General features: G+C 41.7%; 1 protein-coding gene across 7 annotated transcripts; it reads left to right on the forward strand.

Moving 5' to 3' along the window:
* The first annotated feature begins 20729 nt into the window (after positions 1–20729).
* On the forward strand, positions 20730–51542 carry PGAP4 (post-GPI attachment to proteins GalNAc transferase 4). 7 transcript variants are annotated; one of them, XR_003588058.3, is made up of 5 exons: positions 20730–20943; positions 36182–37863; positions 42433–42599; positions 43379–43457; positions 44583–51542. XR_003588058.3 is itself a non-coding variant. In XM_027964165.3 (2 exons), the coding sequence occupies exon 2, from the start codon at positions 36258–36260 to the stop codon at positions 37467–37469; it is 1212 nt and encodes a 403-aa protein (XP_027819966.1). In that variant the 5' UTR covers positions 20730–21332; positions 36182–36257; the 3' UTR covers positions 37470–40753. The 7 variants fall into 7 exon arrangements, 2 of the variants coding, with proteins under 2 accessions (XP_027819966.1, XP_042098886.1); XR_009599127.1 differs by having other exon boundaries at positions 46556–51542; XR_009599126.1 differs by having other exon boundaries at positions 43379–51542.
* The last annotated feature ends 20547 nt before the right edge of the window (positions 51543–72089 follow it).

A 72089-nucleotide genomic window follows, 5' to 3' on the forward strand; every position in this document is an offset into this window, starting at 1 on the left:
GATATCTTGATTTTAGTTCATAAGACTTAGTTCAAACTTATGGGCTCCATAATTTTAAGATGATCTGTTTGTTTTGTTTTAAGTAAATGGTAATGTGTTACAATAGCAATAGGAAATTGATACAGCACTCATAGCATTGGTTGGAGAATGGAATAAATTTATAGAAACGTGACATTTATATATGTGTGTGTGTGTGTAACTGAGTATTATACCGAGCCAGGGGTCCCTAAAGCAGAACCTTAGGTGCAATCGAGATGTCCCCTGTTTATTTTGGGAAGTTAAGTTCCCAACAAGAGATGTTATATATGCCCACATTATTGCAAAGTGTTGATGAGGGAGATGGTGCAGATCTGACCTAACTATAGTTTGTTCCATTTCTGACTGATTAATCAGAGTGTCCTAAAACTAGCTCAGTGGGTAGAATGAGACACACATCATCCTATTCCCTTTAGTTCTCCTTTCTTTCCATCCTGCCCCCAGACCAAACTAAACTCTAGTCTCCCTCAGCTGCAAAATTAAAGCCCCAGCATTTCAATGGGTGCAAGCACACATTGGTGGGAAATTGCAGTGATGTAATTGCCAGTATCAAAGAGCCAAAAGTGTCCTGTTTCACATATATACACACATGCACACAAACGCACAGAATGATAGAGGCAGAAGGGAATACATAAAGATATTAATTGTTTAGTATGACTTAGATTTTGATTTTTACTTTTAGGAAATTTTTATTTTTACTTGGTTATATTTGTAATTTTTCACAATGAGCAAGCGTTCTTTGTAAAATAAACTTTAAGATAGAAAATATAGCAATTGAGTATAACATTTTTAGTTGTTAGCAAGAGCTCAACAAAAATGTGAGAGGAAAAAAAAGACAAAAATATGAGAGGATTATAAATTCCAATCACTGTAGCAGCAGCTTAATACAATAAGGGTGATGGAAGTTAGTTACAAAAATAAATCAGGCAACCAAAATTGTTAAAAGGCATGGACATGAAAGTCCCCAATAAAATGAGTGGCATTGTGACTGTAACGTTTCTGAGTCCTCAAACTGTGATACGCTTCTGATTCCTATTTCTAAATTTTTGACCCAGCACCGTCAGCTTCCCTGAGAGGGCAGAACAGCTCTCCTTATTTAGGTAAGCAACTTTTCAGCTCTGGGGAGATTTATAATTAAGTACAGAGAAAATAAGCAGATAGTAGTAATACTTTAATTCAGGAAAATCTGAGTATGTTTACAGTGAGAAAAATCTGGCAGTTATTCTTATAATTTTAAATTGAAAGATATAGAAGAGTTTGACTCAATGTACAAACTACATTGAATGTTACAAGATTTTGAGAGGTATTCTATACAGAAAGTATTTGATGTTCAAAAGTTGTTTAAATGCTCAGTAAGGTTTTGCTTATGAAAGTGTCAAATTTACTATCAGGAATTCAAAACGTGTAAAAAAGTCAAATATATTGAAATGTACAAATGTAATTTGAAATTAATTAATTTTTAAAACCTGCTTATTTGCATATATAGCTTAAATTTATAAACTGAAAAACACTTATAAATTATAGGGCTTCCCTGGTGGCTCAGAGGTTAAAGCGTCTGCCTCCAATACGGGAGACCCGGGTTTAATCCCTGGGTTGGGAAGATCCCCTGGAAAAGGAAATGGCAATCCATTCCAGTATTCTTGCCTCCCATGGACAGAGAAGCCTAGTAGTAGGTTACAGTCCACAGGGTCGCAAAGAGTTGGACACGACTGAGCGACTTCACCTTATAAATTATAGGTTAAAAATAGGTTTTAAAGTTTTCAACATAAATAAAACTAGCACTGCCTTGTAAATTAAGTATACCTCAATAAAAAGTTCTTCCTTTAAAAAAATAATGAATAAAAATCATCTTATATTGACTTCATATGTTAATTTTCAGTCCATGTAACTGTAGGTAATTATTTCTAAGCAGAAAAGCCATCCCCTTCAAAATTAAAAAGTAAATGACTCATTATCAATAACTACTTACATGAACAACAGAGAATAACAATCTCAGGTTTTAAAAATGTGATGACATGTATGTCACATTTAAACACAATGTAAAAAAATATATATATATATATACATATGCCAATCAAAGCCTTAATTTGACATCCCCCTAAAAATTTGAAAAAATTACCAATTGTGAACTCTGAAAAGTAGTGAAAGTGTTAGTCACTCAGTCATGTCTGAATCTTTGCAACCCCATGGACTGTAACCCACCAGGGTCCTCTGTCCATGGAATTCTCCAAGTAGGAATACTGGAGTGGGTTGCCATACTCTACGCCAGGGGATCTTCCTGACCCAGCAATCCAACCTGGGTCTCCTGCATTGCAGGAAAATTACTTACCATCTGAACCGTTAGACTGAACCTACAAGAATATCAGACAGTAAAAATAAGCACAATTTAAAATCAGACTTGCAGCAAAAATACCATGTTGTATTTCTTTAAGGAACTATTGCTTATAGATATCAAAAATCAACTACAGTCTCCACCTGATCAAGTCTACCTGAAAGGGCAATACACAAAAGTAGTGTCCAGACCTACTTATAAAGGATTCTTTCATTTGCTTATTTATTCACTCATTTCAAAAACATCCATTATCAGTAACTGCTGTGTGAGAGAGAGCTCCATGCTCACAAGGAGCTCATTTTCCGGAGAAATAATCCTACCTGTGCAGGAACTATTGGCAGAGGCCAGGTTATGAATGACTTAAATGTCATGCAAATGACACTTTGGCCTGGTGGAGTGTTTTAAGCTGGAGAAAACCCTAATTTGGTCTATATTTTTAGAAAACTCACTGGGACAGCCCTTTGGAGGTTTGTTTAGAGGCCAAAGACTAAGGAGACTGAGACTGAATAGGAAACTGTTATTAAATTAATTACATCTACTTCTATGCTGAGTACATCATGAGAAACGCTGGACTGGAAGAAACACAAGCTGGAATCAAGATTGCCGGGAGAAATATCAATAACCTCAGATATGCAGATGACACCACTCTTATGGCAGAAAGTGAAGAGGAACTAAAAGCCTCTTGATGAAAGTGAAAGTGGAGAGTGAAAAAGTTGGCTTAAAGCTCAACATTCAGAAAACTAAGATCATGGCATCTGGTCCCATCACTCCATGGGAAATAGATGGAGAAACAGTGGAAACAGTGTCAGACTTTATTTTTTTGGCCTCCAAAATCACTGCAGATGGTGATTGCAGCCATGAAATTAAAAGATGCTTGCTCCTTGGAAGAAATGTTATGACCAACCTAGATAGCATATTCAAAAGCAGAGACATTACTTTGCCAACTAAGGTCCATCTAGTCAAGGCTATGGTTTTTCCTGTGGTCATGTATGAATGTGAGAGTTGGACTGTGAAGAAGGCTGAGTGCCCAAGAATTGATGCTTTTGAACTGTGGTGTTGGAGAAGACTCTTGAGAGTCCCTTGGACTGCAATGAGATCCAACCAGTCCATTCTGAAGGAGATCAACCCTGGGATTTCTTTGGAAGGAATGATGCTGAAGCTGAAATTCCAGTACTTTGGCCACCTCATGCAAAGAGCTGACTTATTGGAAAAGACTCTGATGCTGGGAGGGATTGGGGGCAGGAGAAGAAGGGGACGACCGAGGATGAGATGGCTGGATGGCATCACTGCCTCGATGAGCGCGAGTCTGGGTGAACTCCGGGAGTTGGTGATGGACAGGGAGGCTTGGCGTGCTGCGATTCATGGGGTCGCAAAGAGTCAGACACAACTGAGCGACTGAACTGAACTGAACTGATGATTAACTAGCTCTGCTCTGCTGTCCAAAAGTCAGGTGAGCGTAATAAGTGGTCTGACTATTCATAGATTCACGGTGTTAGTTCTGGCTAATCAAGTTCAGTTCAGTTCAGTCAGTTGCTCAGTCATGTCTAACTCTGCGACCCCATGGACTGCAGCATGCCAGGCCTCAGTGTCCATGACCAACTCCTGCAGTTTACTCAAACTCCTATCCATTGAGTCAGTGATGCCATCCAACCATCTCATCCTCTGTTGTCTCCTTCTCCTCCTGCCTTCAATCTTTCCCAGCATCAAGAGTCTTTTCAAATGAGTCCATTCTTCGCATCAGGTGGCCAAAGTATTGGAGTTTCAGCTTTAGCATCAGTCCTTCCAATGAATATTCAGGACTGATTTCCCTTAGGATGGACTGGTTGGATCTCGTTGAAGTCCAGGGGACTCTCAAGAGTCTTCTCCAATACCACAGTTTAAAAACATCAATTCTGCAGTGCTAAGCTTTCTTTATAGTCCAACTCTCACATCCATACATGATTGCTGGAAGAACCATAGCTTTGACTAGACAATAAGTATCAATAAACTGGCAAATTAATGTCTCTGCTTTTTAATAAGCTGCCTAGATTGGTCATAACTTTTCTTCCAAGGAGCAAGCATTTTTAATTTCATGGCTGCAGTCACCATCTGCAGTGATCTTGGAGTTCCCCCCCACCCACAAAAAAAATAAAGTCTGCCACTGTTCCCACTGTTTCCCCATCTATTTGCGTGAAGTGATGGGACCAGATGCCATGATCTTAGTTTTCTGAATGTTGAGTTTTAAGCCAACTTTTTTACTCTCCTCTTTCATTTTCATCAAGAGGCTTTTTAGTACTTCTTCACTTTCTGCCATAAGTTCTGTGTCATCTGCATATCTGAGGTGATTGACGTTGCTTCCACCAATCTTGATTCCAGCTTGTGCTTCATCCAGACCAGCATTTCTCATGATGTACTCTGCATAGAAGTTAAATAAGGAGGGTGGCAACATACAGCCTTGACGTACTCCTTTCCTGATTTGGAACCAGTTTGTTGTTCCATGTCCAGTTCTAACTGTTGCTCCTTGACCTGCATACAGATTTCTCAGGAGGCAGGCCAGGTGGTCTGGTACTTCCCATCGCTTTCAGAATTTTCCAAAGTTTCTTGTGATCCACACAGTCAAAGGATTTGGCATAGTTAATAAAGCAGAAATAGATGTTTTTCTGGAACTCTCTTGCTTTTTTGATGATCCAGCAGAGGTTGGCAATTTGATCTCTAGCTTCTCTGTTTTTTTCCTAAATCCAGTTTGAACATCTGGAACTTCATGGTTCACATACTGTTGAAGCCTGGCTTGGAGAATTTTGAGTATCACTTTACTAGCATGTGAAGTGAGTGCAATTGTGCGGTAGTTTGAGCATTCTTTGGCATTGCCTTTCTTAGGGATTGGAATGAAAACTGACCTTTCCCAGTCCTGTGGCCACTGCTGAGTTTTCCAAATTTGCTGACATACTAAGTGTAGCACTTTCACAGCATCATCTTTCAGGATTTGAAATAGTTCAACTGGAATTCCATCACCTCCACTATCTTTGTTTGCAGTGATGCTTCCTAAGTCCCACTTGACTTCACATTCCAGGATGTCTGGCTCTAGGTGAGTGATCACACCATCATGGTTATCTGGGTCATGAAGATCTTTTTTGTATAGTTCTTCTGTGTATTCTTGCCAGCTCTTCTTAATATCTTCTGCTTTTGTTAAGTCCATACTGTTTCCTTCTTTTATTGAGACCAACTTTGCATGAAATGTTCCCTTGGTATCTCTAATTTTCTTGAAGAGATTTGTCGATAAGTCACGTCTGACTCTTGCAACCCCATGGACTGTAGCCTGCTAGGCTCCTCTGTCCATGGGATTATCTAGGCAAGAATACTGGAGTGAATTGCCATTTCCTTCTCCAGAAGAGATCTCTAGTATTTCCCATTGTATTGTTTTCCTCTATTTCCTTGCACTGATCACTGAGGAAGGCTTTCTTATCTCTCCTTGCTATTCTTTGCAACTCTGCATTCAGATGGGTATATCTTTCCTTTTCTCTTTTGCCTTTTGCTTCTCTTCTTTTCATAGCTGTTTGTAAGGCCTCCTCAGACAATCACTTTGTGTTTTTGCCTTTCTTGTTCTTGGGGATGGTCTTAATCCCTGTCTCCTGTACAATGTCATGAACCTCTGTCCATAGTTCTTCAGGCACTCTTGTCTATCAGATCTAGTCCCTTAAATCTATTTCTCACTTCCTCTGTATAATAGGAATTTTATTTAGGTCATATCTGGATGGTCTAATGGTTTTCCCTACTTTCTTCAATTTAAGTGTGAATTTAGCAATAAGGAGCTCATGATCTGAGCCACAGTCAGCTTCCAGTCTTGTTTCTTCTGACTATATAAAGCTTCTCCATCTTTGTCTGCAAAGAATATAATCAGTCTGATTTTGGTACCGACCATCTATTGATGTCTATGTGTAGAGTCTTCTTTTATGTTGTTGAAAGAGGGTGTTTGCTATGACCAGTTTTACTTTAACATAAATAGATTAGAATGTCTACTTTTGGACTTAAGACAGGAGGGTCTCTGCTTTTTGAGCTTTTTCTCTTTTGTGAAATGGGAAGAATATCAAGATTAAGTGATAGGGGTTACCATGACACCATTTCCATGATGAGGGTGATGAGCAACTGGGATGCTTCTGGATGTGGGCAAAGAAGGAAAGCAAGCATGTTCAGGTAAGTTGTGGGCACCTCTTGGGACACAGTATGCATTGTGTCTTTGATGAAATGTTTATAGTGTTTTGCTAAAGCAACAGTCTTAATAGCTTACAGGTCAAAATTTCCTGTATTTATGAAAATTAAATGTTTCCATGTCTTGTGACAAATGCAACAACAGGACTTCCTTATACAATGAGACTGCCAATACTACTTCCTCAGAGTACTAAAAAAATTTAAATGGTAGGGGTTTCTAACCATGTTATGGAAGTATGCAAGTCTATCCTTTGACATAGTCCTCTTGTCAGTGCCCACTGCATGCATGCTCAGTCATGTCTGACTCTTTGCCACCCCATGGACTATAGCCTACCAGGCTCCTCTGTCCATGGGATTTTTCTAGGCATTTCCTCCTCCAGGGCATTTTCCCAACCCAGGGATCAAACCAACGTATCCAGTGTTTTCTGCACTGGTAGGCAGATTCTTTACTACTGAACCACCGGAGAAACCCGTCCTTTTCTAAGGATTGCTTTAATTTCTCCTTGTGCCTTCTGTCCCAGTATACTTAATAGGGGGAGATCTTTTAGAAAAATTCAAGGACAATATCTCCTTTTTCCCTAAGGGCCAGGTTAATCTTGAGATACTGAAGGTTTTTGATAATTCATCTACACAACATCTAGAATTTAGAATTGTTATTTAGTTGCTTAGTCACATCTGACTCTTGAGACCCCATGAAATGTAGCTCTCTAGGCTTCTCTGTACTGCATTTTGGCCTCTTTTGTTGACCATGATGGCTACTCCATTTCTTCGAAGGGATTCTTGCCCGCAGTAGTAGATATAATGGTCATCTAAGTTAAGTTCACCCATTTCAGTCCATTTTAGTTAGCTGATTCCTAAAATGTCGACATTCACTCTTGCCATCTCCTGTCTGACCACTTCCAGTTTGCCTTGATTCATGGACCTAACATTCCAGGTTCCTATGCAATATTGCCTTTTACGGCATCAGACCTTGCCTCCATCATCAGTCACATCCACAACTGGGTGTTGTTTTTGCTTTGGCTCCATCTTTCATTCTTTCTGGAGTTATTTCTCCACTGATCTCTAGTAGCAGACTGGGCACCTACTGACCTGGGGAGTTCGTCTTTCAGTTTCCTATCTTTTGCCTTTTCATACTGTTCATGGGGTTCTCAAGGCAAGAATACTGAAGTAGTTTGCCATTCCTTTCTCCAGTGGACCACATTCTGTCAGACCTCTCCGCCATGACCCGTCCTTCTTGGGTGGCCCTACACAGCATGGCTCATAGTTTCTTTGAGTTAGACAAGGCTGTGGCCCATGTAACCAGATTGGTTAGTTTTCTGTGATTGTTGTTTTCAGTCTGTCTGCCCTCTGGTGGAGAATAACAAGAGACTTATGAAAGCTTCCTGATGGGATAGACTGACTTAGGGGGATACAGGGTCTTGTTCTGGTGTTCCGGGCCATACTCAGTAAATCTTTAATCAAATTTCTGTTGATTTCCTTAGAAGAAATGGAGTAGCCATCATAGTCAACAAAAGAGTCCGAAATGCAGTACTTGGATGTAGTCTCAAAATGACCTCTGTTTGTTTCCAAGGCAAACCATTCAATATCACGGTAATCCAAGTCTATGCCCCAACCAGTAATGCTGAGAAGCTGAAGTTGAACAGTTCTATGAAGATCTACAAGGCCTTCTAGAATTAACACCACAGAACGATGTCATTTTCATTATAGGGGACTAGAATGCAAGTAGGAAGTCAAGAAACACCTGGAGTAACAGGCAAATTTGGCCTTGGAGTACAGATTGAAACAGGGCAAAGCCTAATAGAGTTCTGCCAAGAGAATGCACTGGTCATAGCAAACACCCTGTTTCAAGAACACAAGAGAAGACTCTACACATGGACATCAATAGATGGTCAATACCAAACTCAGATTGATTATATTCTTTGCAGGCAAAGATGGAGAAGCACTATACACTCAGCAAAAATAAGACTGGGAACTGACTGTGCCTCAGATCATGAACTCCTTATTGCCAAATTCAGACTTAAATTGAAGACAGTAGGGAAAACCACTAGAGCATTCAGGTATGACTTAAATCAAATCCCTTATGACTATACAGTGGAAGTGAGAAATAGTTTTAAGGGACTAGATCTGATAGACAGAGTGCCTGATGAACTGTGGTCAGAGGTATCAGGACATTATACAGAAGACAGGGATTAAGACCATCCCCAAGAAAAAGAAATGCAAAAAAGCAAAATGGATATCTGAGGAGGCCTTACAAATAGCTGTGAAAAGAAGAGAAGTGAAAAGCAAAGGAGAAAAGGAAAGATATACCCATTTGAATGCAGAGTTCCAAAGAATAGCAAGGTGAAATAAGAAAGCCTTCCTCAGTGATCAGTGCAAAGAAATGGAAGAAAACAATAGAATGGGAAACACTAGAGATCTCTTCAAGAAAATTAGAGATACCAAGGGAACATTTCATGCAAAGTTGGGCTCAATAAAAGACAGAAATGGTATGGACCTAACAGAAGTAGAAGATATTAAAAAGAGCTGGCAAGAATTCACAGAACTATAAAAAAAGGTCTTCATGTCCCAGATAATTATGATGGTGTGTCACTCACCTAGAACCAGATATTCTGGAATGTGAGGTCAAATGGGCCTTAGGAAGTACCACTAGAAACAAAACTAGTGGAGGTGATGGAATTCCAGTTGAGCTATTTCAAACCCTGAAAGATGATGTTGTGAAAGTGCTGCACTCATATGCCAGCAAATTTGAAAAACTCAGCAGTGGCCACAGGACTGGAAAAGGTCAGTTTTCATTCCAATCCCTAAGAAAGGTAATGCCAAAGAATGTTCAAACTATTGCATAATTGCACTCATCTCACATGCTAGTAAAGTAATGCTCAAAATTCTCCAAGCCAGGCTTCAACAGTACATGAACCATGAACTTCCAGATGTTCAAGCTGGTTTTAGAAAAGGCAGAGGGACCAGAGATCAAATTGCCAACATCTGTTGGATGATCAAAAAAGCAAGAGAATTCCAGAAAAACATCTTATTTCTGCTTTATTAACTATGCCAAAGCCTGTGATTTTGTGGATCACAATAAACTATGGAAAATTCTGAAAGAGATGGAAATACCAGACCACCTAACCTGCCTCTTGAGAAACCTTGCAAGTCAGGAAGAAACAGTTAGAACTGGACATGGAACAACAGACTGGTTCCAAATAGGAAAAGGAGTACGTCAAGGCTATATATTGTCACCCTGCTTATTTATCTTATATGCAGAGTTCAGTTCAGTTCAGTTGCTCAGTTGTGTCTGACTCTGCAACTCCATGAACCATAGCACGCCAGGCCTCCCTGTCCATCACCAACTCCCAGAGTCCACCCAAACCCATGTCCATCGAGTTGGTGATGCCATTCCACCATCTCATCCTTTGTCATCCCCTTCTCCTCCTGCCCTCAATCTTTCCCAGCATCAGGGTCTTTTCCAATGAGTCAGCTCTTCTGATCAGGTGGCCAAAGTATTGGAGTTTTAGCTTCAACATCAGTCCTTCCAATGAACACCCAGGACTGATCTTTAGGATGGACTGGTTGGATCTTCTTGCAGTCCAAGGGACTCTCAAGAGTCTTCTCCAACACAATTCAAAAGCATCAATTCTTTGGTGCTCAGCTTTCTTCACAGTCCAAATTTCACATCCATACATGACTGGAAAAACCATAGCCTTGACTATATGGACCTTTGTTGGGAAAGTAATGTCTCTGCTTTTTAATATGCTGTCTAGGTCTAGTCAAAGCTATAGTTTTTTCCAGTGATCATGTATGGATGTGAGATTTGGACTCTAAAGAAAGCTGAGCGCTGAAGAATTGATGCTTTTAAATTGTGTTGGAGAAGACTCTTGCGAGTCCCTTGGACTGCAAGGAGATCCAACCAGTCCATCCTAAAGGAGATCAGTCCTGGGTGTTCATTGGAAGGACTGATATTGAAGCTGAAACTCAATACTTTGGCCACCTGATGTGAAGAGCTGTCTCACTGGAAGAGACCCTGATGCTGGGAAAGAATGAGGGCAGGAGGAGAAGGGGATGACAGAGGATGAGATCGTGGGATGACATCACTGACTTGATGGACATGGGTTTGGGTGGACTTCGGGAGTTGGTGATGGACAGGGAGGCCTGGCGTGCTGCGGTTCATTGTGTCGCAAAGAGTCAGACACAACTGAGCAACTGAACCGAACTAAACTAATGAGAGGGTAATAGGAAGGAAGGCTAGGGGTCTCCAAATGGAGGAAATAGGCTGCAAGTGTTAGACATTTTTTATCTCTCTCTTAAGCGGCAGGAGGAAATAAACTACAAGTGCCAGGTGTTTTTCCCTTCTCTATACAAAATTAAAAGGAGATTTCTCTTAAAGTTCTATGTTGCCATGATGACACCTGGTTCCACCGGAACTTAACTTTTCTCAGACCTTGATCTAACCAATTTGTTTTTCTTACGGAAATGCTTTTCTTAAGCTATGTTAATGAACTATGTATTTTCTTGACTCTTTCTTCAAGGTGGTTCTGCCTAAGACTCAGAATGATAGTTCAGCTCAGTCGCTCAGTCGTGTCTGACTCTGCGACCCCATGGATCGCAGCACGCCAGGCCTCCCTGTCCATCACCATCTCCCAGAGTTCACTCAGACTCTCGTCCACCGAGTCAGTGATGCCATCCAGCCATCTCATCCTCTGTCGTCCCCATCTCCTCCTGCCCCCAATCCCTCCCAGCATCAGAGTCTTTTCCAATGAGTCAACTCTTCACCTGAGGTGGCCAAAGTACTGGAGTTTCAGCTTTAGCATCATTCCTTCCAAAGAAATCCCAGAGCTGATCTCCTTCAGAATGGATTGGTTGGATATCCTTGCAGTCCAAGGGACTCTCAAGAGTCTTCTCCAACACCACAGTTCAAAAGCATCAATTCTTCGGTGCTCAGCCTTCTTCACAATCCAACTCTCACATTCATACATGACCACTGGAAAAACCATAGCCTTGACTAGACGGACCTTAGTCGGCAAAGTAATGTCTCTGCTTTTGAATATGCTTTCTAGGTTGGTCATAACTTTTCTTCCAAGGACTATGTGTCTTTTAATTTCATGGCTGCAATCACCATCTGCAGTGATTTGGGAGCTCAAAAAAATAAAGTCTGACACTGTTTCACTGTTTCCCATCTATTTCCATGAAGTGATGGGACCAGATGCCATGATCTTCGTTTTCTGAATGTTGAGCTTTAAGCCAACTTTTTCACTCTCCTCTTTCACTTTCATCAAGGGGCTTCCTAGTTCCTCTTTACTTTCTGCCATAGAGTGGTGTCATCTGCATATCTGAGGTTATTGATATTTCTCCCGGCAATCTTGATTCCAGCTTGTGCTTCTTCCAGCCCAGAGTTTCTCATGATGGACTCTGCATAGAAGTTAAATAAGCAGGGTGACAATATACAGCCTTGATGTACTCCTTTTCCTATTTGGAACCAGTCTGTTGTTCCATGTCCAGGTCTAATTGTTGCTTCCTGACCTGCATACAGATTTCTCAAGAGGCAGGTCAGGTGGTCTGGTATTCCTATCTCTTTCAGAATTTTCCACAGTTTATTGTGATCCACACAGTCAAAGGCTTTGGCATAGTCAATAAAGTAGAAATAGATGTTTTTCTGGAACTCTCTTGCTTTTCCATGATCCAGCGGATGTTGGCAATTTGATCTCTGGTTCCTCTGCGTTTTCTAAAACCAGCTTGAACATCAGGTCAGGGGCGGCTAGGAGGAGCCACCCCATGCCCAAGGCCAGGGGCGGAGGCCCGGGAAGACTCAGAATGATAAGGACTCAACAGACCAGTATGTTTTACTCATACGTTGTTCTCGTAATCTATGTTGATGAAACTATATATTTACTTGGAAACCTGTCTTTCTTCAAGATTCATGTCAATGTTTCTTCATGTTTTATGGCCTGGAATGACTCAACCTGTGCCAGTGTTATCTCAAAATGCATGTTGTGGGTGAGGGGCCTGGTGCCAGTCTGTGAGTTTTGAGACATTTCCTTTCTCTAATTAACAGCTTGCTGATAGGTATATAACTTACTCCTAAACACTAGCAAAAGGGCACTCTTTCTGCCCCCTTCTGATGTCTAAGTCAGAAGCTTTATCTATCTCTTTTATACTGTAATAAAACTTTTTTACACAAAAGCTCTGAGCAATCAGGCCTAGTCACTGGCCCTGGATTGAAATCATCTCTTACAGAGGCCAAGAATCCTGGCATATTTCATGGCTCAGCAACAACCTTTCAATTAGGGATCCAGTTGCAGCAAAACCAGGCCATCCCAGGGAAAAACCCTTAAGCTGTCGTCTGGTTTTAGAAGTAGTGAGGCTGCAAATGGCTTCTTTCTATTCCCGGGATAGGCTTTTCTAACCTTCTGTGAGAATGAGGCCTATGTAGGTCACCCTAGTTGGTGTCTTTTGAGCCTTTTGGCGGGGTGGGGGTGGGGGTGGGGGTGGGGGGGCGGCACCTTACATCCATTATTGGCTAGGTGGTCGGGAGTGGTTACAGTATTTTTGTCAGAGGCCTCCTTAGCAGGGCTGGCATTGAGAATGTTTTTTACATAGTGGAGGAAGGTAGGGAAGAGATCAAGAAGGTCCTAAGGAGGAGGGTCAGGAACTGGTATTACCTCAGTGGAGGAGAGCTCACATCCCCTTTGAAGGACTTTGTTTTGATATAAGGCTGTTAAAACACTGGACATAAGGAATTTCACCCTACTTCTTTTGTCTCTGGCATAACAAGTACAACTGTAAAACAGCATTGTAATTTAGCAACCCATTGGCAGGACAACTTTCCTCATCTCCCAGTCAATATTGGGGCCAGGCTGTATAACATAGGAAGATTAAATATTTTGGGGTCATGGGGTGATACCCTATAAAACTTCCAGTTCTGTGTGATGCACCCTAATGGGCTATCCTTTGGCATGGTGGATGTTTTGTTCCTTAGATATTCCATTTTGGATTTGTTTCCAACTACTGAGGGGGTAGTTGGAGAGACTTATTGGCAGGCAAATGCCAGAATATTTGACTCAAGATTTATAGTTCAGGAAACTTGGAACCAGGACCAAACTGTTAATGGGTCCCTCACAAGACCAAAATAGGAGGTGTACAAATGTCATGGGCTTGGATATAACTGAGAGTCCTACTTGAATTTCTAATGACCCGTGTTTGAGGTAGTAAGTCCCTCCTCAGTCAGAATATCCCACAGGAGGTAAGAATGTCTCCAGGCCATGGCAGCTTAGCCACCTTAGTTCCTGACCACGTTGACCTGTTAAGTAGTGACATAGCTGTCTGGGGGTGGGGGTGGGGGGGGGGGGCGGGTGGCAGTCTTTTTCCTCTTCAGCTGAAAAGGAGTGTTTGGACTTCTGAGTGAGAGCTAAAAGCAGGAGGGAGTCCCACAGGGGATGTGCCAGATCTCTGGGGCAGCTGGCATTCTGTGCTGATGCCAGAAGAGCCCTGAAAGCTTGGGCAATAAGGAATCATCGAAGGTTCACCTCCCAAGCAGTTGTAGGAGGAGAGCTTGGGCAGTGGGTGTTTCCTGATCTTGCCAGCAGTTCAAAGGGTGTCCCAATAATGGGGCTTCTGGATTTGCAAGAAGCTTATAAGACACCCCAGCCTACCTCAGAGAAACTAGCACTGACCAGGAGAGGTCAAGTCACTGGCCGAGTATACCTACCTTAGGGCCCTTTCCCTTTCAGGCACCCCTGGGTGTCCTTTCCTAGATTTGGATTGAGCATCTTTCTGTTTTGTCAGGTAGCTGTCATTCTTGGCCTTTTCCTGGTCTCGCCTGTTGGCTCTTGGGCCTGGCCACTTCCCTTTACCAAACCGAAAGTGACTATGGGGAATGCTACTGTTGGCCCCAGGAGGTCAGCGAGGAGGGCAGAAAGCCCTCTTGCAGCCAACACTGCCTAGGACAGGGGTCAAGGGGAGAGCAGCACTGGCAAGACTGCAGTGGCCTCCTCTTATCCACAGGCTCCCACCGTCCCTGTGTTACCAAACCAAACTTGGGTCTGCTCACCACACAGTGAAGCCAATCTAGAGACACCGGGTTGTGGTGAAGGAAAATGCAGCATTTATTGTAGATACCATACAAGGAGTCCAGGGCAGCTAATAACTCAAATAAATCTGAACTCTCCAGTGGGTTTCAGGAAGCATTTTTAAAGGCAAGGTGAGCTTTGCCTTTAAAGGAGGGGAGTCACCCCTCCTTTATTTGATCAGCTGATGTGCAGTTCTCTGATTGGTTGATGGTGAAATAGCAGGGCAGTGTCTCAGGGGTTAACATTACCAATCCTCAGGCTTCAGTAGGTCTGGGGGCTATGTGCTTATGCTCATCTAGTAGCTAACTTCTGTTTGGTGGAAGTTTTAGCATCTGTAAAACAACTCAGGAAGTGTGCATCAGATACTGTTATCTAGGTACTTCAGGGATGAACTGAAGACTGCCAAACATAAAATTAGAAAATGAGTATGAAACAACTTCAGATACTTGTGTAATCCTCTTTATTACCCACTCCAGTATTCTTGCCTGGAGAATCCCAGGGACAGAGGAGCCTGGTGGGCTGCGATCTATGGGGTTGCACAGAGTTGGACACAACTGAAGCGACTTAGCTGCTGCTGCTGCTTTATTACCTATAATGGATTAAGTTTAATGACACATAATTTTAAAATTACTCCAAAATAACAGCAACTTTAAAATTTTTGTTTAACCTTCTCATATAAAAGAGGTCTGGAAGGTGGAGGTCTGGACTTGGTTCGGGAGACAAGAATAACTTCCTAAGTTGTTTTCTTGTGCCAGATTCAGCTCTCAGCCTATGCAGTCTTATATAGACATCCTGGCATTCCTAACAACAGACTCCTTGAGAGCAAGATGCACATCGAATCCTCGTCTTCTTCTCATCTATACTGTTGGCACTATGTCAGAACAAGTCTTCAATAAATATGGGTTTTAAGAACAGAGGATGTATGGATGCTCAGTTGGATGGATGGAACTCCATATATGAAACTCAATATCTAGTTTCAACTATCCTAACAAACACAAGACAAAACTTACCTTGGGATGCGGCAGTGGGCCCAGTAGTGCCAACAACAAGGATGATAAAAGAATTTACTGAGCCAGAAGTGAGGGTAGAAAGCAAGATTTATTGAGTACACTGAAAGGAAGCTGTGGGCAAGACCAAGAGGGGGTCTGCACCTGGGGAAAGAAACTGGGCTTCTTTCATGGACTGTTCTGGTCACCCTTGGATTACTATTCTACCCAAGGGTGGTTAGGGCTTCCTGGAACTTCAACTGCTTGTAACTGCTGGTAATTTTCCACTGGGGAAGGGTGAGATGGTCTTATCTTGAAATGCCCTCCCCAGCCTAAGACTGTTTTATTGTTAAGCTCTACAGAAATCATATGACCACACATAGGCTTTACGGCTTTCCTTGTAACCAGATGAACAGACCTTGTAGAGCAGGTATTGTAAAACCAGCTAACAGATTATTTTACACTAGGTGGGTCACAAGATCTCTGTCTCTATTCACCTCTTATGTTTTATACGATAATAACCATAGAAAATATCTAAATGAATGATCATATGTGAATAGCACTGGCATTTGAATTTCATGTGATTTTCACATGTCTTGAAATGGTCTCCTTTTAATTTGTAACCATTTAATATTGTAAAAACCATTCTTGCCTTGTGGGCAGCACAAAAACACAGGCAGTGAGTGGTAGTTTGCTAATGCCTTGCCTAGCAAGGCAAACGATTAAAATTACGAGCTGAAAAAGGCAGTAAAACGTTGTGGTAGAAGCCCTAAGAAGAAGGTCAGGATGGAATATAGCTGGCTTTCACTTTTTTAACTCCATATTTTTCCTTTCCAGAGTCATTCCACATTTCTTTCCTGTGCTCCACTTCTTCCAGGATGGCTTTCAACAGCACACACATTTTTTCATGTGTCTTCAGTGTTCTCTTGCAGGACCATTTGTGTTTAAAAATGTTTCTAGAAGACTGAAAAACATTCAGGCCCCAAAGTAACTGCTTTCTAATGAAGGGCTTTAGTTCATTGGTTCATTGAGAGACAGCATTTCATTAATGCACATCAATCTCTGTGTGCCTCCCAAATGAAATAAAATGCTGGATTCTATTCCTTTCACAAAAGCCGCATGCTTCTGTTTGCATGACTTGGGGGCAGCCCAGAAAGCAGGAACAGATTTATATAAATGTGCTTCGATGGGTAGTGAAAGCCATCTGAGTGGGGCGAAGGGAAGGACATCCTGCAGTACTGTTTTGGAGACTGAGTGGGCTTGAGACCTCATTGTTCTTTTAAAAAGTGCCTAGATTTATGAACATTTCATTCTTGATACATGAATGAAACAAAAGTTACAAATTATAACAGATCACATCTTCAGTTCAGTTTGGTTCAGTTCAGTTGCTCAGTTGTGTCCGACTCTTTGCGACCCCATGAATCACAGCACACCAGGCCTCCCTGTCCATCACCATCTCTCGGAGTTCACTCAGACTCATGTCCATCGAGTCAGTGATGCCATCCAGCCATCTCATCCTCTGTTGTCCCCTTCTCCTCCTGCCCCCAACCCCTCCCAGCATCAGAGTCTTTTCCAATGAGTCAACTCTTTGCATGAGGTGGCCAAAGTACTGGAGTTTCAGCTTTAGCATCATTCCTTTCAAAGAAATCCCAGGGCCGATCTCCTTCAGAATGGACTGGTTAGATCTCCTTGCAGTCCAAGGGACTCTCAAGAGTCTTCTCCAACACCACAGTTCAAAAGCATCAATTCTTCGGTGCTCAGCCTTCTTCACAGTCCAACTCTCACATCCATACATGACCACTGGAAAAACCATAGGCTTGACTAGACGGACCTTAGTCAGCAAAGTAATGTCTCTGCTTTTGAATGTGCTATCTAGGTTGGTCATAACTTTTCTTCCAAGGAATAAGCATCTTTTAATTTCATGGCTGCAGTCACCACCTGCGGTGATTTGGGAGCCCCCCAAAATAAAGTCTGACACTGCACTGTTTCCCCATCTATTTCCCATGAAGTGATGGGACCAGATGCCAAGATCTTCGTTTTCTGAATGTTGAGCTTTAAGCCAACTTTTTTACTCTCCTCTTTCACTTTCATCAAGAGGCTTCCTAGTTCCTCTTCACTTTCTGCCATAAGAGTGGTGTCATCTGCATATTTGAGGTTATTGATATTTCTCCCGGCAATCTTGATTCCAGCTTGTGTTTCTTCCAGTCCAGAGTTTCTCATGATGGACTCTGCATAGAAGTTAAATAAGCAGGGTGACAATATACAGCCTTGACATACCCCTTTGCCTATTTGGAACCAGTGTATTGTTCCATGTCCAGTTCTAACTGTTGCTTCCTGACCTGCATATAGATTTCTCAAGAGGCAGGTCAGGTGGTCTGGTATTCCTGTCTCTTTCAGAATTTTCCACAGTTTATTGTGATCCACACAGTCAAAGGCTTTGGCATAGTCAATAAAGAAGAAATAGATGTTTTTCTGGAACTCTCTTGCTTTTTCGATGATCCAGCGGAGGTTGGCAATTTGATCTCTGGTTCCTCTGCCTTTTCTAAAACCAGCTTGAACATCAGGAAGTTCACGGTTCACGTATTGCTGAAGCCTGCCTTGGAGAATTTTGAGCATTACTTTACTAGCGTGTGAGATAAGTGCAACTGTGCAGTAGTTTGAGCATTCTTTGGCATTGCCTTTCTTTGGGATTGGAATGAAAACTGACCTTTTCCAGTCCTGTGGCCACTGCTGAGTTTTCCAAATTTGTTGGCATATTGAGTGCAGCACTTTCACAGCATCACCTTTCAGGATTTGAAATAGCTCAACTGGAATTCCATCACCTCCACTAGCTCGTAGTGATGCTTTCTAAGGCCCACTTGACTTCACATTCCAGGATGTCTGGCTCTACATGAGTGATGCGATTTAAATTAGCATTTATGATATACTCTATGAACACTTACTGCCTTCACAGTAAACACTTGCCGGGGGCCAGCGTGAGGAACTCCACCCATGGCAAACGTCATGAGGAAGGAGGCTTGGCATACGCAAAGGCGTGATCAAGCCTCAGGAAACCCCCTGTTCCTGAGCATCTAACCCCAAAACCAGAGTCTATTTTATGCTCTCCCCTACACCTCTGACTTTACGGGGGCTCTCCCCCATAACCGTTTCTCTCGGAGAAGGAGTAAACGTGCAGCTCCAAGGCAATAAAAATTCTTGGGCGTGACAAGAGTGTTTCAGCTTATGGACTCCTCTGAAGGTTATCTAGCCTGCCTGTATAGGTTCGTCTGGCCACATGTGATTGTTTACAGCCTCCCAATCTGAGAGGCATGAGATATTTTAGACTTACTAAAGGCAAATTCTCTTGGGGAGTTAGAAATTATTAGTATAGTGGGTTGGTTAGGAATTATATTGGTGACAGGTTTTTCATTTGTTGTGTCAATAATTGCTGCTAATTCCCTGCTCTGGGTGGGACAAGGATGTCTCAGGTCAAACCTCTCTGCTGACAGACTAGCTTGTGTGACAGGATTATCCATACTCCTGCCACATGATTGTTTACTACCTCTTAACCATAAACAGTACAGAGAGTTTTGGAGTATTTTGAGAGCATTAATTTGCATAGGGCTTTTTCTTCTTGTTGAGTCAATGATTGCCGCTAGGCCTCCATATCCTTAGGCACCTGGGAATATATAAATCAATGTATTTGGAATAGAGCAAAGGAAATATAGTAGTTTTTGATGTTAGCAATACTAGACTTTTTGAGTTAATGGATTTTTCTCTTTTGTAATAGATCACTGTGCTTTGTTATAAATCACTGTGTCCTTGCTATGTAAAAATGTAACTTTATCACTATCTTAAGACCAAATAGGTCTTAAGGGGAACATTGGTGAAAGGATTTTCACTTGTTGGGCTGATGTTTGCTGCTAAATCTCCATGTTCCCTACCCTTATAATGAATATAACTAGCATATAGGAAGAAATAAGTATTAACCTTTAAGCATATAGGAGAAATAAGTATTAACCTTTAAGATTAATCATGTTAACCTTGGGTTAAATAAATTCCTTTCTTGATTGTAACTCACCACACCCTCACCCTATAGGAATGCAACTTTATTTGGAGGGTGGTTCCTGGTTTAAGAGAAAACGCCCTTGGAAAAAATAAGTTTTTTGGTCATCAGAAAGACAGGATCATAAAATCCCTAAGACCTTTTTATGTGAAGCACCTGATTTTGATAAAGGTCAGGACTGCTGACCCCTCTGTGACTCTGTATTCATCCCTATGTGTAACAAAAGGTATATAAGCAAACCTAAAAATAAAGAAAACGGATCAGTTTCTGGAAAGACTGATTCCCCCATGTCACTTCTTTCTTGTTCCCGTTTTTTCTGGCTGAATTCCCATCTGGAGCATGGATGCTATTCCACGTAATCCAAGTTATTCAGCCTCTTTTTCTCCACTAATCTTCCTACTACACTATCCATTTCTAATCTCTCTATATCTGTGATTAAATATGTATTTTTCCAAAGACGCCGACTCCGTCCCCACCTTCGAATCACCCTGGATCCACTGGGGCTGGACCCGGGCAAACACTAAGTTGTATTCAGCTATCACCTAATTATGTATACAATCTTTTATTAAACTTCTGTCGCCTATGGAGTAAATGATTTTCAAGAGGTGAAGCTCAACAATGATCTCAATGCATGAAAGCCTTGAGGCTTTCATGGATAGCTAATTTGATTAGAGCAAACCTGTCTCGGTTTTTGTTGTTAATGAAAAAGTATTCTGGCTTTTGGAGTATTGCACTTGGTAAGTTACCTTCTCAAATTTTCTTTGGTCATTTGCAAATTGGGCGAACAGTCTCTTAAAGTGAAAGAGGCGTTTTCATACAGCGTCTTTGGCATAACGGGGGTACGGTGGGGATTAGGGATGGAAGCGGTGTCCGCTATTATTTTTATTACTGGCAAAAACAAATCTCCCGCAGAGAACACGTTTAATGGCCAGCTGGGACTGTGAACCGTGCAGATACTTAATCCTTCCAGCATTTCAACCTCCTTTGCGCGGAGCCTGCTTTTCCCTTTCTGCCCATCAGTTGGCGCCTTTTGCCGTCCTTTTTTCCCCAAGCTGGCTTTTGGGGGCTGCGGTCGCTCCCCAGCTCTCAGGTCACATGGCCTGCCAGAGCGAGGGGACCGCGCCAGAGCTGCGCCGTGGGAGGTGAGGCTTCCGCGCGCGTCCAAGTCCTGCGGCGACCGCTGCTCCTCTGAGGCCTCAAGGTCCAGCGATGGCTCCTCCGTGGTCATGAGCCAGACAGCCTAGGCGACTTCGGCAGTGGCCGTCAGCGAGCTCAGAGAACCCAGCTGACCGCTCTCACCCGGTAGGTTCCCGCTGCGAACGATCTGCTCTGCCCCTTTGGCATCACCAGAGCGCCCACCCGGGAGATGTCTGCAGAGCGAGGGAAAATGGATTAGGGTTGCTGCAGCCGGCACACGGAGAGCAGTTGCAGGGGCTGGCGAGCCTGGGAGGGCCTGTGCCCCCGGCGGTGCGCTTTGGCGGGCTGGCTTCAGTGCGGCCCCGCTCGTGGGGCCGGCTGCTTCCTGCGGGAGGAATGTGGAGACCCCAGAAGGGCGTCCCCCGCACGGCCTGGGCCGGCATCCGCGCAGGGATGACTGCGTGTCGCAGCAAGGACGCCTCCCTACCCCTCGCCTGTTTCCTTGGCGCCGCTAGGCCGACGGAAAGGCGCGAGCCGGGCGTGTACGAGTCCAGGTAAGATTCCGCTGCTTGCCTAGTGTGGCTGGGCCCAGCACCCCAAGGGTGGATCGCCTAATGGCCGCCCGCTCGCGGCTTTATCTGCCCGCGCCTCGGGCCAGCCCAGAGCACGGACAAACGCCCTGCTGCGGCGTTGGGTTTCTGCAGGCGACCTCGCAGCCCCGAGACCGAGGAAGGTCAATGGGGCAGAGGAAGGCGTCCTTCCCAGCTCCGGGAAAGACAGGACGCCCGGAGGCAACGCCGCGATTTAGGCTGTTAGTTTCCTCCTACGGGTAGGGAAACTGAGACCAGAGCGCCGCGGGGACTCCCCACGGTCGGTGGCAGACGCTAAATCCGAGACTCTGGTCCTCCGCTGCCATTCTCTTTCCTTGAGGGATAGTTAGGACCACCCCGGCTCGCCTCGCCCTTTTCCTGGTCTCTGTGTACGGGCGTTGCCAGTTGCCGCACTGCGCCCGCAGTATCCAGGGCGAAAATTGGAGGGTGAGTGTAACCCCGCCAGCCCCTGCTTGTCTCCAGTTCTCCCTGGAGGTGAACGGACACAAGGGCGGATCCAATGATGATCTCACTATGCGGACCATTAGCGAAAACCTGCTGGTGTGTGTGTGCGCGCGTAGGCGTGCGCGCGTTTCCCCTAGAGAACTAAGCCTTCTAAGGGGAAATTGGCTTTTAGGAATGCATTTCTAGAGTGCCCGGCACCAGATATTTTAGGTGAGAAGATAAAACCATGCTTGTTTAACGTTATCTAAATTAGAATTTTTTAAAAGGATAAGCTTATTACAAAACAGAAAAATGTAAAGAAAATAAAAATAACTTAAAACTTCATCTCCTAGATTGTTGTTTTCCTAGATATCTTAAAAATTTCTCTGCATGCACACCTTTAAACCAGTAAGGTGGGCAAAAAAAATTATTTCAATTTGTATGTCTGATTATCCAGAGGTAATCAGCTTTTTCCTCTCTGTATTGGCCTTTTGCATTGGTGTGAGTGAACTATTAATTCTCTTACCTCTTTCAGTCAGTATCTTTCTGTTCATGAGTTTTAAGTGCTTGTTATATATTACACATTAAAGTACTGATATGTAATTCTGTCATCTGTGTTGCACAGTCTTTTGCCTAATTTTTTAAGATTTATTTTTAATTAAAAGATAATTACAATATTGTGTTGGTTTCTGCCGTACATCAACATGTGTTTTGTTTTTTTTTTGGGGGGGGGTCAGCTTTTCATCTTTGGCCATTCAGTTCTATTCTTTTTCTTTATGGTTTCTGCTTGAGAGTCTTGCTGAGAAAGGCCTTTCCCAGCTTGAGTTTGTATAAATATTCACCTGTATTTTCTTCAGGTATTTTTAAGCTTTTGTTGAAAATTTTTAATGTGTCATTTATTCTAATTTAAGATGTAAAGTGGAGAGCTAATTACTTTTTGTAAATGGTAGCCAGTTGCTGCAAAGCTAAGTTCATTTTTTATGCCTGATTTAGACTGCTATAATTATGGTATATTAAATTATATATTTATGTCTGCAGATTTTTGCATGTGTCTATCAGTATATTTCGGTGCAAGGGCCATGTTATTTTAATTACTGAAGTTTTATAACAAATTTAATATCTTTGTTATTACCCAGTAATATCCACCTGGCTTTTAAAAAAATCATTTTTATTAAGATATAGTGTGTGTGCATGCTCCATCGCTCAGTTGTATCCAGCTCTTTTCAACTCTATGGACTATAGCCCCCCAGGCTCCTCTGTTCATGGAATTTCCCAAGCAAGAATACTGGAGTGGGTTGCCATTTCCTCCTCCAGGGCATCTTCCCGGCCTAGGCATCAAATTCAAGTCTCCTGCATCTCCTGCATTGTCCGGAAAATTCTTTACCACCGAGCCACATGGGAAGCCCCACACTTTGGTCAAATTATCCATCCTGTCTCTGCTCCACCAAAAGAGACAAATCATCTTTGGATTCCGATAGGATCTTTGATAATTAGGGTCCTGAGAGTAGGTCCCCTGGGTGTCACATTCACTATCCCAGTGCCTGGTACAAGACTCAGTATTGGTTGAATTAAACTATGATCATAGAAGTAATGCATGTGCTTTCAGAAGGGTAGAAAGCAAGAGTAGAACCTTCCATCCCTCATACTTTAATCTCTCCTTCACTAAGTTATACTCCACATTAAAAATAAAATGATCATACCATGTACCCTTTTCTACGATTTGCACTGACATAGTTTACATTTTTCGATTAGAGATTTCAAACTGCTTTGTTTGATACAATGTATTACCATGAACTGGATAGCTTAAGCAGAACATTCATGTCCCACAGTTCTGGAGTCTGAAGTCTGAGATTAGGGTGGGTGCCAGCATAGTTGGGTTCTGATAAGTGGCCCTTTTCCTGGTTTATGGATGCCTGCCTTCCTGATTTGTACTCACTGGCAGAGGAGAGAGAGAAAGCAACCTGTCTTCTGTCTCTTCTAATAAGGGCACTAGTCCCAGCAAAAGAGTTCCATGGGCACGATCTTAATATCTCCTAAAGACCCTATCTCCAAACATCATCACATCAGGTATTCAGATTTTGATTATGAATTTGGGAATGGGGGACACAAACATTCAGTCCACAGCAGAGATTTAGGTAAGGCTTTTTAAATGTCAGTGTATTTAAACCCTTCTTTTTCTTTTTAATGTGTCCGTATCATCCCCATGTATAATTATCTAAACATTGTTCCCTGTTTTTGGCCATTTCCTTTCCCTGTAGTTTGCCTATCCTTCCCTGTGGTTTGTCCAGCCACCCTGATGCCCTGCCCTCCATCTATTCCTCTCCCCCTCTTTCTCCCTCTCTTTCTTACTTTCAAGCAAAATTTCTGTGAACATTCCTTGTCTATGTTTGGTAGCCTGTGTTGGCTTTGCTGCAGAGTAGATTGCTAGAAGTAGAATTTCTATGTCAAAGGAGATGCACATATACAATTTTTGCAGATATCCAAACTTTCTCTCTAAAGGTCACACCAATTTATATAAAAGTGCCCATTTACTGTACTGGCTCACTCTCTCAAAGAAAATTGAATTGATGTTATCTTAAATGTAGAGATTGATTTTGGAGCAAGAGACCTCCATCTCCTCTTTTAATAGTGAAGGTTCTCAGCAGGGAAGATGTTACTTTTATCCATTTATTAGACTTTTACAGTGTCCTTCAGTGGGATTTTATAGAAGTATATATGCTACATATTTTTTAAGTTTATTCTAGATATTTTTGGTTTCTTTTTTTTGTTCATTTTGACTGAAATGTTTTATCCCATTGATTAGTAATTGTCTGATTATATGAAAGCAATCATATATATATGATTATGTGTAACATAGCATAGGGCTTCCCTGGTGGCTCAGATGGTAGAGACTCTGCCTGCAATGCTGGAGACTTGGGTTCAATCTCGGAGTTGGGAAGATCCCCTAGAGCAAGAAATGGCAACCCACTCCAGTATTCTTGCCTGGAAAATTCCATGGACAGAAAAGCCTGGTGGGCTACAGTCCATGGGGTCACAGAGTCAGACATGACTGAGTGAGCACACACACAGATCATAGCATATATTATTTTTGCATACTAATTCTGCTACCAAACACATTCTGAAAGTCTGTACCATTTCTAATCATCTTCCAGTTGATTTTCTTGGCTTTCCAATCTATGCAGAGACAATATTGCATAATGGTTGAGAACATGAGTTCTGTAAACAGTCTGCTTGCTTTTCAAGTTTTGCCACCTATTTAAAGCTTTGCTAACCTTGGGTACAAGTTAAATGTGCCTTAATTTTTTTCAGATATAAAATGGATTTAATAATAGTATTTCTCATAGGCTTCTTATGATAATAAATGAGATGCTTAAAACTGTGACCATAAGAAGGGCTCAGCAAGCATTTCCAAGTTAGTTGATCTCTGCACATTATATGACCAGACTCTTTGCTACTCCCAATTTTATATCTTAGGAATTAAACCCTATAGAAGTCTTTTATTTGCTTAACAAACATTAAATCTTTTCTGTGCAAAGAATCCTGTTCTGGGTCTGTGAAGGATATCAAAGATAAATCAAACTGAGTCTACTAACAGGGGTCTATAAGTCCAGTTCAGTTAAGTTCAGTCGCTCAGTCGTGTCCGACTCTTTGTGACCCCATGAATCGCAGCATGCCAGGCCTCCCTGTCCATCACCAACTCCCAGAGTTCACTCAAACTCATGTCTATCAAGTCGGTGATGCCATCCAGCCATCTCATCCTCTGTCGTCCCCTTCTCCTCCTGCCCCCAATCCCTCCCAACATCAGAGTCTTTTCCAATGAGTCAACTCTTCGCATGAGGTGGCTAAAGTATTGGAGTTTCAGCTTTAGCATCGGTCCTTCGAATGAACATCCAGGACTGATCTCCTTTAGAATGGACTGGTTGGATCTCCTTGCAGTCCAAGGGACTCTCAAGAGTCTTCTCCAACACTGCAGTTCAAAAGCATCAATTCTTCGGCATTCAGCTTTATTCACAGTCCAACTCTCACATCCATACATGACCACTGGAAAAACCATAGCCTTGACTAGATGGACCTTTGTTATAAGTCCAACTAGGTTGTAAATCACAGGCCATGAACCAAGCCATGTAAGATAGCATGCATCATATAAAAAGTATAAGCTTTGAAATCTTTCCTGTGTTTGAATTCCCTGCTTTCACCTTGGTAGCATTTTTTTTTCCATTTAAATGAGATTAGTTCCATTAATGTTTGAGAGTTGCTCTTTGGTCAGAAGAAATATATGTAAGTCTAGTCCATAGTAGTAGGATACGTAGTAGGAGCTTAACTGTTGTTGTTTAGTCGCTAAGTCGTGTCCGACTCTTTGTGACCCCGTGGACTGTAGCCCACCAGGCTCCTCTGTCCATGAGACTTCCCAGGCAAGAATACTTTTGTGGGTTGCCATTTCCTTTACCAGGGCATCTTCCCAACCCAGGAATTGAACCCTTGTCTCCTGCATTAGGAGGTGGATTCCTTATCGCTAAGCCACCAGGGAAGCCCAGGAGGAGCTTAATAAGTGGTAGCTACAAATAGATGCAGTTTAAAGTAGAAAGTGACAAATGAATGTTCTGGAATGAAAATTCATGTAAAGGACCCTAGAACTTGAAGAAAAAAAGAAATTATTTCTGTTTGGGCGTGTTTACCTGAAACAGATTGCCATTTATTTCTCCAGCAAAGATGGGTTTATTTGGGATCAGCAGAGAACTGCAGGTCAGGATCTACAACCATGGTGAGTCATGTGCAAGTTTCTGCACATCAAGGGAGGGCAAGTGTTTTTATGGAGGGGAAAATAATGTTGGAAGGCAATAGTAAACTAAGAGCTCATGACTTTTTGTTGGCTGAGTCCTTGCCAGGAAAGAAGGGAAGTCTTTCTTCTTCCCGGTGACTCTCTGTTGTCATTCTGGGACCTGAGAGCTCCCTTTCTGATCCTCAAGCTCTATTTAATTGAGTTTTCTATTTATTAATTTTTTTATATCTCCCCCTTTTGATGAAGATCTTTTTCCAAAAGCATTGCTTATCAAGTGTCAGGTTTTCTACTTTCAGAGGTATTTTGTTCTTCAATGTAAGGAAAGACATTTTCTAGGTATTATGTCTCATGTTGGAGGGAATAGATTAGGAGTCTACTTATTAAGGTCACATGTGAGTAACAAGGAGTGGTAGGAGGGAGAATGATCAGGCACTTTTCATTTAAAGTTCATGTGTTATCAATATCATAGACATTAGGGATTTCCTTGGTGGTCCAGCAGTTAAGAACCACCTTCCAATGCAGGAGGTGTGTGAAGGGTTAATGCGACCACAATAGGGAAAGTGGAGATGTGCTGCTTGCAAACAGGATGTTCTGCCAAGGAGACGGACACAGCCTTGAGATTAATGGTCCCTTGCAAATAAGGGAACATTCCCTTCTTGTGATAAGGGCTCTGGACAGACTCTACCGTAGGCTGGAATTTCACTCCCTTTTGCTGTAGGATAACATTTATGCACATGTGCTGTATTGAACAAGTTTGGTCATACAGTCTGGAATTCTGCCCAGAGGGGATGTATATAAATAAACCGCGAGCTCACTGGTGCATGCAGTTCTTGTCCCTCTGGCCAGAGTGTATGTCTCTTGTGTGCATCTCGTATGTCTTGTATGTTCTGTGTCATTTCACTCATAGTAACCAACAGGTGTGGGTGTGATCCCTGGTCAGGGAACTAAGATTCCACATGCCATGGGGCAACTAAGGCCACACATCACAACTAGAGAGAAGCCTTCCCACTGAAACAAACAAACAAAAAATCCCTCAAGCCAACGATTGAGACTGGATGCAGCCAAAAATAAATCAGTTCAGTACAGTCACTCAGTCGTGTCTGACTCTTTGTGACCCCATGAACCACAGCACGCCAGGCCTCCCTATCCATCACCAACTCCTAGAGTTCACCCAAACCCATCTCCATCGAGTCAGTGATGCCATCCAACCATCTCATCCTCTGTCATCCCCTTCTCCTCCTGCCCTCAATCTTTCCCAGCATCAGGGTCTTTTCAAATGAGTCAGCTTTTTGCATCAGGTGGCCAAAGTATTGGAGTTTCAGCTTCAACATCAGTCCTTCCAATGAACACCCAGGACTGATCTCCTTTAGGATGGACTGGTTGGGTCTCCTTGCAGTCCAAGGGACTCTCAAGACTCTTCTCCAACACCACAGTTCAAAAGTATCAATTCTTCAGCGTTCAGCTTTCTTTATAGTTCAACTCGCACATCCATACATGACTACTGGAAAAACCATAGCCTTGTCTAGAAGGACCTTTGTTGGCAAAGTAATGTCTCTGCTTTTGAATATGCTATCTAGGTTGGTCATAACTTTCCTTCCAAGGAGTAAGCGTCTTTTAATTTCATGGCTGCAGTCACCATCTGCAGCTCCAGGTCTTGTTTTTATTGCATAGAGTTTCTCCATATTTGGCTGCAAAAGAGCATGATTAATCTGATTTCTTTTGGTATTTACTATCTGATGATGTTCATGTGTAGAGTCAACTCTTGTGTTGTTGGAAAAGGGTGTTTACTATGACCAACATGTTCTCTTGACAAAACTGTTAGCTTTGCCCTGCTTCATTTTGTACTCCAAAGTCAAATTTGCATGTTTTTCCAGATATCTCTTGACTTCCTACTTTTGCATTCCAATCCTCTATGATTGAAAGGGCATCTTTTTTTTGGTATTGGATCTAGGTCTTATATGGAGAAGGAAATGGCAACCCACTCCAGTATTCTTGCCTAGAGAATCCTGTGGACAGAGGAGCCTGGTGGGCTGCTGTCCATAGGGTTGCATAGAGTTGGACATGACTGAAGTGACTTAGCATGCATGTATGCATTGGAGAAGAAAATGGAAACCCACTCCAGTATTCTTGCCTGGAGAATCCCAGGGACAGAGGAGCCTGGTGGGCTGCCGTCTATGGGGTCTCACAGAGTCGGACACAACTAAAGCAACTTAGCAGCAGTAGCAGCTAGATCTTATAGGTCTTCATAGAACTGGTCAACTTCAACTTCTTCAGCATCAATGGTTGGGGCATAGACTTGGATTACTGTGATATTGAATGGTTTGCCTTGGAAACAACCCAAGATCATTCTGTTGTTTTTGAGATTGCACCGAAATACTGCATTTTGGACTCTCTTGATGGCTATGAAGGCTACTCCATTTCTTCTAAGGATTCTTGTCCACATTAGTAGATACAATGGTCATCTGAATTAATTTTGCCTTCCCATTCATTTTTGTTCCCTGATTCCTAAGATATCAATGTTCATTCTTGCCATCTCCTGTTTGGCCACTTCCAATTTACCCTGATTCATGGACCTAACATTCCAGGTTCCTATGCAATATTTCTTTACAGCATCAGACTTTACTTTCTCCACCAGATACATCCACACCTGAGTGCCATTTCCGCTTTGGCCCAGTCACTTCATTCTGGAGCTTTTAGTAACTGCCCTCTGCTCTTCCCCAGTAGCATATGGGACACCTTCCCACCTGGGGGGATTATCTTCCTGTGTCATATCTGTTTACCTTTCCATACAGTCCTTGGGGTTCTCTAGGTAAGAATACTGGAAAGTGAAAGTCACTCAGTTGTGTTGAACTCTTTGCAACCCCATGGACTGTAGCCCACTAGGCTCCTCCTCTGTTCATGGAATTCTCCAGGCAATAATATTGGAGTGGGCTGTCATTTCCTCTCCAGGGGATCTTCCTGATTCAGGGATCAAACCTAGGACTCCAGCATTGCAGGTATATTCTTTACCATCTGAGCCATCAGAAAAGCCCCAAGAATACTGAAGTGGCTGTTATTTCCTCCTTCCTTGGACCATGTTTTATCAGAACTCTTCACTATGACCTGTCTGTCTTGGGTGGCTTATATGGCGTGGCTCGTAGCTTCATTGAGTTATGCAAGCTCGTTTGCCCTGACAAGGTTGTGATCCATGAAGGAAACTTAAATTTGTAACAATCTCTTTTTCTGATGTCCTGGCTCTTTGCAACACGCCACACACTCTGGGAGTAGCTTATAAAGTGTTCAGTCAAACCCTTACCCAGGAAAGAGTGGGAGATGAACATTGTTTTGACCTTTTCTCTCACCTTTGAGCCCTGGAGGTTCGGCAACGGAGAGTACTCACATACCCATTAAGAACTGCTTCTTTCTTTGCTATTCCTGTTGGTCTAATGGATGTGTGCCCCATTGGTCTTCAGAGCTAGGTGTTTGGGGCCTGTCCATCAGGTGGGAGCCTTGAAAGTTGGAGCTCTGTGTATGTGGTCCAAATCTTTCACTCAGGGACCAGCTGGTTGTTGTTGGGTGTGTTAGTCCCAATTGACTGGCACTGTGCCAGGTTGGAATTTTTGGTAAGAGCTTGTTTTGATATGGGTATTTTCTTATTTGCCTGATGTGTAGGAGTCACTCAGCTAGGTTCTGGATTTCTCTTAGAAGGAATTTTCCTTGTGCAGCTGTACATTCAATATGTCCATGGGAAGAGGAAAGATCAGGAGCATTAAATGTTGTCATCTTTGTCTCTCCCTGAGTTTCCTTCTTTTATTGGGTAGCTGTATCCCATTCTTTGGAGGTACCATAGTTTATTTGATTCACTCAATTGATGGGTGCTTGGCAATATTCTGCTCTTCTACTTGGTGCTATAAGTCATTCCTCACACATGAGAATATATATCTAGGAAAGAATGCTAGAAATTGAATTGCTGAGCTTTAGGGCGTTTTGTTGCGTGAGTGCATGCAAAGTTGCTTCAGTCATGTCTGACTCTTTGTGACCCTAGGGACCATAGTCTGCCAGGTTGCTCTGTCCATGGGATCCTCCAGGCAAGAATACTGGAGTGGGTTGCCATGCCCTCCTCCAGGGGATCTTCCTGACCCAGGGATCTAACCCACGCCCCTTATGTCTCCTGCATTGGCAGGCAGGTTCTTACCACTAGTGCCACCTAGGAGGCCCCAGTGTGTCTTGTTAGATAGTTCTAAATTAATTCTACAGAGGTTGTGCCAATTTACAACTCCCATTTAGCTAATGCAAAACACATGAGTAACCTGTAACACATAAAACCTATGTAGTAAGTCCTATCTTTATGAAGGCCGCAAACAGCTCCTCTAGGAGACTGTGTTACAGAATGAGAAAAAAGCTTTCTATATGAAGAGGCAAGGAAAGGTGTGGGGATTAGAATGTTCTCAGGTAAGGGAGTTGAGTGAGCAAAGGCCAGGAGATAGGCAAGAGCTTAGCACAGTCGATGTTCTGAAAGAAGATCAGCATATCTAGAGGTGCCTTGCTCACTGGCTATATGTGGCTATTCAGTTCAGTTCAGTTCAGTCACTCAGTCATGTCCGATTCTTTGCGACCCCATGAATCACAGCACTCCAGGCCTCCCTGTCCATCACCAACTCCCAGAGTTCACTCAAACTCATGGCCATTGAGTCAGTGATGCCATCCAGCCATCTCATCCTCGGTCGTCCCCTTCTCCTCCTGCCCCCAATCCCTCCCAGCATCAGAGTCTTTTCCAATGAGTCAACTCTTCGCATGAGGTGGCCAAAGTATTGGAGTTTCAGCTTTAGCATCATTCCTTCCAAAAGAAATCCCAGGGCTGATCTCCTTCAGAATGGACTGGTTGGATCTCTTTGCAGTCCAAGGGACTCTCAAGAGTCTTCCCCAACACCACAGTTCAAAAGCATCAATTCCTCGGTGCTCAGCTTGCTTCACAGTCCAACTTTCACATCCATACATGACCACTGGAAAAACCATAGCTTTGATTAGATGGACCTTTGTTGGCAAAGTAATGTCTCTGCTTTTGAATATGCTATCTAGGTTGGTCATAACTTTCCTTCCAAGGAGTAAGCGTCTTTTAATTTCATGGCTGCAATCACCATCTGCAGTGATTTTGGAGCTCAAAAAAATAAAGTCTGACACTATTTCCACTGTTTTCCCATCCATTTCCCATGAAGTGATGGGACCAGATGCCAAGATCTTCGTTTTCTGAATGTTGAGCTTTAAGCCAACTTTTTTACTCTCCTCTTTCACTTTCATCAAGAGGCTTTTTAGTTCCTCTTCAGTTTCTGCCATAAGGATGGTGTCATCTGCATATCTGAGGTTTATTGATATTTCTCCTGGCAGTCTTGATTCCAGCTTGTGCTTCTTCCAGCCCAGAGTTTCTCATGATGTATTCTACATGTAAGTTAAATAAGCAGGGTGACAATATACAGCCTTAACATACTCCTTTTCCTATTTGGAACCTAAGCACTTAAATGTGGCTCATGTTGAATTGAAATATGCTGTGAATATAAAATACACACCTGAATTTCAAAGACTTAGCATGGGAAAAAGAATATAGAATGCCTCATTTGTAATTTTTTATATTGATTTCATGTTGAAATCATAATTTTGATGTGTTGTGTTAAAATACATTATTAAAATGAATTTCATCTGTTTATTTTTACTTTTTTATTATGGCTGCTAGAAAAATTTTAACTGCATATATGACTTACAGTATATTTCCGTTGGACAGTCATAGTCTAGAGCATAGGGTTGGTAAACTATGAGTTGAAGGCCAGATTTGGTCTACAGCCTGTTTTGATGTGACCTGAGTGCTAAAAATAGTTTTTACATTTTTTCAAAGAGTTAAAAAAAGAAATAATGTAAGGGGAATATGCAACTGTGTGCCTAAAATACACACACAGTCTAAAATACTGACTATCTTGCCTTTATTAGTCTAGAACATACAAAGAGGGCAGTAGAACAAGATATCAAGGGAGGGCAGGGTCCAGATCGTAAAGGGCCTTTTGAATCACAATAAGATGTTTCAGTTCAGTTCAGTTCAGTCGCTCAGTCATGTCTGACTCTTTGCGACCCCATGAATTGCAGCACGCCAGGCCTCCCTGTCCATCACCAACTCCCAGAGTTCACTCAGACTCACGTCCATCGAGTCAGTGATACCATCCAGCCATCTCATCCTCTATCGTCCCCTTCTCCTCCTGCCCCCAATCCCTTCCAGCATCAGAGTCTTTTCCAATGAGTCAACTCTTTGCATGAGGTGGCCAAAGTACTAGAGTTTCAGCTTTAGCACCATTCCTTCCAAAGAAATCCCAGGGTTGATCTTCAGAATGGACTGGTTGGATCTCCTTGCAGTCCAAGGGACTCTCAAGAGTCTTCAATACCACAGTTCAAAAGCTCTTATTAAAAGAGCAGTAGAAATATAAGAATGGTTTTAAGCATGAGCATGACATGATCAGATTTATATTCTTAAATAATTTTATGTGTGTGTGTGTGTGCACATGTATTCCTTGAATAGTCTACCCGGGACTTATTTGGACTAAAGAGTGTCACTTTCTTGTTGTACCAAAAACTCACTGGAAGAGGGTGTTGAAGGAGACTGGATGGCAGTTTTACACCAAACCCTGAGTTCTGCATTGTCATCATAATTGCACTGTCATCTTAGCACTTAGCATGTGCCTGGCATTTTCTGAGCTGCATGTCTTATCCCTTTGACTGCATTTTGTTCCTTCTTTAAGTGGTTACAGCTCCCTTAGCAAGATAGAACAGTATGAACAGGAGTGAATGACTCCATTCCCAAGACCAACTAAGGCTTCGGTCCTTGGCTTCCGCTGGTAGTGATGCGGAACTGGTTGAGGCCATGGAAATGTGCAACCATGTGACTGAACAGATCCCAGGGAGATGCAGCCAATCTGCAGTACTTTGGAAGTCCACATCCCAGCAAGGATTGCATACTACTCAAACCTCTCCCTGCTTATTTCCCTCTTTAATAGTCTTTTACTATTACTGGGATAGTCTGTCTCACCTCTGAGGCCCCGCAATATAATCTGCTTCTGTTGATGAAATGAGACTTGTCTCTCTACTTCCTTGAATTACTATGTCATCATACCATAGAGAGAGGTTTGGTATTGTATACAACTCTAATGGGCAGGGTGGGCTTCCCAGGTGATTCAGAGGTAAAGAATCCACCTGCCAATGCAGGAGATGCAGGTTCGATCCCTGTGTTGGGAAGATCCCCGGGAGGAGGAAATGGCAACCCATTTCAATTCTTGCCTGGAGAATTCCATGAACAGAGGAGCCTGGTGGGCTACAGTCCATAGGCTTGCAGAGTCGGTCATGACTGAGTGAATGAGTGTGTGTGTATGTGTGTGTGCATGCGTGCGCACACACACACACAAAACGTGCAGGGTAGGCTAACCACTAATAAGTCAAAAAATCATTAGTGGCTAGATACAACAGTTTGTGTATGACTGACAACACATCCCACTCTAGGTTGGATGGGTGCTGGGAGATGAGCAGTAGGAGAGACCTCAGTTCTATGCAGTCATTCAAGGACCCAGGCTCATGCCAGCTAGTGGCTCCTCCCTCCTGTAGATCCAGCAAGGCTGTCCAGCTCCAGGTGGAGAAAGAGAAAGTCAAGAAGGCACAACTGCTCTCAGTTACCTTGATCTGGAAGTCATAGCTGTCACGTTGCTCACATTTTACTGGCAAGCCTGAGTCACATGACCCCACCTGAAGATGGTGGGCTAGGAAATGTGATCTTTCTGTGTGCCCAAGGAGGAGAAAATGTATGAGAGCACTACAGACTGCAGCACAGCAGCCTCATATGGTACCTGGGCAGTTCTTTAGGATAACCCACAAGCTAGGCCATTTTCTTCCCAATATGTGCAAACTTTATTATACTTCTCAGGTAAGAGATTTGCCTTTATTCTGTTGGGCTTCCCTGGTGACTCAGACGGTAAAGCGTCTGCCTGCAATGTGGGTTCGATTCCTGGGTCGGGAAGATCCCCTGGAGAAGGAAACAGCAATCCACTCCAGCACTCTTGCCTGGAAAATCCCATGCTCATACACTGACCTTACTGGTGTTATACTGGCTTTGTCCTTTTAGTTCTGTTTTTTTGGTGCAAATCTATTTTCCCTCGGATTTTAGACCTTCTTACTCCTATTACTAAGTTTGTATGTATAGTCTGTGTATGTGTGTGTGTGTATCTATATATATATAGGCTGTATATATATATATAGGCTTTCCCAGTGGCTTAGCAGTGATGAAGCCATCTGCAATGCAGGAGTTGCAGGTTCCATACCTGGGTTGGGAAAATCCCCTGGAGGAGGGCACGGCAACTGACTCCAGTATCCTTGTCTGGAGAATCCCATGGACAGAGGAACCTGACAGGCTACAGTCCAGAGTCACAAAAAGTCAGACGCAACTGAAGTGACTAAGCACACACATATGTGTATATATATATACATATATATAGGCTGTGCTGCACGGCATGTAGGATCTTAGTTCCCCAACCACAGATTGAACCTGTTCCCCCTGCAGTGGAAGCACAGAGTCTTAATCTCTGGACCACCAGGGAAATCCCCATATGGGTATATTTTAATGGCATTTTTAGTTTGTATTATTTTGCTCTGTAACACGCTTAATCTTCATAGTAACCCTATGAGATGGGTATTATTATTACCTCCACTTTAGAGGTATAGAGATGTGGAGAGATGAAGTGACCTTTTACCAAGTGAGTGGCTGAGCTGTTTTCACTCCTGCCTGACCTCAGGCCTGAACTCTGAGAGAAGACCTCATGCTGCATTCCTTTCTGGACCAGGCTAGACCAACTTTTTCATCTTCCTCTCTGCCTCCCCCTTCCCTACCTCACAAAAAGCTGCCCATACATCTTCCTTCAGATAACTCTGGGGCTCTAGATTTCACTTGCATATGTAGGGAGATCCTGTCTCTGACTGGTTCCCATGGTAGTTTTATAAAATATAAAATGGAAGACCAATCAGGATTAAATTAATATGAAATTTTGAATTTAGTTACATAAAGTTAGAGAAAAAAGAATGGAAAACGTTGATAAAGACATTTCAGGGAATCCTAAATAGTCCCTTTCTTGTTTGGGACATACAAAGTTTTTAGAAATTACTATGTACAGTCAGTCAACAAGTACTTGCAGTGTATTTATTGGAACTTACTCTAAATGTGTTTTTCCTTTGGGTCAAGCCTTGCTATTTTTGTGTCAGTTGGAAGAACCTGTGTCTGTGTAGCTGTTGAATTGAAATAACGATTTTACTAGCCTCTCTGGTGATTTTTCTGGCACACTATGAATCTTAACTAAGTGTCTGTAGGTGTGGAGATTTGGTTGAATGCACCAAGGTTTCATTACTCATAGAAATGATCAAAGAACCCCAGAGATCACTAACAGATACAATCTAAGAAGAAAGTACTAGAGAAAACACTTGAGTCTCTAGCAGCAACAGAGACTAGAATAAGAATTTCTGGTTTGATATGTGCTGAGTTCCATCCCTGGATTTTTTAAAGCCCTGTACCATTCTTTACTTCTTCCCTTTTTAGGTTTGACTTGCACTGATTTTGGCCTACGGTCCAGGATGGTTTGTTCTTGGGACCAGACCTGACCAGAGTCGACCTCATGAGCACTTCAGCCTCTCCAGCTGCCATGCTCCTCCGGAGGCTGAGGCGGCTCTCCTGGGGCAGCACCGCTGTCCAGCTCTTCATCTTAACTGTGGTGACCTTTGGTCTGCTGGCCCCGCTGGCCTGTCATCGGCTTCTGCACTCTTACTTCTACCTGCGCCACTGGCATCTGAACCAAATGAGCCAAGAGTTCCTGCAGCAAAGCCTGAAAGAAGGTGAAGCTGCCCTGCACTACTTTGAGGAGCTGCCCTCTGCCAACGGCTCGGTGCCCATCGTCTGGCAGGCCACACCACGGCCCTGGCTGGTCATCACCATCATCACTGTGGACAGGCAGCCTGGCTTCCACTACGTCCTGCAGGTGGTGTCCCAGTTCCACCGGCTCCTTCAACAGTGTGGCCCCCAGTGCGAGGGGCACCAACTCTTCCTGTGCAACGTGGAGCGGAGCGTGAGCCATTTCGATGCCAAGCTGCTGTCCAAGTACGTCCCCGTGGCCAACCGCTATGAGGGCACCGAGGATGACTATGGTGACGACCCTTCCACCAACTCGTTTGAGAAAGAGAAGCAGGACTACGTCTATTGTCTGGAATCCTCCCTGCAGACCTACAACCCAGACTACGTCCTGATGGTGGAAGATGATGCCGTCCCAGAGGAGCAGATCTTTCCAGTCCTGGAACACCTTCTGCGGGCTCGCTTCTCTGAGCCCCACCTCCAAGATGCCCTCTATCTGAAGCTCTATCACCCCGAGAGGCTCCAGCACTACATCAACCCGGAGCCCATGCGTATCCTGGAGTGGGTCGGTGTCGGCATGTTGCTGGGGCCCTTACTAACCTGGATATACATGCGGTTTGCCAGCCGCCCGGGGTTTAGCTGGCCCGTCATGCTCTTCTTCTCCTTGTACAGCATGGGTCTGGTGGAGCTGGTGGGCCGCCACTACTTCTTGGAGCTGCGGCGGCTGAGTCCTTCCCTGTACAGCGTGGTCCCCGCTTCTCAGTGTTGCACCCCTGCCATGCTCTTCCCTGCCCCTGCGGCCCGCCGGACCCTCACCTACCTGTCCCAGGTTTACTGCCACAAGGGCTTTGGCAAGGACATGGCACTGTACTCACTGTTGAGGGCCAAGGGGGAACGGGCCTACGTGGTGGAGCCCAATCTCGTGAAACACATTGGACTCTTCTCCAGCCTTCGGTACAACTTTCACCCCAGTCTGCTCTAGCCTGCCAAGAAATGCCTTCCTGAAACTGGCCACTTCTTGGGGATTCAACTGTTGAGCTCTTTATTTGGACCTGGTTGCTTGCAGATAATTCATTGTTTTAAGGTTGCCAGGGATATAGGCACTGGGATGGTTGAGATTAAATATAAGTCAAGAACGTTGGCTTTAATAACTCTCAGGCAAAGGCAAGCTGTTGACTGTGGGCCCAGACCTCTTGCCCTCCACACAGCCACATTGCCTCATGCAGTCTGACCCACTCAATGATGGACATTTAAATACCACTTATATTCTCCTATTTCTCATTCTGCTTCGTGACAGAGTTTGTGACTGCCAAAATTATTGTGCACAGTGGTTCAACTGGTTTAGGATTTTAAAGGTAGAATATGAATGATGAAAGGTGAGATTCTCTTATAGTGACTTCTTTCTCACTGGGAATAAGAATGGATATATATTTAGGATATATATCCCAAGATGCAGGACCATAGATTCTATTTGTTTCCTTGCTATGACATAATAAAAGCTGCATAGTGCCTGCCATCTTGGAGGCAGGTGAGCTGGCTACTGTTACCTGGCATTTTCTTTTCCACACATCTGTAGTGCACTGATAATCAATTTTGACTGTGAAAACTTTAAGGCACAGCAAGATCTGAAAGCGTCAGATTGCTTATGTTTAGTTTTCAATTTAATATTGAAGATTTCTATCGTATTCTGATTCTTTAAAAGTTGGACTTTGCAGAATGATGTGGAATGGGTGAGCTCTTTACTGATAGCAAATCCTTTTCCCCAACTTTGCTGGCTAACCATTCATCCTCATTCTTTTTCTTTTATAGCATGATGTTACAGAAGAAAAAGTAGGGACTGAAGTCAGAAGACCTGAATTTTTATATCAAATCTCTGTCGTGTCCTAGTGGTGTGAACTTGGGCAAGTTATACGCACTCTGAGCCTCAGGTTTCTCACCTGTAAAATGGGGACCGTGATATCTTCCCTTTTAAGTTGCCTTGGGGATTAAATGACAGAATATGTGTAAAACACTACCAAGTGCTTATCTCATAAAGGGCATTTGATGAATATTAACTCTTTTCTCTCCTATATTCAGCATATAAAACTCAAGTGTATTTTGGATAAAGGTATTAGTGATATTTTTTAAAGTATGAGATGGGGTCTAGGGCTGACACCTATGGAGCAGCTGTTCCTGACCAAACACTACTAGAATAAAGGTTGACTTTTCCTTGTGACTTCAGAAGGATATACAGCTCAGTTTCATCTAGCCCCACCTCCAACCAAGCCCAAAATAAGAATTGTTCATTCAAACTGAAAATGATCTAAGACTCCGGTTGAGCCTATTCCAAGACTAGCATCTGAAAATTACTTTTCTCAAAAGTTACAAATAAATGTCATTTGACAATACTTACCAAACCAGTGGCCAAAGAGTCCCTTATGGCGGTGGATGATTATATTAGAGTTCAAGCAGCTCTCTGCTTTGTTTCAGTGCCACGTCTTCTGTTTGCTTTAAGTTTTCACAGTGAGCTCCTGTCTTGGAATCTGCTTGAGAACATCGAGGGAGTAACAGGGCTTCATCACCACACTTTACAGATGAACAAAGAGGCCCAGAGATGTTAAAGGACTTCTTCAGGTTCACACAGCTGAACAGCAGCAGAGAGGACTGGAATGTAGTAGCTTTTCTGACTTCAAGCCCCTGTACTTTTCTCTCAACCACATTCATTTTATAAATATCTATATAGTCAAATTCTCTTTTGTGAAATCTGTAACCTGGATGAAATAATGTCTTTGTAACCTAAGATGGTAAAAACTCACTGTAGTGTTGCTCTTGGGGAACAAACAGGTATCCGTGTGTGTTGTGTTGTTATAGTGAGCTGTTATATATCCCCTGGGAATGTCCAAAGTGACCAGAGCTGCTAGGTGACTTACTGAGATGCTCAGATTCCACCCTTTCATCCCCTGCCCCCACCCCAGTAACAGGTTCAGCCTCATGTCTGAGAACAGAACCACTCCCAACCTAGAACTAATTTGAGTTTGTTGCATTAAGATTAGATCTCCTTGTGGAAAGTTTGTGTCCGATGACAGAACATTTAAGCTAGCTAATCCCTAGATCAGAATCTTTGCTGGTTTTCATTTCTGCTCTTTCTAATTCCATTGTCTACTGCACACAGACATCCCTTCCTGTGACTCCTTCCTTCTCAATGGCTGAGGTCATCTTTGTCTTGTCTTATTTTTCTACCTACACACTAAGACATATTCCCACATTGATCTTAGCTAGAATCTGCCACCCTTGGACGTTTTCTGCAGAAGCAACAATCCTACCCACTTTTATCCCTGTCCACTCTCTAGATCACCCTTCCGTTTGTCTCTCATTCCTAGAGTCCAAATTGTGTACGTTGTCTTGGATTAGGACTGCTGGCAGCTTTACACCAAAGCTGAGGTCTCTCGTTTAATCCTAAGCAGGGGGCTAGGGAGAAACTCAAGTCCCCTTCCAGTATCAAGGGACATAATCTACCAGAAGGATGAAGGTCTCTAATAGTCCTGTATACTTTTCAGAATTTAAATTATTGTCAGGTCTAAGAAGCTCCCTATTGTGACTGAGTGTATTTGCATAGACTTATCAGTTCAAATAAATGAACCGTTTCACTGAGGCATCCTAAGAAGCCTTGGTTTTCTCTCATTTCTATAGCTGGATTTTTGTGATATGGTGAATAGGATCAAAACCACCCACATGCTTACACTATTGTGGAGTCCCAAGGTAGCAATTCAAAAGTATGGGCTGTTTGCTTAAAAGTTCATAACTGATTTTCTTATATTTCTTAAATGGAAACATTGGAATTGTGTGTGTGTGTGTGTTTTTCTACTATCATAATTTTTAAAAAGTGGTGAGAATAATACAGTGCAACTAGAGAATACAAGTAGGATGAATATAATGATAGGATTAATTTAATTTACCTTGGATACAGTCCTCATTTAAGGGGATTTATTTAATTGGTAACTTAATTTGTGTAAAGAGACATCCTGATTGGATTTGATTACTGTGGGATTTTTATATATACTATGATGCATTTTGAATTACAGTGACACAATACAAAACTGGGTAATTTTAAAGTCACACGAACCATTTGGATATTTTTATCCCAACCACATGAATCTGCTGAGAAATGTTCATTAGCTGACAATTCTTTTTTTGGTTGGATTTTGTTTGAAATACCTTTGGGACTATGTCAAAGATGATTGGAGATGTAATTTTAAAGTACTTAATATAACTGCAGTGAAGATGTGCTATGGCTTCCAGTAGTCAGATTACAGCATTGTTGTGAGTCATCGGTGTGCAATGAATGGGGAATTCTGCTTTAAAATTTAACAGATTTTCTTTTTTTTTTTTTCCTAAAAAACCTTTTGATTCTGTATGAGGATGTAGCCAATTAAAAATGTTGTGATAGTTTCAGATGAATAGGGAAGGTATTCAGGCACACATATGCATGTATCCATTCTCTGCCAAACTCCCCTCCCGTCCAGGCTAGCCCCTAACGTTGAGCAGAATTCCCTGTGCTATACAGTAGGTCCTTGTTGGTTATCCGTTCTAAATATAGCAGTGTGTACATGATCATCCCAAACTCCCTAATTATTCCTTCCCCGCATCCTTCCCCCCATGGCACCCATAAAGAAAATTAACAAATTTTCATGATCTTTTCTCTAATGACCTATGCAGAAACATAGATGAGTGATTTTTTTAAGTATTATGTTAACAAATTGGGGGTAAAACCAGATGAGAATCCAAAGGCAAATGATTAATTTATCAAAAAGAAGGACAGCTGGCATACTTATGTAGGAACAGGGCAGCTCAGAGAGCTGGGTGAAGTAGACAAGGATGTAGAGTGAAGCAGAGGGTCTCACATTTGTCGCCTCTTGTGTGTCCCAGACTCCTTTATGTAATAAGTCCTCTATGTCCGCCCCACTGTCATGAAATGCTTATAGGGCTAGCCTATGGAAAATACAAAGGAACAAAATAATGGATAGTGTTCTGGATAAATAATTCATCCCTTTGTTAGGACCCGGCTTCCTCTCACACTTAGAATAAAATACAAACCCCTACATTACCTTCCAGGCCAGATGTGACCTGTCCCTGCAAAACTTCATGTCTTGCCACTTCCATCCTCTTTCTCCAAGCTATAGTCACACCTGCTGTCTTTCACTTCCTTGGACTTGTTACATAGGTTCTAACCACAGAGGGACTTTGCACTGCCATTCTCTCTATCTGGAATGCTTTTCTCTTAGCTGAATCTTTCCTGTATACAGATCTCAATTAAAATTTAACCCCTCCTCCCCGAACAGACTTTTCATCCCATCTAAAGCATTCTTATCCCTTCCCACCCCCCAGGTCGTCTATCAGTTTATGCAGTGTGATTCCCTTTGAAGCTCTTCTTACCTGAAATTTATTATTTTGTCTTTTTTTCCCCCTCCATTCTCCCCACCTCCGTACAGAATATAAGTGACACAATATCAGGAGTCTTCTAGGTTTCATTGCTCTATCCCTTGAACCTAGAACAATACCTGACACATAGTAGGAAATGAATGAGAGAGAGAAATGGGGTAGTGGGGGACGGAAGGAAGGGAGGAAAAGAGTAAAGGGATCCACAGTGGAAATGCATACAGAAAAGAATACTGAAAGGAAGAGAAATGGAACTAGGGAAGAAAATTAGGGAAGAGCGAAGAGGACCCAGGTAGTGAGGACTGGTTGCGATGTACAGTTTTGACTCCTGAAAAAAATTTCTACTTGCATTCCAGGCAAAGAGAATGGCAAATCCAAAAAGGAACTTTCTACACCACCACATAGCTACTTTTTCCTTTGTTGTTATTAGAGTTTTGGTTTCAGTGTGTGTGTTGGGGGTCGTGTGTGTTTGGGAGGGGGAGTCCTCCCTACGTGTTATTCTTAGGGGAGGGATGGGTTTTCTCTTTCAGGTTTCAACTGCTGTGTCTTCCTGGTATTACCAATGGGAATCATCTAGACGTGCACACCACCCATGGTGGCTCTACAACCTATTCTAGGACTTATAGGCAAGAGGCTGGAAAGAGAATGAAAGAAAGATCACCAGCTGGTACCAGTGAACTCTTCTCAAGTTCTTTCAGTAAGTGGCAAGATGGTTTAAGTCATACCACGTAGCTCTGCTCAATAGGGGTGGGCTTTGGCAAAGCATTATATGACTTAACACAAACCAAGAATAGAGAGGTAAAGTTTCCCTAGAGGCTGGATGGGAGGAGCAGGAAACTTTAAGGGTCATTTTTCCTGGTACACAACTTGGGTGTTTATGTTCTGTTAGTGTAGCTTTGTTTAAATCTGAACAAGTTGAGTCCTCTGCAAAATTCGTGCACTAGCAACATGTTAGACAAATAATTCTGTCTAACCCCTATTTGCTTTTATCCAGAAAAAAATGTAAACCCTGGCATTGTTGCCCCTGGGAGACCTGAAACAGAAGTCAACAAGTGTGTGTAGATTTCTTTCTAACAATATGTTTGAACAGTTACTCTTGTCCTTTACCAAACCCCTTTCCAGCCGCAATACATACACAACCAGAAGCCATAACCAGCAAAAGCAGCTTGGCTTCTGTCTAGCTCTCCCTCCAGAGAGGTTTGTGATAAAGGAGCAGTAGGATTACATCTTCTTCCTGTAATATACACATGGAATGCTTTCCCTCTTTTGAACAAGAAAAGGAAAGAGCAACCATATTTTAAAAGATACTAAACAATGATATGTATCTTCACATTCAAAATTGTAGTTCATGTATTATTATATAAGGAGCTACGCCAAACAAACTAATCATAAGTAAATTTAAATTTAGCTAACTTAATAAATGTCTAAATCATATTAGCAGTATTCAGTTGACTCAAGATTTGTTTTCTTTTTCAGACTAGCTGAACTATTAGCATAAATGCCCCAATCTGCAGAAACACAGTCTTGAATCTGAAAGAGAAAAGGCTTTGAAGAGGTTAGAATCATTTTTTTTTTCAGATGCCTGTTCAGTTCAATTCAGTCACTCAGTCATGTCCAACTCTTTGCAACCCCATGGACTGCAGCACACCAGGCTTCCCTGTCCATCACCAACTCCCAGAGCCTACTCAAACTCATGTCCATCACGAAGGTGATACCATCCAACCATCTCATCCTCTGTCATCCCCTTCTCTTGCCTTCAATCATTCCCAGCATCAGTGTCTTTTCCATTGAGTTGGTTCTTCGTGTCAAATGGCCAAAGTATTGGAGTTTCAGCTTCAGCATCAGTCCTTCCAATGAATGTTCTGGACTGGTCTCCTTTAGGATGGACTGGTTGGATCTCCTTGTAGTCCAAGGGACTCTTAAGAGTCTTCTCCAACACCACAGTTCAAAAGCATCAATTCTTCTACGCTCAGCTTTCTTTACAGTCCAACTCTCACATCCATACCCGACTACTGGAAAAACCATAGCTTTGGCTAGACAGACCTTTGTTGGTAAAGTAATGTCTCTGCTTTTTAATATGCTGTCTAGGTTGGTCATAACTTTTTTTGCAAGGAACAAGCGTCTTTTAATTTCGTGGCTGCAGTCACCATTTGCAGTGATTTTGGAGCCCCCCCAAAAGAGTCTCTCACCGTTTCCATTGTTTCCCCATCTATTTGCCATGAAGTGATGGAACTGGATGCTATGATCTTAGTTTTGTGAATGTCGAGTTTTAAGCCCACTTTTTTACTCTTCTTTTTCACCTTCATCCAGAGGCTTTTTAGTTCTTCTTCACTTTCTTCCATAAGGGTGGTGTCATCTGCATGTCTGAGGTTATTGATATTTCTCCAGGCAATCTTGATTCCAGATACCAGTTAACACCAGCCAATGGAAGAAAAGAACTGTTTCAGCCAAATTAACCCCTTATTGTCACACTTAAACATAGTCCTCACACTAAGGTAGACACATTAAATTCTGAATGGCATCTCAGGAGCCCTTTAAGACAAGTAATTTTGTTTTTTAAAAGACACCATCATATCTCACATATTAATTTGCATTTATTGAGTGCCTACAGCATGACAGGGACTATGCCTAGTGCTAGAGACACAACGATGAGTGAGTAAGACAGCTTTCTTCTTTTCAGGACTTTGGCATCCAAGGGAGCAGCTAGTATAGTAAGGTGAGTCTGGGATGGTGGGATTATAGGATACTGTCTGTAAATCACCCCAAAATGCCAGGGGTCTAAGTTACTCCAACTTCCTCAGCTCTTCTACAACCACTTTTGCTGAGCACAACGTGGTCCACCAAAGAAGTCTCCAACTAACAAAGGAAATGTTTTACATAAATATTTATTTACAGAAAAAAATGAGAGGTGTGGGTGAAGGGAATTGGCTTGTCCCAGCTAAAAGGAATTTAAGGAGGGTGAGTTGATGCTTGGAGAAGGTACTGTGGGGATAAGATATGTATCTTTTGATGTAAGAGGAAGATTCAGAAAATTATCCTTGAAGGGTTATTTCTTTTTCTTGCATTTCTAGGAAAACAAGTCTCTTGATATCCTATTTTCTAATCCAAATTCATGTGAGGTCTTTTTTCTGAAACTGAATAAAACTGACTTCCAAAGAAAGAACTTTGCTTGCCCAGAGGTGACACACCTTGTTGGCAGCAACTTGCCCTTACCTCAGAAAAGAATCAAGGAAACCTCTCACTCCAGGGACTTCCCCAGCACTCTGCGCTTTCACTGCAGTGGGCATGAGTTCCATCACTGGTCAGGAACTAAGATTCACATGTCATGCAGCCAAAAAAAGAGGAAGAAAACCTCACAACCTCACCTCAAATGTTTTACTATCTCATCTTGGTGACAAAAGCTTGTTGATCCTCACATAAAGAGGAATGTAAGGGTCACAATTGTCCTCAGTCTCTCAAGGTGAAAACCAACATTGCCTTGCCAAGGCTTGTAGCCTTTGAGTCTCTTTTGCAAAGCCTGTTCTTTGCAATGCTTATATTCTCCACAGCTAACTGCATGTTAGATCCAGTTTCCTAGAGCTTCCTGCCCTCATAAGTGGGTGACTTTCTCACCCACCACAAGAGAGTAAGCACCCTTCTTTAAACTATGAAGGATATTTAACTGAGGGCCAAAAATTTCTTCTGCTTGTCCTCATCAGTTTCATGTAGATCTGAAGCCTGAAGACACTCATTCCTTTTAAAATTAATTTCTGTCGATTCACATTGAAACAATATTAGCCAAAGTTGTCAATCTGGCTGTAAGGCTAGCTGATCAAAGTGCTCTTCTACAGACAATGGGATATTTGTTAACTCACAGTCATGGTTCATAACTCTTCAGCAACTCGAATCCTTACCTCCAAGGATTCCCCCGTATGAATAAACAAAGCAGGATAACAAAACAATAAGAGAAAGACCTGAGTTTTCAGCAAATGTAATTCCTAGTTAGAAAGCATTCACTAGTAATTTCTAGTCACTTGACAATAAGTTTGGTTTGCAAATGAAAATTCTGATTTTATTTGCCAAAGATCAGACAGCTCAAATGAACTGGAAAAATGCTATTATCACTCTACTTCTCTGAAAAAGATGTTTGGGGTGCTTTTTGGGAGACCCAGCTTCAATCCTTGGGTCGGAAGATCCCTGGAGAAGGAAATGGCAACCCACTCCAGTATTCTTGCCTGGTAAATCCCTTGGGTGGAGGAGTCTGGCAGGCTACAGTCGATGGGGGTCACAAAGTTCGACAAGGCTGAGCCACTACACTTTCACTTTCTTTAACTTACGTCTGGAAATTGTGTTGTGAATTTTGCAGGTTGGTTTCAGCTTGGGATGGTTGTAGCATTAGGATGCATTCACCAGCAAATAACAGAATCCAGTCTCCCAGGACCTTCCTTAAGCAATAGTGATGTTAAGGTTTCTCACTTAAGAAGTCAGTCAGCAGTGCAATGATGTCGTTAAGGACCCAGACTCTCCTCTGTCTTGTTCTGCCACCTTTTGCCACTTCATGTCTATTGCAGCTTCTAAGATCAAGTCCACATTCAAAGCAAAAAGGAAAGGCTGAGGTAAAATGCTTTCTTCATGTGAATTTCTGTGGGTGGTTTTTTTTTTTTTTTTTTCCAGGAGGAACAATTACAGGAAGTCTCCCAACTGACCTCTCCTTTTGTTTCATCTGCCAGATATGGGCTGTAGGCCCCTTCCTAGACCAATCAGAGGCAAAGGGAAATAAACGAGAAAAGCCCAACCACAATTTACTCCCTTGTGGCTTGTGTGAGGCCCTGTCTTTCTTGACCTGAAGGGCTCTACTCACCATCCAAACAAGAAGAGATCTTTGACAACAAGGAAGTAGATCTATATGGATAGCTCATAGGCAAAATGTGAACAGTAACCCTGGGGGGAAGTGATCAAAGTGTTTAGTATTCTTCCTGATTGTGCCACTTTATATGGTATTTAGAAATCAAAGCAACATGTAGATTTATTTAGATTAGATTTATTTAACTGTATAATCATATGGTTAGGTCATAGGGACCTTTCAAAAATACAGTGCTACAGGATTAATTATAGGATTCATTAGTTAAAAGCATTACAGGGCTTGGAGAAGCTTCTCCGATTCCTAGAGGCCCATAAGATTGCATTTTCTTCCTGAACAATTGTACATGAAACATCATGGAAACAAGATTGTTGCTGCTACTTTCAAAGAAGTATAGATATTTAAACTCAAATTGGATATGAGGATTAGCCATTGACTACTGAAAACTATGCTTTCAATCTGTTGTTGAACTGTCCTGAAATTATTGATTTAGGGCACACGAAGAGCTTTGAATTTTTTTTCAAGATTCACAGTTTTGTAAAGTGGTTGCATGAATTTTAACACACAGTAGGGGCCATGTTATAAATTTCTGAAACTTTCTTTGGCGTGCAAACCTTAATACATCTGCATTAGAAATGTTTTCCTGTTTGTACTCAGTTTCAAGAGAAAACAATGAAATTGAAATCACATTATGTTTACCAAGAGACCTCATCCTTGGAAGTTTGGAGGTAAGTCCAACATGAATCCCAGGAAGATCCCAAAGTTTCTAGTAATGTGAACAATGTTTGAGAGTTTACTATTCAAGGAAGAAGTAAGGACAAAGAGAAGAACGCAGTCAGCTCTGCCAGCTAGAACTGGAATTGCAAACCCTCTCCAACACAGGATATCCCACAACTCAGTCAATTAATACCTAGAGACACCAGGTCTCACCTGGTGACACTAATATAGTCATTTAATATCAAATAATGCATAGTTTCCTTTGTTGACACACTCTTCTCCACCCCTCAAAATTCTCACTCAAATATTTCTGAGAATCTCCAAGGAGAAAGCTTACAACTATGTGTTCTCAAAGCAGTTTGCTAACCACAATCATCACAGAGCATCTGTCTCGTCTTTCCTCTCCTATTCTGGCTCCACAAAGTAACTCTAAAGGGCATCTCTCTTGTCCCTGCTCATGATAACCATTTTGGGAACATCAATACCTGTGCTAAGGTTACTATTTCTTAGTGTTCAGCAAACTCTCAGTTTTCCAGGCAAGGCTAAACTGGCATAGCAAGGACAAAAGCCAATGTCTCAGTTAGTGACTTGCTATGACAAGGGTTTTATTTCTCAATACCACAAAATCTAATAAAGATCTGGGCACCCTTTAGGGGAACTATTTCGCTTATAGAAACCTAGCAATTTAGACTGAGGACTTCACAGTCCTGTAACTGCTCCATTAGAGGTTTCTTATAGAAACCTCTCTGATCAACCAAGCAGGCTTACAGGGATACTCACCAGATAAAGGACTGAATGGTACTCTCTGCTGTAGACTGCATATGGGCTGAGCCACTCAACTGCAAGATGTCCAAAAAGTGCCGAGAGGTCTTCTATATCAATATGTAAAAGGGAAGAGAACAGATTTTGGTGAATGCTGGGAATATCTGCTTTACAGGTCAGTGCTGGATTCTTGGAAAACATGGAAATAATGACCCTTCTCCAGTTCTATGCTGTTTTGTTACCTGATCCTCAAATCAGTACATCTTATGCCCAGAGTCTCCAAAATTAGCTCATGAGTATAAGCTCCACTGTTTAATTCTAATTTCCCTTTCTACAGGAGCTTCAACAAGTCTAAGATTGTGGGGGCAATGCTGTGAGATCTCTCATTCTAACTTCTTTTTCTTTTATGACAAATTCACATACATTCTCCCACCTTTCCCCCTAATCCTCCCTCAGACAGTGTTCAACTTGTTTGCTGCTATATCGTAATGTCCCAGCTTGGTGCCTAGAACTCAGAAATGTGTTGATGAGTGGATGGATGGGGAGGTAGGTGGATGGCTGAATGATCATTTCTTATCTACCCACACACAGATGAAGCTCAAAGGAGCCTGTTTCCATTTTCTTTTTTTTTTTTCCCCTTTACTTTAAAATTATTTTTTATTTTATTTTCCATTGGTGTATAGTTGATTAACAATGTTGTGTTAGTTTCAGGTATACAGCAAAATGATTTGGTTATATATATACATGTCTCTTTCCACTTTATTTTCCTGTCACCTTGACCCTCTTTGTAGTCCTTTTGTCTCAGGTACTATTGTGCATTTTGGGGGCCCCATTTGGGTGAGGACTTTCTTGAGGATTAATTATGGAAATGTTAGTTACAGTTTAGGGGCTGAAATCCTACCACTCAAACCTCTTCAGGGATTCCTAATCGAGGAATATGCCCATGAGAACAATAACCAAATGGAAAATAAAATAACATTTTTTGGCCATGCTGCATGGCATGTGGGAACTTAGTTCCCTGACCAGGGATTGAGCCTGCACTCCCCTGCAGTGGAAGTGCAGAGTCTTAACCACTGGACCACCAGGAAAATCCCAAAGTAAGCTTTATGACCTGATAGGCGCCCAATTGTCTCCCAGTACAGAGATCTTTGTCAAGCCAAATCAGATTATGCTGTTTAGGCCTGGAATCCTAAAGAAGCTTCCATCATTTCCATTACTCAGAGTTGGTGGAAAGGTCTGGAACAGACCAGGGGCAACTGATGCAGAGCCCATGTGTAGAAGAGAGAATAGGCAGATCCTGACTGAAATGCTGCTGCTGCTAAGTCACTTCAGTTGTGTCCTACTCTGTGTGACCCCATAGATGGCAGCCCACCAGGCTCCCCTGTCCCTGGGATTCTCCAGGCAAGAATACTGGAGTGGGTTGCCATTTCCTTCTCCAAGGCATGAAAGTGAAAAGTGAAAGGGAAGTCACTCAGTCGTGTCCGACTCTTCGCGAGCCCATGGACTGCAGCCTACCAGGCTCCTCCGTTCATGGGATTTTCCAGGCAAGAGTACTGGAGTGGGGTGCCATCGCCTTCTCTGATGCACTGAAATAGGGGACTGTAATTGCAGATGAGGGAACACCAGCTTAGAGACTCCATCCTCTTAACATGACTAGCTCTTCTCTCCTGTTCACCGTGATTGTTATCTTCACTTCTGCCTCTGCCCAGGCCCTTCAATCCTTTACCCCTAGTCACACCCATTACACTCTGTTATAAACTATCTTCAGAACTGTAGTCTAGGTCAGTGTTCTCACCCTACCTGCTTGATAGAGAGACAAGGTCAAACTCTAGGCTTATTACTGTGCTTTGTATGAAGTCATTTTTTAAAAAAATACAAAACTTGCTAGATGTTAACACTCCCATATGGATAAACTTTCTTTTGCTTACACATGGGTTTCTGATCCAGTGGCCCATGGTTGACAATTCTTGGCAGCCTACCACAAAGGATGGCCTATCGCTAGTTTCCTCTGCTGAAGTAGGCTTCCCATCTTCTTAACATATTTTCTATAAAGGAACAAAGGTTCATCCATAATAATGAAAAAACAAAAAGACATTTGGGAGGTGGGGGGAAGGGCTGCAAAGAGTTGACCATGATATAGTTTGGGGCACATGTGGGAGTAGAGACTTTGGATGGAGCAAAATCAATCTTGCTCTGCCTAGCTTATTCTTCTCAGCCTTTCCCACTGTCTCCCAATTCTATGCCATCATTTCCCCACTCACTTTCACTTCTGCCAGCTTAAATAAGTGTGAATCATCTCTATGGATGCCACAAATATCAGCCCATTTGGATAGTTCTCTCTTAATATAGATCTTCTTTGTTTCTAACTAATAGTGCTATTTATCTAATAGTTTTATCAACAAAATTTTAGAATAGACAAAGAGTGTAAACTGCCTCAAAGCATTCTCATTATGGCAGAAACTTTATAAGGAGTGTAAAGTTTACAAGGGAAAAAAAACTAAAAGAATTGAAAGATTTATAAGTAGTGGCACAGATACTCCCACCACAGAAGATGGCAACCACAACAAAGATGCTCAACATTACTAGTCATTGGATAAATACAAATTCAAACTACAATGAGATACTATCATACAGCCAATACAATAGCTAAAAAAATTTTAAATGACTACACCAACTGTTGGTGAGCACACAGAGCAACTAGACTCTCATACACTCATGTTGGGAATATAAAATGCTACAGTCATTTTGAAGAACAAGTGGGAAGTTTCTTGAAAAGTTACATATACGTACTATTTGATCAGATCTAGCCATTCCACTCCTAGGTATTCCAAGAAAAGTGAAAACATACATTTACTTTAAGACCTATACATGAATACTTATAGGGCTTTATTTTGCAGTAGTTAAAAACTGGCAGCCACTCAGATGTCCATCAGCAGCACATGAAATACTACTCAGCAATGAAAAGGATGGATATGGATGAATTTCAAAATAATTATGCTGAATGAAAGAAGCTAGGCCAAAAAAAAATTGGTACCTATTGAATGATGCCATTTATGTAAAATTTTAGAAAATGCAAACTAATCTCTATAGTGACAGGAAGCAAATAAGTTTTGCTTGGAGATGGGGTGGGGCTTATACAATTTAAAAAATAAACTTGCAGGGGTAATGTAAATATACGTTCAATATCTTGATTGCAGTGATGTTTTCATATGTGTGAAAACATATGGATGTAATCATATGTCAAGACATCAACTGTTATGCTTTACAAATGTGAAGTTTGTTATAAGCCAATTATATCTCAATAAAGTTATTTTTAAAAGATTTGCTTAGTGCTTTGCACCAGCCAAAGATGAAAGAATTGGCTTGGTGTCTTTTCCTTATGTTTCAGACTGCTCCCTAAAGGTTCCTTTTACTGTAGGTCAGCAGAGAGGAGGGGGTGGATGTTCTGGGTTGCCTATCATCCCACTCCACTTTTATCTGTCTATATACAGTTTCAATGGACATGGATTTGAGCAAACTCCAGGAGAGAATGAAGGACAGGGGAGCCTGGTGTGATGCAGCCCATGGGGTTGCAAAGGGTCAGACACAACTTAGCGACTGAACAACAACTATTTATAGTCTCTCTAAAGACTTACTTCAAAAAATGACCAGTTTAAGGGAAAAAATTAAAAAACAAGCTTTTTAAGTCTTTAGAATCTTCTGGATCATCTGATCTTTAATGCTAAAATATTTTATGAATCTAAAGTTCTATTGATGAGTTACATTAATATACTCTTCCTTTGATTTGAAAATATCCTCAATTATAAAACACTAAATCTCTAGCTTTTAATGACTTTTTTAGGGGGAAAGAGTAAAATAAATATATTAAAATACACTTATTATAATATTCACTCCATTTTCAAAAATATTAGAAGTATGACTTAGAGTACTCATTATAATACATAGTCCCCAGATTATAGGAAGGGATATTTTTGAGAACTAAAAGTGTTTGCATGAGTCAGGGTACAAAGTGTAACAAAAAGACCCCAAAATGCAACAGTTTAAACTGGGTAGAAGTGTGTTTCAGTCTCAACATCCAGCAGGCAGGCAGTTCAGGTCTGGCTTAATGACTATTTGATCTGTGCAGTTCCACAGAGCCCCATGCTCAGAAGGGCCCAGAGCTTGGTTTAATGGGCTGCTGTTACTATCTTGAAAGTCTTACTAATTTTATCTTTGAACTTGTGTTTTAAAAGTAAAGTCCAGTGGAAACTTTTACTTTTAAAAGTAAAGTCACTGCTCATGCAAGTGAGCAGAGGAATACACAGTCCATGTCTGCCATTCCTGCCCTCTATGTGCGTGTCATTGGCAGTGCTTCATGAACCCAGAATTCCAGTGGACCCACAGCACAGAGAAGTTCAGAGGAACTCCAAGTGAGTACAAGTATGTTATGTTGATGACTAAGAAAGGACCAGTCCATTCTAAAGGAGATCAGCCCTGGATGTTCTTCAGAAGGAATGATGCTAAAGCTGAAACTCCAGTACTTTGGCCACCTCATGCGAAGAGTTGACTCATTGGAAAAGACTCTGATGCTGGGAGGGATTGGGGGCAGGAGGAGAAGGAGACAACAGAGGATGAGATGGCTGGATGGCATCACCGACTCTATGGACTTGAGTTTGAGTGAACTCCAGGAGATGGTGATGAACAGGGAGGGCTGGCGTGCTGCGATTCATGGGGTCGCAAAGAGTAGGACACAACTGAGCGACTGAACTGAAGAAAGGAAGTGAGGAAGGGAACTGGCAGTCCTGGGAGGACATGCTCTCCATTTAAACTAGAATTTAATACTAATCCAGAAAGAAGACAGTAATACTCTAAGAAACACAAACAACAAGGAACCTCTTCACATCTTTCCTTACTTGCATTACTTCCCTGTATTAACAAGTCACTTACCTCGAAAATGATAACATAGCAAAAAAGGGAAAGTTTTTTTCCTTTCAGTCTTTCCTTACTCATCAATAACCTGAAGATAGAGTGTTGATAGAATATGTATGAAGAAGTGAAACAAAACATTTAAATCAGTTTTGTGCAGCATTTATACTTTTCTGATAAGAATGAGATATATATGCTTGTATGAATTACAAAATACAAATCATGTAATTTTGGTGATTCTGCACATGAGTTAAATGTTCTTATATTTGCATTTATAAATGGACATTGTGCAATATAATGAATGGTAAAATTCATGTTAATGATCTAAGTTTTAAGTTTACTTAGCCGAAAACTAAATAGCAAAAAAAATGCCGGAAGAAAGAGCATGGAAAGATGAGAAGACTAAATTTTACTATATTAATGACAATCCCCTCACCTTTTTTTTTTGAACAAGAGGCTTGAAGTTTCATTTTGCATTGGGCCCCCAAATTGTAGCTGGCCCTGCTGCTGTCTTCAACACATGACTTCCACTTGTGGGTTCAATTTGGCTGCTTCAGTGTCTTTCATCTTCCAGCCCGTGAAGAGCTGGAGAAAGACCAGGAAAGTGAAGCACAATTCTTTCTTTCTTTCTTAACATTCATTTATTTATTTGGCTGGACTAGGTCTTAATTGAGGCATGCAGAATCTTTAGTTGCAGCATGGGAAATCTTAATTGCAGTATGTGGGATCTAGATCACTAACCAGGTATCAGACTTGAGCTCCCTGCACTGGGCATGTGTAATCTTAGCCACTGGACCACCAGGAAAGTCCTGGAAGCACAATTCTTTTATGAGCCTTCATCACTAAACTCAAATTCCATCAGCCAGAACTTAGTCATACAGCCACATCTAGCTATGAGGCTGACTGGGAACTATCTTTAGCCAAGCAGCCTTTTACTCAGCTAATACTTTGTTATTTTAGAAGAAGAGGAAAATGGGTATTGGAAACAATGTGAAGTTGACCACAGTATTCATCCAGTTTGATTCTAATATTTCCAGTTCAGTTCAGTCGCTCAGTCGTGTCCGACTCTTTGCGACCCCATGAATTGCAGCACGCCAGGCCTCCCTGTTCATCATCATCTCCTGGAGTTCACTCAGACTCATGTCCATTGAGTCCGTGATGCCATCCAGCCATCTCATCCTCCATTGTCCCCTTCTCCTCCTGCCCCCAATCGCTCCCAGCATCAGAGTGTTTTCCAATGAGTCAACTCTTCTCATGAGGTGGCCAAAGTACTGGAGTTTCAGCTTTAGCATCATTCCTTCCAAAGAAATCCCAGAGTTGCTCTCCTTCAGAATGGACTGGTTAGATCTCCTTGCAGTCCAATGGGCTCTCAAGAGTCTTCTCCAACACCACAGTTCAAAAGCATCAATTCTTCGGCGCTCAGCCTTCTTCACAGTCCAACTCTCACAGCCATACATGACCACAGGAAAAACCATAGCCTTGACTAGACGGACCTTAGTCGGCAAAGTAATGTCTCTGCTTTTGAATATGCTATCTAGGTTGGTCATAACTTTTCTTCCAAGGAGTAAGCGTCTTTTAATTTCATGGCTGCAGTCACCATCTGCAGTGATTCTGGAGCCCCAGAAAATAAAGTCTGACACTGTTTCCACTGTTTCCACATCAATTTCCCATGAAGTGATGGGACCGGATAACATGATCTTCGTTTTCTGAATATTTCCAGTCCTAGGAATTTATCTTAAGGAAATAACAGAAATGTATAAAAAAACTTTTAAATATAAGGATATTCACTGCATCTCTTTTTATAATTATGGCAAATAAATTAGAAACAACCCAGATTTCCAAAGCAGAAAAATTGGTTAAATAAATAAAGACATATCTATATTCTGGAAAATTAAATACCCATTAAAATTGTGTTCTCAAAGAATATTCAATGTTATAGGAAAATGCTCAAGATGCGATGGTACATGAGAAAAGCAAAATGCACAACTCTACAGGTAATACTATTTAGAAGCACTCTCAGCTGGATGGGTATGTCTGAGTTTATCACAGGGATTAAGGGAACAAGACTACAGACCTCACAGAGTAAATTTCTCCCAGCAGATGTTTGCACCACAATCCCTCAGGATCAGAATCTGGATTTTGTTTGCAGACTCAGGACAGATTTGTCTCTCAGAATGAGACATTTTAACGAGAATCATAAGATAAATATGTACATCAAGAAGGCAAGTTTATTTGCTTATGAGGACATATAATAACATATATATGCAACGCCCTCCCCCAGTCTCATATTAAGTGTGAGTGCCCTTCCTACAGGCAATATATTGCATCATTGTATTTGATGATGCTGCAGCATAACCAAGAAAATTTCAGTCCAATAATAAAGTTGAACATTTATTCTTAAAGAACTCTCCATGAGGATTTTTCAAGAAAACCAGCCAGACTGTGAAAACAACCACATTTTTCGATCACTCTATTCTTTTTTTTTTTTTTTTTTTTTTTGGGGAGCACTCTATTCTGTGAAGAATTACTGAGAAACAGAGGCAAAAAGCCCCTATGTCCTCCAGCCATTTTCTAGAGTCCTGTAGCTGGTGATCAAGAACAGAAGTTTTGACTTCCGTTTCCTGTGGGGAAGAAATGTGGAGGGGCACAAGGAATATTCCATGGACAGAAGAGCCTGGCAAGTTACAGTCCATGGAGTTGCAACGAGTTGGACACAGCTGAGCACACACACCCAAGGGAAGGGGGACAGAGAAGTTTCTGTCTCGAGAGGCGTGTGGGAGAGCTTTGGAGGAGAGTGAAGATGGAGCGTTTGTGACAGTGACTCTAAAGCTCATGGGTATAAGATAAAAACAAAAGGATATTCAAAGAAGTGTTGCTGTAGTTATAAGCCTGATCTTCATTAATGTCCCTTGAGAAACATGAATAAATCTCAATTATTTTTAATAGCTTTTGGTTTTGTGACCTTGCTAGGACCCTGGAGCAATCCAGGGATACACAAGATACAAAAGTAATTAATGATTTTTAAATCTACACTATACCAACAATAATAAATCATTTTTTAAAAAACATCAGACTTTGATAATAATTCAATATTTGCTTTTATTTTGTGAAAGATTATAATCTCCACTGAAGAAAGATTCATAGTTACTCTTAAGATAGTTGTCTTCAAACTGTGCCCATGTGTTTCCACAAATAATTTTCAGAAACTGTGTACACTCTTGCACTTTATATTAACATACAATTTAAAGAGTTCCAAAGGATATAATATCCAATGCTTTAATATTGGTCACTGTTTTAAATACATGCAAAGGGTTCTAAAATACTATAATGATAAATATTCATCATCATTCTTTAAAGCTTTCCAGGTGGCTCAGTGGTAAAGAATCCACTTGCCAATGCAGGCGACACAGAGACAGGGGTTCAATTCGTGAGTGTGGAAGATCCCCTGGAGGAGGAAATGGCAAGCCCCTCCAGATAATTCTTGCCTAGATACTTCTATGACAGAGGTGCCTGGCAGGATACCGTCCTTAGGAGTTGCAAAGAGTTGGACATGACTAAGGACTCATGCACATACACATCATTCTTTCAAGAAAAATACATGTGATTGTTCAGAACTTATTGTCATTTTTCCTCACAGAATTCTAACTAAATATAATTGTATATAATATATTTTTTAGGCTTGAAAGTCATATTGAGCGCTACATCATACTTCTCTCTGCAACAAACTGCTAAAACTTGCTAAATTTGCTTGGTTTTTTATAACCATAAGGCCCAATATTGTAGCCACTAGTCACATGTGGCTATTAAGCACTTAAAATGAGATTAGAGTAGCTACAAAACTAAATTTTGAATTATATTTAAGTTTTAACATTTTAATTTATAACATTTTCTAACTTTCCCATAGAGATCATACCTATTTGTTAGGTTTATTTCTATTTTATATTGTTTGATGCTTTTCAAAATTATTTTTCAAAAGATATATTTTCTGTTTGTGATGTATTTGAAAAGATATATTGATTTTGTACCTATGGTAAAGAATCTGCCTGCCAGTCCAGGAGATGCAAGAGACACAGGTGTGATCCCTGGGTTAGGAAGATCCCCTGGCGGAGGGCGTAGCGACCCACTCCAGTGTTCTTGCCTGGAGAATTCCATGGGCAGAAGAGCCTGGCGTGTTACAGTCCATGGGGCCTCGAAGATTTAGGCACGACTGTGTGACTGAGTACACGCACAAAACCTTTCAAAACTATGATTAATTCTAATAATTATTCCATCAGGTAGATAACCTTATCACCTACAAATAATGAACAATTTTGTTTCTTCATTTCTAAACTTTATATTTTTTATTCTCTTTCTTGTCTTAAACCATTTATTTCATTGGCTAGGGCAGTGTTGAACAGATGTGGTAATACTGGATACCCTTGCTTTATTCCTTATCCTAAACAAAATGCTTCTAATATTTCACCATTAACTAGGATACAGGTTTTCCATGGATACTTTTATCAGGTTAAAGACAGTTCTTTCTATTGATTAAAATCAGTTTTTTCTAACACCTTTTCACTATGAGATGATGACTTCCCCCCCTGTAATCTGATAATGTAATTACTTATATCATTGTATCTTCTCATGATAAAGTACGTTTGCACCCCTGTGATAAATCCATGTCATACTCACTTTTATAAGTTACTGTATTCAACTGACTAAGATATTCTTTATAATTTTTCCATCTATGTTTTCGCTAAGGGCTTCCCAGATGGTTCTAGTGGTAAAGAACATGCCTGCCAATGCAGGAGACTTAACAGACATCCGTTTAATCCCTGGGTGTGGAAGATTCCCTGGGGTAGGAAATGGCAACCCACTCCAGTATTCTTGCTTGGGAAATGCTATGGAAAGAGGAGCTTAGTGGGCTAGAGTCCATGGGGTCGCAAAATGTTGAACACAACTGAGCACCCACACCACACCACCATACACTCACTAAAGAGACTAACTAATTTTTCATACTATCTTTTTAGGTTTTACTTTCAGGCTCTTGTGAGTCTCATAAATAAGTTGGAAGTGTCTACTTTTTCTGCAGTTTGGAATAGTATTGAGTAAAATCAGAAGCATTTGTTCCATGGTTAAAACAAATCAATAAAACTGTGGCCCTTGAATTTTTTCCATGTGCTAAGAGCAACTTCAGTTTCTACTTCTTTAGCGGTTTTTCTATTTCTTCTTTATTTTAAATTTATTTATTTTTAATTGAAGAATAATTGCTTTACAGAATTGTGTTGGTCTATTTCTTCTTGAGTCAATTTTGTTATCATTCCAGTAATTGTCCATTTTAATTAGGTTTTCAAATATGTGGGCCAGAAGTTTCTTGATATCCTTGTTGTCTTTTTCATCCCCTTTTGAAAATTCTTAACTTTGATGAAGACAAGGAGAAGGCAAAATCAATCATCTTGGCAGAAGGTCTGTCATTTGTCTTTTCAAAGAATAAACTTATCTAGTTTCGTTTCTGTGTTAGTCACTCAGTTGTGTCCAACTCTCCAGGCTCCTCAGTCCATGGACTTCTCCAGGCAAGAATACTGGAGTGCCATTCCCCTCTCCAGGGGATCTTCCTGACCCAGGGATCGAACCTGAGTCCTCCTGCATTGCAGGCAGATTCTTTACTGTCTGAGCTATCAGGGAAGTCATTTGCTTTATTTGTTTCTACTCAAAGCCTTTCTTTAGATTTAGTCTGGTTTCTTCTCTTTTTTTAACTTTAGCGCAGTCTTTCTGCTATTCTAATAAAAGTACTTCAGGTGAAAAAATGTGCTACTTCATTTGCCTCTGAAAATCTTTAATATAAATTATTTCCATTATTTAATTAAAATATTTTCAGTTCACTTGTCTGCTTATCTTTTAAGGTGTGTTAGGTATTGTATTTGAAACATTATGTGTGGAAAAAACTTGGATCCTAAAATGAAGTTATCTTATTTCAGGAAAGGATTTTTAATTTCCTTCCATGAGATGGGGGTGGGGGTGGTGCTGAGGCACTTCTATATCTTACTTGTACAAAGGGGTTTTCCGTTTATTTTGTTAATGTCTTATTAGATAATTGACTACATCCACACACCCCTACTTTTCTATTACTCAAAAGTGCCTGCATATCTTCAGTTTATTTTGGAAGTGTGAGATGGTACATATCTATATTTTATCTATATATATTTTATATCTATATCCAAGGATCTCTCCCAGCTTCTGTTCTTTACCTGTAATATTCTGCTATGGTCACACATTTTATTGCACTTCTAAGGTTAATTCAGCTGACTGTGCTGGTGCCTAGAATTATGGTTACCCCAGTGGGACACAACTGAGCAACTAACGCTTGCTTTCATGAGCTATACTTTTTAGGAAGCTGCCTGGAGACACATGGATTATATCGTTACTCATCCTCTTTTCTTGCACATCCGAGATTTGATTAAGAAAATATTTTCAACTCTTGAGAAGCCAACATGCGTTGGATTCCAAGGCCAAATAGTCAAGTGGCTCCATTTGCTCAAGTACACAAGTGGTGGCGCTTGCCGCCTCTGAAATCCAACACCCCATCCTGGGCCGCCTCCTGGGTAACCACATCCTCGTGCGCCGCCTAGTGGCCACTTGGCCAGCTTTGCGCGGGCTCCAGGACGCGCTCAGGGTCAGCGTGCTCCCTGTGGAATAACGGATCTCTTCACGCTTTGCCCCTTTTTATTGCCCCTTCGCCCTGATTCCGCCAGGCCCAGTGACAGCCTCTACCACCCCAAAAACGAGACCTGGCCCTGCACTCCGTGCCCACTCGGGCAAAGTTGCCTATGACAACTTTGTCACTAATCCATCCCAGGCAGCACCTCCTGCAGATGCCCTGTGGCCAGAGGCTGCTGAAAGCAGCTGCTTCAGTGTTCTTTATCATTTTTTTAAAATTTGGAGGATACTTGCTTTACCATGTTGTGTTAGTTTCTGCCCTACAACAAGGTGAATCAGTCATAACTAGATATATTTTTCTCCCTCTTGAGTCTTCCTTCCCTCCCACTCCATCCCTTTAGGTCCTCACAGAGCAGCCAGGTTGGGCTCCCTGTGTTATTCAGCAGCTTCCCACTAGCCATCTCTTTTATATATAGCAGTGTACAGTATGTCAGTGCTAGTCTCTGAATTCACCCCATCTTCTCCTTCTCCCATTATGTCCATAAGTCCATTCTCGATCTCTGCGTCTCCATTCTTGCCCTGCAAATAGGTTCATACGTACCATTTTTCTAGATTCCACATATATGTGTTAATTTATATTTGTTTTTCTCTCATCACTTTAGTTCAGATTAAGATATATAATTTTTTAAAGAATGGATATCTCATATCTCAAACTAAAAAAGCAATATTACACTTAATGAAACACTGATAGCTTTACTACGAAAAATAATAAGAAGCATAGTATTAACACAAAATTTTAGCCTTTTTCTGTAAATCATAACCAATGTAAAAGTAAGAAGCTGAAAACGAATAAACAATTGTGAATTATTTCTACACAATATAATTTCTCTTATTTTAGATTTTTTTCAAGGAAAGACAATCAACTGGAAAACAATTAGAACTAGTTATGGATGTCAAAAAGGAGGTGAGTTACTAAAGAAAACTTTTCTATAATATATAGATTTTCTAATACCGTTAATAAGTTAAAATATAATGAAAAATGTTCCACTAATAGAAACAACAACAAAAATTCCTAGGATAAACTGAACAGAAAATGCAAAGTTCCAATTATCAAAAGAAGTTAGAAAATTTAGTGAATTACAAAAATTAAGGTGTAAATGGAGTGGTATATTGCTTTTCTTTATGGTAAACTTTAACAACCACCAATTACTTCCCTATTTGTTTATAACGTTAGTATAATTGCAGTCAGGATGCCAAATTGAGGATTTCATGAAACCAGTCTAAAGTTTGTTTGGAAAATTAAAAGGTAAGAAGAGGCAAGAAATCTCTGAAGATTGTAGGGACATTTTCTTTTAGATATTTAAATGTATCATAAGCTATAATAATTAAAACAGTGTTGAGTAATACAAGATAAACAAAAATGCATCAGTGGAAAAATAGAAAGCATAATACATTTGTGTGTGTGTTAATGCTGTGGATACATCTATGTATTAATCAATGTTTTATGGGCAGTATTTCAAAAGAATGCTGAACTGTTTTAGAGACAGTATTGAGATAACTGATTACTGTAGTGGAACTCTGCATTATGGCTGCCTGATATCTTTTGAATACCCTTCTGACATTCTAATTATGTCTCACAACATAAGCAAGTCCTGCTTTTCTGAGAGAATCCATAAATCAGGCATATGACTTTGATTCTATTACTCCTCCCACCACTGACATCTGAGGTAGAAGGGAACCATGATGTAGAAGAGGGCATATTCAGAGAGATCCGTCTGGCAAGTGTGGAGTCAAAAATATTTGCTCTTTCAGACCACCGTGTCAGAGTTGCAAGTGTCCCACTGAATCTTTTTTTTTTTTTTTTCAAGTTTTTCATTTGCTTGTTTTTTTGTTTGGTTTTGTTTTTTGCCAGAACTATCCTGTGGTGTGGTCAAGTATTTCTTCTGGATGTATTGACCATGCTTGTCTTGTTCTAGGCTGTGTGGCCTACAAAGTCTAGTTCTCTGGCTCTCTCAGAGGTCTGTGAATTACCCAGAATCCAAATGTTGAAATCCTAACCTTCAGTGTGACAGTCTTAGGAGGTGGGGACCCTGGGAGGTGATTAGGTCTTAAGGGTAGAGCCTTCAAGGAACAGGATTAATGCCTTTATAAAAAGACAGGAGAGAGCTTCTTTCACCTCTCTGCTGTCTGCCATGTCAGAATGCAATGAGAAGATACTCATCTGCAAACCAGGAAGTGGGTCTTCTGCAGACCTTGGATCTGCCTGCATCTACCTTTATTTTGGACTTCTCAGCCTCCGGAACTGTGAGGAAAATATTTGTTGCTATTTAAGCTATTCAACCTGTGCTATTTTTATTGCAACTCAAGTTAAGACAGGTAGAATCTGTTATTTGCAATTTAAGAACATGCACGGCTCACAATTTAGTATTTGGGGAAAAATATATTTACATCCCTGCCTAATACCATTCACAAAAATAAAATACACCTGGATTAAGAACTAAAATATTAAAAACCAAAATAAAAAAACAAACACCAAAAACAAAAGCCCAGAGATAAAACTGAAAAGAAGTAGTAAACAAATTAGATTTAACTAACCACAATGGTCTGCCACTTTGTATGGGTAGATCAAAAATGTGTCTGTGAATGAACTAACAGACCATGAGAAATGGAAACCTAGCTAGTTGAGCAACTTCAGAACATTATAAGATAAAATTAAACTCATTGCTCAGGAGAAGAACTAAATAGTCTTAGGTCTCAGATCAGACAAGAATTTCTGTCTGAACTTCATAATGAACACAGTCTGTGATGAGATTTTATTGGACGATAACCAGAGAGTGAGTTACACAGAACTATTTTTAATGATGGCCCTCAGGCAAGTCACATGGCATTACATGGAAAGCACATTAATGCTATTTACCCAGAACAACTCCAGCAGCAAAGACTGGCTGTGCAATGTACCTCTGATATCATCAAACTAGATAGACTACATATTCGTCAAAGAATCTCTTCCTAATATTTCTTTCAGGGGATCTTTTGATAAATAATTAGGGGACTTGAGTCCAAGTTTATATTCCTTTGTTATGTATATAAACAATCAAGGTAGGTGTAGGATGTTGGCTGTCAGTGCCCAAGAGAGACCCAGGCTATTTCCATAATTTTAAGGTTCCAGTAAATATACTGAAAATGTAGAAATGGCAGAGCTAGAGTGACCAAATCTGTGGTGTAATTTGAATGCATACATTCAGCAAATTAATGTTTTGAACACATATGCAAAGAAATAACTGTTGTGTAACTCATGTAGAGATAACATATAAAGGAAATTTGAGGTCTTTCTTGAATGTGAAGCATAGCCCCTCCTGGCCTCTGGCACTGTTCCTGGTGAAAGTTGAGGAAGCTGTGGGCCTAAATAGCCCAATCTTTACTCAGCCTAGAACCACAGGTATGGAAGCAAATACAAAAACGGTTTTGTTCATTTTAAATGGATGCAAGTATGGTAACTCGCTTTATCCTGTTGAACTCTTTGCAACCCCATGCACTGTAGCCCCCCAGAGTGGGTTGCTGTGCCCTCCTCCAGGGGATCTTCCTTACCCAGGGATAGAACTCTTACCTCTTTTTCATTGACAGGCAGATTCTTTACCACTAGCACCACCTGGAAGCCCCTTACATAGGTGCCTGGAGTGCAGTCTGTATGTTAATGGATATGTGGTTCTAATTTGGCCTAGACTCCCTACTTGGCCAAGAGTAAAATTCCATTGATACACACCGAACTTAAACTATTGCTCTTCCTGGGTGTAACAGAAGGAATGTGGAGGAAGGTCAACCCTGTGTGGGCAGATTTTTACACCCAGTTTAAAGGAGGTGGAAGTCTATACATAAAAAAAAAAATACTAACTTAAAGTTCAGAATCATCCATATCTTCCCTTGCTTTTCTTCCTGGCATGATTAGCTCACAGAACCACCATCTGTCCTGGCCACGTCTAGCTCAAGAAAATGAATTTACATCATCCGAATCCAAAGGAACGCTTGTCCTTTGTTAATTCTTCCCTGGTGGTTTCCGATTCTGTTTCACTGGCACAGTCACAGGGAAGAAGGGCGGCGGGGGAGGAGGGGGAGAACAGGACCACGCAAAGATTGCTTCTCATCTCAACGCGGCGCCCACGTTGTTCCCACATCCACGGCTTGCACCGGAAGTTCTGTGTCAGAGCTGGAGACTTAGCACAGACCCAACTCTGATCTGCCTGCGCTGTTTCTGTTCTTCTCAGGGAGAGAACATTCCTTTGAACTCGCCAGCAAGGGCTTGCCAGTCTCGTGCCCCACACCACACACCCTTGGAATAGCCTTAAGTGAGAACTCAAAATTGTGACCTAACACGAAGGAAGGTGTTTGAAGGAAGGGTCCTTTAAAGGAAGGTGCACCATAGAAGAGGAAGTCTCAGGGTTCCTGAGCGCGCCTCACGTGCAGAGTAGATGGCGCGTCGATCGCGCAAGCGGATTTGTTTGGAGATAGAATGTTTCGAGGTGAGTTGAGGGGGCACTGCTTCAGTTGGTGCAGTAGAATCAACCCCCACTTCCAAGGGCAGTCTGCGAGGGAGGAAGTGAGGACGAGCATGGCAGGTGGGGGAAAGGACACTGCGGCGTCTTACATCTGCTGTGTTTCAGAAGGCTCTTGGAACGAGGGACGGCTAATGCTCAATTTTAAATTGTTCTGTGGCCGCCATGTAACTCCCTTTTCCACACACCTTTAGTGATGTCTGCTGTTAAACGAATTCAGCAAGGAGGCCATGAGACGCCTTCCTTGGCTTCCACCTGTGCTCTATGAAAGCGGTTCCCCAGCTTCCTTCTATAGAGCGCTTCTAATCAGCTGGCATTGCCCAAGTAAATTCCCATATTTTTAATATTCCTCAGTTTATATTTTAACATTACCAGAGAACTTTGTGAGAGTGAGCTTTGTGTCTTTTTTTTTTTTTTGCTTTTTTGTGGAAGTCTAATGAAGGAGTTGACTCATCGGAAAAGACTGATGCTGGGAGGGATTGGGGGCAGGAGGAGAAGGGGACAACGGAGGATGAGATGGCTGGATGGCATCACTGACTCGATGGACGTGAGTCTGAGTGAACTCTGGGAGTTGGTGATGGACAGGGAGGCCTGGTGTGCTGCAATTTATGGGGTTACAAAGAGTCGGACATGACTGAGCGACTGAACTGAACTGAACTGAATGAAGGAGTGGAATCTCCCATCTGGGTCACCAAGGCTTGGGCAGAACTGGTGCCCTGGGGCTGGAAGAATGACTCCTGTGCTTGGCTGAACTATCAGTGAAAGGAGAAGCTCTGAGCCAGAGTGACCTTAATAATTTCCAAGAGCTCCCCTGGGAAATTTCCTCAAAGTGGAGGAAGGCACTGGGCTTTTTCGAGGTTGTAGAATGGAGGTTTGAGCCAAGCACATGTGGATCTAAAAAGGCAAGGAGAAGGACTTCCCTGGCAGCCAATGGTTAAAACTCTGTGTTTCCAGTGTAGGGGCAATAGTTCAACCCCTGATTGGGGAACCAGTCCTGCAGCTGGGCAGTACAAACCCCACCCCCACCCCCATCACCACCACCACACACACACATACACAAAAGGTGCACAGAGCTGAGATCTGAGTTATGTATATCTATTTATGGTCTTGCTTTCTCTTTCCTACTAGATCCTAAAGGGACCTTCTCTTTTGCAGAACCACTATAGGCAGCTAACCTCTTAGGTCCGAGATGGATATGGGAGAAGTTATAAGGGAAAAAAGACCCTAGAGACAAGTGCCTTAGTGGTTGGGGAGAGGAAAGGACATGGGAAAAGTGGTAACTTTACCTACACACATGTGAACAAGAGCACTAGGAGGAGGTAATCGTGTTTTCTCTAACCATGGCATTCTAGCGTATAATTATTTGGTGACTGCCTTTTTTCTTCCTGTTTTTTTTTTTAAGTGACAGCTTTAACAGTCCTTCCTGGGATCAAAGAGCTCTGTTCTCACTTGGCAAATGATCAAAGGAGAGGCAATAAAATGAGAGACAGAAGAGGGTAGGCCCAGGACAGGAAACAGATTTTTAAAAGGGTGAATATTCCCCCTTATTCCTCCCTACAAGGAAATCAGGGCATCCACTGCCTGGTCATGATCATTTGGCATGCAGCCTCCTCTCCTGGGGTGCCAGTCATTGGATGAGGACCTCCCTGGGCTCCATGCCACAGAGACAACATGTTCCAGTCTGTTATTTTCACCTTCAACTGGTAGCCCAGTGGGTCCTAGCATGTTTAAGAGTCAGCTGTGCCGCAGAGGATAGGCATGCAGTGGCCACAAGGCAGGCCAGTCTTGTATGGTGAACGGTGCATCACAGGAGTGCTAATGAAGTCAGCTTGTCTGCCTGCCTGGCAGGGTGGACCCTTCCTGCCACCCAGTCTGCTTCTAAGTCTGGAAGCCTGGGTGCATAGCCTTCTCTCTTTGTCTTGTCTCCTTCATTCCGCTTTATACTTTCCACACATAATATTGCCATCTTCTTCAGTGTCCTCTCATCTGTTTCAGCCTCTCTTCATCTTTTCCAATGGATAAGTCATTCTTCTTTCCATTGCATAATGGGTGAAAAAAGTCATTCCTCATCTGCAGCTCTCCACCACTTTCTGAGAGGGTCCCTCTTCTTGGGTGTAGGTATGCAACTTTTGAGATGGACTCAGCATCCAGCTTAATTTTTCTGCATAAGTAAATGGAGAAAGCTTGTGAGAGTGAGAGGGAGATGGAAGAATTCAGGATGAAAGGCACAAGAGATGATGAGATTGAGTGCTGGGGAAGCAAAAATTTTGGAACAACTCCTCTTTGGTGATAGACAGAGAGAAAGGAATTTGGAGAATGTGGGGAGGAGAAAGAATGATTATGCTGACAGCAATATCTGCTATTTATCCAATACCTAATTTTTGTTCGGCATTATACTTAGCTCCTTTTGTTCAGTATTCAATCCAATCCTCCAACAATGTTGTAGGCTAAGTTTTATTATCATTTTGATGCTGAGGAAACCAAGGCTCAGCAAAGTTAGAGAACTTGCCCAAAGTAACACAGCCAGGAAGCTGTGAAATTCAGTGCAAGTTCTAGGTGACTTTAGAGTTTAAATTCATAATGATTAAATTATATTGACTCGCCAAGAAAATGTATGACTGGACCTTCAGAAAGGCAGAATGTTGAGCTTCTAAGTGACTAGATTTATTACCTGGGAAGCTCAGTGACCCTCTTCTTCCTTTCTGTGAGAGGGTAGGTGGCACTGAAGTGGCCACTAAGCCACTGACTGGCCTATCATCTGCATATGCTGGTTGGCTGCCTGCCCCTCAGTGTCAGAGCCTTTTGTTCCGCTTTTATGGAAAATGTGATTCTGGATCTGGTCAGTCTGGCACTTTTCATTCCAAAAGACTGCTGAGGTGGGATAAGACAAACCCAAAGAGCAGGGAAATAAGAGACAAAGGATTAGAACCAACCAGTTTCTTTCATACACAGCAGTATTTTGAGAAACTCTAGTCAATAAATAACCCATATCAATAATACTTCCCCAAAGAAAACTTTCTATGGTCTTATTCAAGCTTCTCATCTTGCTGTTTAAAATCATTTCCTTTGTTTTAGGACAACTGTGTGTGTAAAACACATGCAATTTCAGGGGATAAGACCTCGGAATATTAGAGCTAGAAGTGACCCCCTCCTTCACTGTGCAGATCATGAGCTCAAGGTCCCAGGATGACTTTAGAGTCACAGATCTGTATCTCAGTCCTTTCCCTGATGCTTTACTAATGGTGTAAGAACTCTAGCCAGAGACAGGATCAGCTCTGTCCCCTAACATGCTGCCTACCCTGGTGATGGATGTAGTGGGGATTAAATGAAGTGTTCTACCTCAAGTGCCTAGAAAAGGTCCTGTAAGAAGTAAATGCTCAACAAATGCCTGTGCGCTTTCTTGGGCCATGTTATTCGTCTATTCAGGGTAGAGCTAAGGCCAGAGCCTTGTTTTCTGAGTCTCGTGTGTGTGTGTGTGTGTGTGTGTGTGTGTGTGTGTGTGTACATGCTGCAGAGCAGTGTGATGTCTGCTTCCATGACTTCATGGTTTACTACCCTTTCTAGTTCCTTTAGGGTTATGATATTCCAAGCACTTATTTAGATGCTATTGTTCAATTAGTGCAACAAAATGGTAAAGTTGGTAGACAGGCATAGTATCACTGGATCCACTTTCCACATCAGGGAAGGCAGGCTGGAAGAACGTGATTTCCTTCAGTCCCGTGGCTAGTCAGGGGTGCAGTTAGATCACTAGGTAGTTTTACTAAAGAGATAAGGGAGAGTGAAAGAAATACTAAGCTGGAGGTCATAAATGACATAAGTGACTGATAATTCTGATTAGATAGTGAGAGAAAAAATGGACTTTGAGATGATTGAGCAAAAGACCAAGAGAAAACACTGACAAAGCAGTAAACAACCCACTGTGAGGGACTGGGGAAAATTAACAGTGGTGGTCACTGCTGACCACAGAGTAACTTTCCTATCAGATAAGTACTGGTTCCTCAGCAGTTCTGGAATTCTCCAGTGCATTCTTTCCAGCTCACTTTGCTTCTACAGCATCCTAACTGTACAAACGCTGTTCTTCAGACAAGAAAACAGAAAACTTAAAAAAAAATCATATTTCAGTTTCAATTTTACTCTGTAGTCTCGAGGTAGTGGTATTCTAAACCCTAGAATTTGGATTGCTTTAAATTTATTCATCTGGGATATATGAACATACACAGGTACTCCAGTCTTCCTAAAATACACAGAGTTCACAGAGTCGGACACGACTGAAGCTACTTAGCAGCAGCAGCAGCAAGCATGATAATGATACAGAAAAAATTCACCATGAGAAAATGAAAGATGATCCCTGACTCTTCCATCCCCACATCTGCTGCACCCAGTGGCTCTTGACCCTGGGCTTCATTCTGGTGCTCTGAGTTTATACCCTCAGATTCTGAGCTTTTTGAAAACCCACCACATGTCTTTCATAAGCTGACCTATAATACCCTGTGAATATACCAAATATCATTGGATTGTACACTTTAAACTAGTGAATTGTATGGCATGTGAATTCTCTTTCAGTCAAGTTGTTACATTAATAAAGGGACCATAAAAGAATTGAAAGCACAATCTTAGATATGTGCACACCCATTTTTATAGCAGCATTATTCAAAATAGCCAAAAGGTGAAAGCAGCTCAAGTGTCCAGAGACCAATGAATAAAATAGCAAAATGTGATATCTATACTTATCTATGTCTATATCTATAACCTATATCTATAAATGTGTTATATGATATGTGTACACACACTGGAATATTATGCAGCCTTTAAAAATTAAAAAACAATATTCTTGGCTGTGTTGAGTCTTTGTTACTGAGCGCGCGCTTTCTCTAATTGCAGAGAGCAGGACTCTCATTTCTCTCATTGCTGTCTCTGGGCTTCTCTTTGCAGTGGCTTCTCTTGTCACAGAGCACAGACTCTAGAGCATGAGGTCCTCAGTAGCTGTGGCGCGTGGGTTCAGTAGCTGTGGAGCACGGAGTTAGTTGCCTTGGGGTATGTGGAATCTTACCAGAGCAGGGATTGAACCCATATCCTCTGCACTGGCAGACAGACTCTCAACCACTGAACCATCAGGGAAGTCCTATACAGCCTTTAAAAAGAAGGAAAATCTGACATGTGCTACAACATGGATGAAACTTGAGGGTATTATACTAAGTGAATAAACCAGTCACAAAAATACAAAACTAAATCATTCCACTTGTATGATACCTAGAGTAAATTCAGAGCCAGGAGGTAGAAAGATAGTTTCCAGGGGCTGTAGAGGGAGAAGTGGAGAATGGTTGTCTAACGGATACAAAGTATTAGTTTTGTAAGATGAGAAGAGTTCTATAGATTGGATACACAGCAGTGTGAATGTATCGAACACTAATGAGCACTACTGAACACTTAAAGATGCTATATTTTATATTATGTTTGTTTTACCACACTTTTTTAAAAGGGGAGATGGGGCTGTGGTTCATGTGTACCCTTTAAGGGAGCTGCAGCCTGGTTGCCTGTGAAATTCCAGTAAACAATGATAGAAGAACTTTCAGAATCTAATACAGTCTTAGAAGAAAGTAATGGTTATGTTCTACCCCTTAATGATTTCAAAGTTCTCAGAGATAGGAATTATCAGACAGTTACTCTAGACTTTTCTGACATGGATAGGAAAGGATTCATGTATTTAATAATTCATGTATTCACAAACATTGAGTGTGTGCCTACTGTGTTTTAGGCATGGTGCTGATTGCTGGGAAGACAGCAGCAAGGTGTCACTGCCCCAACCCACATAGGTTCTACAGTCTGATGGGCTGAGTCAATTGATATGGAACATGACTTGTAAAAGTCCAGAATGTCTAGGCTTTTCATCTGTGTATTTTATAGAGTCTTTCATGAGCCCTGCGGTAACAGCCACCACTACAACTATCTCTTGATACTTTCATATACATTTTCTTACTACTTGGTTTGATTTGATTCTGACCTCAACCTGCTCCTCCCACCTCTTAGATTATAAGTTTCTTGAGAACAGGCCAGTCTTATTCATTTTATATTTGCTACAAATGTGTATCCTCTACGAAAAGTCCCTATAGCGAACAAAGTGCTATTCGTCCAGAACCTCAGTAACAATTTTGTGAAGTATGCTGAGATAACACTGCCCTGTAACTGGGACCAAAATAGTCACTGCTACTTTCAGGGTCCTGAACCCATCCCAGCCACCAAAGCGGGTTGTAATATATAAGGAAACGTCTGTCCTATAAGTTAGGAAAGATGTTTTAAAATATGTTGAGGGTCGTCATTGTCGGCTCCAGTTTCATCAGAACTGATTCAAATGAATTCTTTTAACGGCTGAGTAATACTCCATTGTGTATATGTACCACAGCCATTCATCTGCTGATGGACATCTAGGTTGTTTCCATGTCCTGGCTATTATAAACAGTGCTGCGATGAACATTCTATGCCCAGAAATCTCCACACTGTTTTCCATAGTGGCTGTACTAGTTTGCATTCCCACCAGCAGTGTAGGAGGGTTCTCACCCCCAGCATTTATTGCTTGCAGATTTTGGATCGCAGCCATTCTGACTGGTATGGAGTTGAGCTGCAGAAGTTGCTTGTATATTTTTGAGATTAGTTGTTTGTCAGTTGCTTCATTTGCTATTTTCTCCCATTCAGAAGGCTGTCTTTCACCTTGCTTATATTTTCCTTTGTTGTGCAGAAGCTTTTAATTTTAATTAGATCCCATTTGTTTATTTTTGCTTTATTTCCAGAATTCTGGGAGGTGGATCATAGAGGATCCTGCTGTGATTTATGTCTGAGAGTGTTTTGCCTATGTTCTCCTCTAGGAGTTTTATAGTTTCTGATCTTACATTTAGATCTTTAATCCATTTTGAGTTTATTTTGTGTTGAAAGTGATCTAGTTTCATTCTTTTACAAGTGGTTGACCAGTTTTCCAGCACCACTTGTTAAAGAGATTGTCTTTACTCCATTGTATATTCTTGCCTCCTTTGTCAAAGATAAGGTGTCCATATGTGTGGCTTTATCTCGGGCTTTCTATTTTGTTCCATTGATCTATATGTCTGTCTTTGTGCCAGTACCATACTGTCTTGATGACTGTGGCTTTGTAGTAGAGCCTGAAGTCAGGCAAGTTGATTCCTCCAGTTCAATCTTCTTTCTCAAGATTGCTTTGGCTATTCGAGGTTTTTGTATTTCCATACAAATCTTGAAATTATTTGTTCTAGTTCTGTGAAAATGTGGCTGGTAGCTTGATAGGGATTGCATTGAATTTGTAAATTGCTTTGGGTAGTATACTCATTTTCACTATATTGATTCTTCCAATCCATGAACATGGTATATTTCTCCATCTATTAGTGTCCTCTTGATTTTCATCAGTGGTTTATAGTTTCTATATATAGGTCTTTAGTTTCTTTAGGTAGATATATTCCTAAGTATTTTATTCTTTTGTTGCAATGGTGAATGGAATTGCAGGGTGGGATGATTTGGAATGACATTCTAACATGTATACTATCATGTGAATTGAATCACCAGTCTATGTCTGACGCAGGATGCAGCATGCTTGGGGCTGGTGCATGGGATGACCCAGAAAGACGTTATGGGAATGCATGTAAGAATTAAAGATTTGTTAGTGGACTGGGACTTCGCACTCCCACTGCAAGGGCCCAGGTTTGATCCCTGGTCAGGGAACTGGATCCCACATGCAGCACCTAAGAGTTCAAGTGTGCAGCGAAAGTTCCCTCATGCT

Source organism: Ovis aries, chromosome 2 (genome assembly GCF_016772045.2).
Source record: "Ovis aries strain OAR_USU_Benz2616 breed Rambouillet chromosome 2, ARS-UI_Ramb_v3.0, whole genome shotgun sequence".
Lineage (NCBI taxonomy): Eukaryota > Metazoa > Chordata > Mammalia > Artiodactyla > Bovidae > Ovis > Ovis aries.

What these genes read in the sequence shown, in the direction of transcription:
- PGAP4 (XM_027964165.3), top strand. Translation starts at nt 36,258, where the DNA reads ATGAGCACTTCAGCCTCTCCAGCTGCCATGCTCCTCCGGAGGCTGAGG.